General features: G+C 50.1%; 4 protein-coding genes across 6 annotated transcripts; 3 read left to right on the forward strand and 1 right to left on the reverse strand.

The window, feature by feature from the left end:
- The first annotated feature begins 8,343 nt into the window (after nt 1–8,343).
- FOXF1 (forkhead box F1) lies at nt 8,344–12,650 on the forward strand. 2 transcript variants are annotated; one of them, XM_030025978.1, is made up of 3 exons: nt 8,344–8,402; nt 9,119–10,121; nt 11,853–12,650. In XM_030025978.1, the coding sequence occupies exons 2-3, from the start codon at nt 9,134–9,136 to the stop codon at nt 12,011–12,013; spliced, it is 1,149 nt and encodes a 382-aa protein (XP_029881838.1). In that variant the 5' UTR covers nt 8,344–8,402; nt 9,119–9,133; the 3' UTR covers nt 12,014–12,650. The 2 variants fall into 2 exon arrangements, with proteins under 2 accessions (XP_029881838.1, XP_029881837.1); XM_030025977.1 differs by lacking the exon at nt 8,344–8,402 and having other exon boundaries at nt 9,017–10,121.
- A 10,219-nt stretch (nt 12,651–22,869) lies between these two features.
- On the reverse strand, nt 22,870–39,415 carry MTHFSD (methenyltetrahydrofolate synthetase domain containing). Of its 2 annotated transcripts, none has more exons than XM_030025979.1 (8): nt 39,344–39,415; nt 39,030–39,133; nt 37,359–37,472; nt 36,658–36,771; nt 34,462–34,552; nt 33,463–33,575; nt 33,123–33,248; nt 22,870–24,903 (listed from the first exon to the last, which is right to left on the reverse strand). In XM_030025979.1, exons 1-8 carry the CDS (start codon nt 39,369–39,371, stop codon nt 24,388–24,390), a joined length of 1,206 nt encoding a protein of 401 aa, XP_029881839.1. In that variant the 5' UTR covers nt 39,372–39,415; the 3' UTR covers nt 22,870–24,387. The 2 variants fall into 2 exon arrangements, with proteins under 2 accessions (XP_029881839.1, XP_029881840.1); XM_030025980.1 differs by lacking the exon at nt 37,359–37,472 and adding an exon at nt 37,519–37,632.
- Nucleotides 39,416–45,497: 6,082 nt separating this feature from the next.
- Nucleotides 45,498–48,380, forward strand: FOXC2 (forkhead box C2). The gene is given in 3 exon segments (XM_030026692.2): nt 45,498–46,892; nt 46,894–47,297; nt 47,299–48,380. Coding segments are annotated over 3 exon segments (1,494 nt in total). The 5' UTR covers nt 45,498–46,106; the 3' UTR covers nt 47,603–48,380.
- Nucleotides 48,381–51,975: 3,595 nt separating this feature from the next.
- On the forward strand, nt 51,976–56,145 carry FOXL1 (forkhead box L1). Its single transcript, XM_030026780.1, is given in 4 exon segments — nt 51,976–52,369; nt 53,119–53,389; nt 54,278–55,007; nt 55,010–56,145. Coding segments are annotated over 2 exon segments (930 nt in total). The 5' UTR covers nt 51,976–52,369; nt 53,119–53,389; nt 54,278–54,439; the 3' UTR covers nt 55,372–56,145.
- Nucleotides 56,146–69,599: the final 13,454 nt, after the last annotated feature.

A 69,599-nucleotide genomic window follows, 5' to 3' on the forward strand; every position in this document is an offset into this window, starting at 1 on the left:
TCTTTTAATCTCTTTTTTCTGTTTCTCTTTCTTCCTTCCTTTCTCTCTCTCTTCTTCCTTCCATTTTCTTTCTCTCTCTTTCTTTCTCTCTTTCTCTTTTCCTTTCTTTCTTTCTCTTTTCCTGTGTCTTTCCTTCTCCCTTTCTTCCTTCCTTTGTCTTTATCTTTTTCTTTCTTTTTCTTTCTTTCCTTCTTTCCATCTTTTCCTCTTTCTCTCTTTTTTTCCCTTTATCCCTATTTTTATCTTTCTTTTTACTTCTTTCTTAATTTCTGTTTCCCTCTTTTTTGCCTCTCCGTTTCCCTGTTTCTCCATTTCTCTTTCACCCTTTCTCTCTTTCCCACTCTATTGTTCTTCATTCCTCTGTCTTAATTTCCCCTTTTTTCTCTCTGTTTCTCTCTCTTTCATATTCTGTCTTTCTAGTCCTCTTTTTCTTTCTCTCCTTTCCTTTCTTTCTTTCTGTCTCTCTGTCTTACTGTCTTACTGTATGTAGTTCTGTATGTCGTTCCGTCTGTTCTGTCTTTCTTCTTCCCCAAGAACTCTCTCGTTCTCTCTCCTTCCCTCCCCTCCAGGACAGTCTCTCTCTATACCCATTTATCTATTTCAGTATTTTGAGGCATTTCTGTTTTCCTCTGGGGCTACAGGGCAAACCAGACCCAGGGCTCTGCTCTAAAGCCTCTTCCCGATGTAAAGAAAATGCCCTTTCCTGATATGCCAGGAAATTTCCCAACACGGCTGTATTTGGGTTAATCACAGCCGTTTAACCTTAGTCGGAAGAGTTTGAATACCCCCGCGGGTCGGACCCACTCCCTCCCCAACGCCGGGGCTGCGCAGGCAGATTTCGATACGCTTTAAGGGCTCAGCACCGTGCCCCGACGGCCCGGTCCCACCCGTGGAGGGGGGGGGACACGACTGGGGGACACGGGCGACCCGGGTTTGCCTCTGCCCCGGGCACCGGCAGCTCCCCCGACCCCGTCCCCGCAGAAACTCCGCGGCTGCGGCTTCGACCCCCGCCTCGGTGGGGGAAACACCGCCGGGGGGGGAAGAAACTCCTTGAGCCCGCGATGCTTTTGAGTGAAGCACTCAAATTCGATCGTTTCCAAAGGAGAAACGAATGATGCTGTAAGAAAAGTTATTATGCTGCAACCTCAGCCCTGGGGCAGCACCTTTCCTCGCAGGTAGCCCGCAAAATCTGCTGGAGAAAGGGATTTGCTTCCAGTGCCTTGGGGCCAGGGGGGAATTCCCCCATTCACCGATTTTAAGGGGGTTAGATGCGAAATTATTTTGTGTATTTTAAGAAGTGGAATTTAAGGGAGATTAAGAGCGCGGAGCTGAGGGTGCTGTGCAAAACGCGCTGGGGATTTTTACAATTCAGCGAGCGATCCTGAAAACCAGAAAAGCCAAACCATTTCTGGGTTCGTTATTCGAATTTTTAGTGAGTTCTGCGCCACTTTTGGTGGGGCTTTTTTTACAGATTTCTTCCCCTTTCCTCCCCGGATTTCGCACACGCACATCCCCTTCCCCAAGAAACCCAGATGCGCAACGGGCGGGTGGATGTACCCGTTCCCGTTATCAGCCTGATTCTCACAAAAAAAAGGCAACTGATTTGCTGCAGAAATCGATTAACTTCGGGGCATAATAACCAGTGCTGCGGAAAACCTTCCCACCTTGGGTCGGGCATTTCAAGTATCCACTGAGCATCTTTCCCGGGAATGCCAACGGAGCACGCTCTTCCCTGCAGAACATTTTTTAAAGCCCCCCCAAAATCGCTTATAATATTCAACTGGGGACCGGTTGTGCAAAAGGGATCGTTTTAAGAGGCTCTTTTCTGGTTTTCTAAGGAGGTGGGAAATATGATTAACCAATTTTTGGTGTCTTTTAACTCTCTGCGCTGGTAACTGCAAAGCAAAGGGGGTCACGAATCTGCAGCACCCCGTTGCGTGGCTCCAGAACCCGCTGGTGCACTACAGAGCGGCCAGGGTCCACCAATTAAGCGATATCTCATTAGCTGGGGGTTTACTCATTAAAAAAAATAATAATAATAACGATGAAAAACAGGTTTTGCGGGGAGAGCTTCCAAGGAAAGCCAGCCCCGGGTCTCTGCAAAGAGGGGAGCAGGGAGAGGGGAACTGCTGTTGTTTACAGCGGGGATTTTTCACGTTGTTTGTGAACATGAGTCCCGAACCCGCCCCCCCCCACCCCCACCCCCCGGCTTTGGGTTGGGGAAGGGGGAGAAACGGAGTTTAGATGCGGAATTTATTATAGAAACAAGATTTAAAAACATCAGGAGGTTGCCCTGGGACATAGGCGGTAGCTGTGCGGGCTGATCCCGGTCCGGGCGGGGGGGGGGTCTCCCCGGGGCGGGCAGGCAAAGCCCGCTGCAGCCCCTCCGAGCCGGGCCGCAGGCCTTTGCCTTGGCCGGTGCAGCCCCCCCCCCCCCCCGCCTCCCCCCGCCGTGTGCTGCCCCTTTGCCCGGGGGCTGTAAGGCCGCTCTGCAGCCCAGCCCCTCTCCCTGCAGCAAAGGACCCGGAGAAACATCCCACGGGGGTTTTGGTTGCGGTTTTTTTTTCCTCCCCAAAGGGATGCTCCGGGGCTCCCTCCAGCAAAAGCCGCTTTTGCCAAGTGGGGTGGACCTCGCCGGTCCCGGGACAGCGTGGGAACTCCGTGGGCAGAGACCAGAGGGACAAATCCCCTCTTCTGCACCAGGGACCTTCTCGCACGTACATTTTCCCCCCCCGGGCAGGTACCTGGGCAGGTCTGTACCTCCCGGCATGTCGCCGTCACGGCCCGGAGATGATGCCGGCCTTTCCCCGCTCTCCCGGGGAATCCTTGCCCTCAGCATCCTTCGCTGGCACCCACTGTTCTTGCCGCATCCCTCCCCACGGGGGACCGCCGCGTCCTGCGTGGATGGCTTTGCCACCGCAGCCCCCTCTCCCTGCTCGGCAGGTGATAAGACAGAAGGGGTGGTGGCTGCTGGGGACCCCGACGCTGGGGACCCCGGGGACACTTGCTGGCACCCCCTCTTTCCCCGGGACCGGGTGATGCTCCTACCTCGGTGGTCCCGGGGAGGACCGTGCTGCACAAGATCCTTTCTCCCCCCAGAGGAGCCCACCCGGACCCGCAGCACCGGGGACCGACCCGGGGTTCTGCACTATCGCGGACACCGGGGGGGTCCCCCCAATCCCCCCGTCCCCGGGGTTTTCCTCTTAGGGAACCCGCTGCCCGCACCCCCAGCCCAGGGGACCGGGGTACCCCGGGACTGAGCACCGAGGGGCAGCACAGGGAGGCCGGATCCTTCCCAAAACCCCACCGGGTTTATTTTCCGCATGTCCCTCTATATTTAAGTGTAGACGAAGACGCCAACTTGGTTATTGTTCAGCCCGACAATATCCCGTCCCCGCGGTTTTTAGTACCCGTGTAAGAAAATAACTCTTTTCTCCTTGATTTGGGCTATTCCGTTTTAACTTCTCTCCTTTCTCCGTGCAGACGGATTTTGTGTGATACCCCGAAACGGGGAGCCGGTGCTCCTCGCCTGCCCGACGCTAAAAATTCCCCCCGGTGGGATTTCGACGGGCTTTTGGCTTAAAGTTGGGAAGAAAACAACGAAAAAAAGAGTTCATTAAGCCTGAAAATAAGACTAAGCCCCTCTCCCTCCCCGTTCGGCGGGGGCTCGCCGGCCCGGCCCGGCCCGGCCGGGCTTTTCGCTCCGGGAGACGTCGGGGGGCTGGAGGCGATTCCCGACCCCAAAAAGCTCAGCGGATCGAAATGTTTCTCCGGTACCGCTGCCCCATTTTACCGCCAACCCGCTGGAGTTTGGGGCTAGAAAAACTGGAAATGGCTACTTGTTTTGTCTGCGTGCCACGCTGTTCTGCCAAGGAGCTGGGAGAGGGGGGCATCCCTTCCCGAGGGTCCCAGTTGGTTTGGGGGCATCCCCAGCATCGGGCTCCCATCACTAAAGGAGCCCCCCCAGGGAAGAAAACGTGTCCGAAAAGCACGGATGGCTCAGCCGTGCCAGCCTGGATTTACACCTGGATTTACACCTGGATTTACAATTCGGGCCGCCTTTAAGGGCGAATTTGTTTGCTGAGGGATGGCCGGGAGCATCACTCGCCGGGTCCCAGCTCTGCTCCGGCTCAGCCCCGCTGGTTTCTTTCGGTACCCAGGTCCTCGGGTCTGAATCCCAGCCAGTCAAAAAGCATCCCTCCGGGAAAATATTCTAGCTATCCCTCCCTGAGCAGGGATATAAATACCCGGAGATATTTTGAAGATCTCTGTGGGAAGCGATTGTGTCTAAGTGGTAGCGCTCGGAGCTTATTATCGCTGGAAGCGATTTGTATTGCAGGGACTGGGTCCTGCCAGAAAACTCCTAAAAAATCCTGCGCTGAAGACGGCTGTAAATTCCTGTGCTGCAATATTTCATCGAAGGACGTCATGGAAAATGTGGGCTTGGGGGGGGGGGGCGTCTCGGGACGGGCAGAGGGGGGAAAAGGGAGGCAAAGGGGGGGAAAAGTGTAAGATTTTCCTTTTTTTTTTTTTTCTTTTTTTTTTTTTTTTCCCGTTCTGACCAAAGCCTGAACTTCTGCCTGAGACACGGCGGCTGACAGCCAGCCCGCACCTCCCGGCAGCCGCGTTAGGCGCTTCGGCAGCTCTGCTTCGCACCCGCTCCCATGGTTTTGGGGTGGGGTTTTTGGGGTTTTGGTTGGGTTTTTTTTCCCCCCAAATGTCCTCCAGGTCCCGCTCGGTCCTGGAGGCCGGGCTCCGCCCGCTCGGAGCCCCGGGGATGCGGCGGCGGGGGGGTCTGGTTGCCACGGGGAAAGGGCCCACCCGCGACCGAGCACACGCACACGCGTGGGGCAGAGTGTTGACGTGTGATGGACTCGCAAAAATGGTTGGGGGGTGCGTGTGTCCCCCTAAATACCACCTCTCCCTCGATCCGTTCACCACCCCCCCCCCAGCGCCCCTCTCCCCAGCCTTGAGCCCTTCGCTTCAACGCACCCCCTCGGCCTTAAATAAACATTTAGGGATCAATTTGCCGCGGATTTGGGGCCAGCGGCCACGGGGATGGCCGCGACTGAAAAAAAAAAAAAAAATAAAAACCCCAGCAGGGGGAAAAGGGCTGGTGCTGGGGAAAAGGAGCAGGAGGGGTCCTGCGGGTGGTGTTAATGCAAAGCAGGGGCAGCGGGGAGGGGGACATACATGAGGCGGTCACTCCCCTCGCCCTGGGTGGTCTGGGCTCGCAGGAACACCCCGGCCCCTCTCGGAGCAGCACCCAGCCCGCCTATAACAATACCACCTATATACATTTCCATACTCGGATTACACCCGGCCTGGTTGCAAAGTTGACTTCACTTAAGCAATTAGCTAGTAAAAATACCTTCGGCGCAGGAAAAGGAAGAAAGCTCGGATTTGTCTATTTTTACACAAAACACTGCCGAGTTTCGGGGAGGGGGAGGGAAGGGGAGCGGGTTTGGGAAGGAGCCGCTTGGGAAGCGCAGCGGGGCTGGGGGTGGTGGCGGGGAATATGCGGGGCCGGGCGGGCAAAGCGGTGCCGGGGTTAGTAGGGCTAATTGCTCTAGATGATCTTCTTCTTCTTCTTCTTCTTCTTCTTCTTCTTCTTCTTCTTCTTCTTCTTCTTCTTCTTTTTTTTCCCTTCCCTGCATCTCTCCCCCGCCGGGGGCTGGGGGCGGACTTGATTAAACCACCCCAAACCACCAAAGCCAGTCCCGTTCATCTGCGGGGGCCAACCCGCATCTTCAACCCAGAAACTTTCCCGTCCTCTCCCTTCCAAAACCCCATCCCAGGCCCATCTTGAACCTGAAAGCGCTTCTAGGACCTGCGCGGAGGTTTTATAAGCAATCAAGTGTCACCACCAACCCCTCTCCCGGCGTGTTTCTCTCCCCTCCATCCCTCCAAGGCCGGCACGGACCCGCACACCATCATCCCCCTCGTACATCAGACACGACGCGGTCCGGCTTTTCCTCCCCAAAATTCTCTTTTCCCCAAAAAACCCTCTCTTTTCCCCAATTCACGGGCTCGCTTTAAAACCCTGCAACCTTTCTGCTATTCCCACGGCGAGGCCTGTAAAACCCGGAGCGATATATTTCAATTTTTAACGTTTGCTGGTTATAATAAATACATCGGAAACCAAATCTTCACACTCCGAAAAGATACTGAGAGAGTGAGAAAGGGCTTTCGTGCAGGGACTGATAGTCTTTGAAGGGGAATGGTCTGATTTTGGGAGAGTTTTTGTGCTCGGAGATATTTTATTTCCTAGTGGAAACGCTGCCCGTGGCGACGGTTTTGAGCGTGGGTTTTACACGAGCTCTTTTGTGTTGTGTTTCGAGCTCCATCCCCGGGGATTTTGGGGACAGGTCGGGGAGATTCAGTCGCAGAGCGATGTAAAGCAAAGAAAAACACCCTTTTCGCGGCCGGGGGCGAGGGGGGGGGCACATTCGATGCGGAGCTCAGGGTCAGTGATGCGCTCCCCCCGCTAAAAATAAATCCAGCGACAAGCGGAAGGTTTATTCTGCATCAGCTGCCCCGGGGGCTGGAAACACCCGGGGAAGGGGAACGTTTCCCCGATTTGGGGGGGGGGGGGGGTTGGTTTTTCCCCCTCCCTGAGCAGCAGCTCTGCTCCCCTCCCGACGGCCCCGGACGGGAGGGAGCAGCGGCCGCCGGCTCCCGGGCAGCCGGAGCAGCCCGTTCTCCTCCTCCTCCTCCTCCTCCTCCTCCTCCTCAAGGGAAAAACTCCAGAAATAACTGCCCCCCCCTCTTTCCACCCCTCTCCGCGGGTACCTGCCCCCGGCCTGGGGCTCTCTCCTGCTTGTCCCCGACCCCAAAGCTCCCCCCTTGCCCCGGGAACAGGAGGGCCGGTGCTTTCAACAAGAGGATTTATTTTGCGGAGAGGGGGCAGACGATGGGAAGGGGAAGGAGAGAGGGGGGAAAAAAAAAAAAAAAAGAAAGCCCCTGATGTGAAATCCCTCTTGGTTGTATCACAGATGTGACAGGCGCCCCGGAGGCTGCTCACAACTGCTCGCGAATAAGGCGGAGAGAGTTTGGGAACGCGATCGATATCTATCTTTCCTTTAAAAAGGTATTAAATTATCATTTAAAACTGTAAAAGCGAATCTGGAAGACGGGGGCTTTGGGGGGGGGGCTTTCTCTCTGCAGAGGGTGCAGCGGGATGGACCCGCAGCACTGCGGTGCGGCCTGCAACGGGCGGGGGGGGGGGGGGGGTTTCTTCTTCTTTTTTTTTTTTTTTCCCCTTCCTTTCTCTCTTCCTTTCCCCAATCTTGAAAGAGAGCACGCTGCAGCAGCCAGCACATCTGCTCCGCTCCCAGCCAGCAGCCCTAAAAGCCCTGGCTCCTGCAGCCCTGCCACCCCCCCCCCCCCCCCCCCCCCCCCCAGAGCGCAGATTTCCACGCGCGGTCCGCAAGAAGGTGACAAAGTTTTCAAGCGACTTACCTTGAGTGACAGGTCTCCTGATGGGACGATGCTCAAAAGGGTGGGGTTTTTTTTGGGGGGTGGGGGGACAAATGGGGGTCTCTGCCCCCCTGCCTTCCTATTCTCCTTCCCCCCCACCCCTTGTGTGTGCCCGTGGCATCCGCCGGAGCTGAGCATCAGGCTCCTGGCATTCAACTGCACAGATTTATACCCCCCCCCCCAAAAAAAAAAATTAACCCCCAAAATCAACCCACCCTCATCCCTAAAGCAGCCTCGGAGCAGGCGAGGGGTCCGAAGCCCGTTCCCATCCCCGGACCGGCGGCGGAGGCAGAAAAGGGCATTTCGAGAGGCAGCAGGAGTTTTCGCCGATTTCTTTTTATTAAAGCACCCCCGAGCCCGTGTTTACATTGCTCAGTATAAACATCCTGCCCGGGCCCGCCGAGCTTAAAAGAGCGCACGAAGAGGGGGTTTAAAGTGGGTGAAACTCCGCGCTGCGCGGAGACAGCGCTCGGGCAGCTCCTCCGCCGCCCGCGGAACCTAGCGCGCCCCCTTCCCCTTCCACGACCCGCGTGGGGGCCCTTCTCACCCTTCCCCGTGATTTTCAGCAGAGGGAAGGAGGGAAAAAGGGGTGGAATGGGGGGGGGGGGAGGCGCGGGGGGAAGGGTGGCGGAGCCCCACGCAGCGCCGCGATCATGCGTGGCACACACATATACACACTGCCCCCCCCCCCCCGAGGCGGGCAGGGATGGATGAATGGCGCAGCCCCCCGGGGGTCGGGCAGGGCGGCGTGGAAAGGGCTCTTTAAAAAGCTGCCCCCACCAGCTGGGAGCGGACCGGGGAGGGGGGCCGGGCCGGTGAAGGGGGCCGCCCGGGAGGGCGTGGGGGAGCGGGTCGGGGCGGGGATCTCCTCTCCGTTCTTACGTCTTGTCAAGGAGCGGCAGACGTTGTTGCAAAGAGATAAAGTAAAAGGCGAGCGGCCGGATCGGGCTGGAGGGGGGGGGGGGGGGGGGCGGCAGACTCGACAGCCACCGCGATGGGAAGCAGCTCCCCGCAGCACCAACCCAGCTAGAGCCGGGAACGGGGCGGGGGGGGGGACACGACGGTGGCGGAGGCGGCGGGGGGGGGATCGGCGGCGGTCCCGGGCAGCGGGGCAGGCGGAGGCCGCCGGTTTTTCTCTCTCTCTCTCCCTGCAGCAGCAGCAACCGAGCTCAGATCCCTTCCACCCGGCCCCCCCCCCCCCCCCATCCCGCCTCCCTGCGGTGTGTGTGTGTGTCCCCCCCCTCCTCCTCTCTCCCCCGACCCTCCGCCTCTCGCTCGCCTTCTGCAGCCGGGCTCGGATTTAGGGATAAAGTGGGAGGAGGAGGAGGGAAAGGAAGGCGGAGGGGGGGGGGGGGGAGGTTGGGGGGGGGTGGTGTATCGTCGTCGCTTCCATTTGTTTATCCCCCGAGGGGTGAAGTCTCCCGGTGGAAAGCAAGCCCGCCGGGGGGCCGGGAGGAGACCGGGGGGGGGTGGGTGGGTGGGTGAGCGGCGGCGAGCCCCCAGCAGCGTGGCCTTTTGGGGGGGCCCGTGGGGGAGGGTGGCGGAGGAGGGCCGGGGCTGGCCGCCGCGGACCTGGCCGTAGATGACTGCAGAAGCGCAGCGGGCTCTGTCCTCTCAGCCCCCTCCTCCTCCGGTGCAGAGCAACTACGGCCCCATGTCCTCCGTGGCCGAGAAGCAGCCGCAGAGCTCGGCCATGGACGCCGCCTCCGCGGCGCCCGGCGGGGCGACCGGCAGCGGGGCGGGCAGCGGCGGAGCCCCGGGCAGCGGCGGTCCCAAAGCGAAGAAGAGCAACGCGGGGATCCGGCGGCCGGAGAAACCGCCTTATTCCTACATCGCCCTCATCGTCATGGCCATCCAGAGCTCGCCCTCCAAACGGCTGACCCTCAGCGAGATCTACCAGTTTTTGCAGAGCCGCTTTCCCTTTTTCCGAGGCTCCTACCAGGGCTGGAAAAACTCGGTGCGCCACAACCTCTCGCTCAACGAGTGCTTCATCAAGCTGCCCAAGGGGCTGGGACGCCCGGGCAAGGGCCACTACTGGACCATCGACCCGGCCAGCGAGTTCATGTTCGAGGAGGGCTCGTTTCGCCGCCGCCCCCGCGGTTTCAGGAGGAAATGCCAGGCGCTGAAACCCATGTACAGCATGATGAACGGGCTGGGCTTCAACCACCTCCCCGAGAGCTACGGCTTCCAGGGCTCGGCCGGCGGGCTCTCCTGCCCCCCCAACAGCCTCTCCCTCGAAGGGGGTTTGGGGATGATGAACGGGCATTTGTCCAGCAACGTGGAGGGAATGGGCCTGGCCGGACACTCCGTGCCCCACCTGCCCGCCAACGGTGGGCACTCCTACATGGGCAGCTGTACCGGCTCCTCGGCGGGGGACTACCCGCACCACGAGAGCTCCGTGCCCGCCTCCCCGCTGCTCGCCGGCGGCGGCGTGATGGAGCCCCACTCGGTTTACTCCAGCTCGGCCTCGGCGTGGGCTCCCTCCGCCTCGGCGGCCTTGAACACCGGCTCGTCCTACATCAAGCAGCAGCCCCTCTCGCCCTGCAACCCCACGGGCAACCCGCTCTCCTCCGGCCTTTCCACGCACTCCCTCGACCAGTCCTACCTGCACCAGAACACCCACAACACCGCCGAGCTGCAAGGTAAGGAGCGGACACGCGTGGCGGAGAACCCGCACCGCCGCCACACGGGGGGTCGCTCGGGGCTGGGGGGGGGGTCGGGGGGTAATGCCTTGCCCACGCGTGGATGCCGAGCCGCTCCGTGGGCAGCGGTAATGCACTCTCCCGGGAGGAGGCCGCCGTCCGTGTGTGTGTGTGTCCGTGTCTCCCCCCCCCCCGTGCTCCTCGCCTTTCTTCCCCCGGGGGCAAGCGGGCAGCCGTCGGCGCTCTCCGCCGCTGCGGGGCTTGGGAACGGCCGGGCCGCGGCTCCGCTCCCCCCCCCCGGGGGGGGGGGGGGGCTGTTCTGCCGCCGGGGCCCCCCCCCCCGGGCCTAGGGCAGGCGGGGAGCTGCGGGAAGACGAGGCCGGAGCTGGACCCGAGGCGGGCGGGGGGGGTCTTTTTCCCCTCCATCGAGACCTGGAGGGCTCCGGAGGGAAAAAAAGGAAGGGATTTCCCCACCGGGGGGTGTCCGTCACCCACCCGGCCCCGGTCCCCGCCATCAGTTCCTCTCGGGGTTGTGTTTTCCAGGCCCGTCGCCTCCCTCCATCCTCCGCCCATATGGAAGTCGGTGGCCCGGACCCCCCCCCCCCGGCCCCCGGCCCCGGGATGGAGCTACCGGGGGTAGATTAGCCCTGGTTCCTTCGTGGGTGGGGGAGAGATGGTGTTTTAGCCGGGAGGAGGCCTCGGGAGGGCCGGGGCCGGTGTTGGGCTTCGTCCTGCGGCCCAAATTCACCTCGGGGGGGGGGGGGGGGGGGCTCGGGGGAGCCCTGGGAGCCGCGGCCGGGTGAAGGGGCAGGTTTTGGGGGTGCCTGCCCATCACCCCGGGCCTTCGGCAGAACCTGGGTGTGAAACGGAGCGTTAGCGGGTCAAAAGCACGAAGCGAAACCGGGGGAAGGAAAAAAAAAAAAAAAAAAAAAAGGATCAGCTGGGCCGGTATGGAGCGGCCGAGCCCGGGCACAGCACCGAGCTGGACCGGCTCGGTCCCAGCTCCGGTTCTGGGTGAGAACAGCCAGATCCTCTGGAAAACGGAGCAAAAAAAATCCATCCCGAGGAACCACCGGGCCCGTCCCGCGGCCTTAACCGAAATGCTCTGGCTTACCACCCAAATTAACGGCCGGGGAGCGGCGGGGAGCGGGGTTCCCCGGGCGGGCGCTCCTCCCCAGCGCACCCCAAATTTACGGGAGGGGGTTTTATGTCCCGAGGTGGTGGCAAAAAGGGCAGGACCAGCCCCGCTTTCGGAGGCGTTTCGGCCTCTCCGCCCGGTTTCTGCCGCCGGCTCCGGTGGGCGAATGTGCTTCCCCGCTCCGCACCCCGCGGACATTCCGCGCGGGCGGAGGCGATGGGAAAAGCAGCCCGGCACCTTCAAGAGGGCAAAACGGGGAAAAAAAAAACCAAACCAAAACTAAACCCAACCCAAACCAAATCCCCTCTCCTCGAAGGGTCCTTGGGCCGCGCAGACCCGGGGCCGCTGGGGTTTTCTCCGCCGCACCTGTCCGCGCCCGCGGAGTGCCCCTGTTTTTGCGTGCATGCAAAAATATACCCAATTCCGCGCTGAGCCCCGGGGGCTGCGGAGGGTTTGGGGTTTGGTTTTGGTTTTTGGTTTTTTTTTTTTACCCCAGACGGCGGCTTTCTCCCCTCCGCGCTCAACCGCCTCTACTAAATATAATTCCGATGGCTGACAATCTTCCCCCCCCCGTCCCCGTCCCCGTCCCGCAGGCATCCCGCGGTATCACTCCCAGTCTCCGAGCATGTGCGACAGAAAGGAATTCGTCTTCTCTTTCAACGCCATGGCCTCCTCCTCCATGCATTCAGCGGGCAGCGGCTCCTATTACCACCAACAAGTGACATACCAGGACATCAAGCCGTGCGTTATGTGATACGGGGCGGAAAAAACACCTCCTGGGGCCGGCAAGGCCTGACCCGGGCATCGAGAAATTCCCCCAGCCCGTCCCAGGACCCTCTCGGTGGAAAGAGGAATGGGGGGGGTCTCTGCAAACTGGTTTTGTTCCGGAGGTATAGACGGGAACCCCGGGGCTGAGCCTGCCCCGCAGCTGAGCATCGGCCGGACCCGGCTTCCATCCCGGGTTTTTAATGACAGACGGTCTCTGCCTTCTTCTGCTTCTGCTTCTTCGCTTGGGGTTGGGTTGAGAAGAAAGGAAAACCAGCCCCCCCACCCTCCACTCCCACCCCTCTCCGAAAACCCCGACGGCGGGTTTGGGTTAAGGGTTTGACAAATGAGGTTTTGATGTTTCTTTAAAAAAAAATAACCCCCAAACCAAATTCAATTACTAATTCAGTTTTGGAATTGGCATGGAGCGATGCTATCATCCCGGTTGGTGGGCGCAGAGCCGGATCGGGATAGGGTGGGGGGGGAGCTGGAAAGAACCCCGACCCCCCCAAAGCCGGCGTATCCTGCGCCCGCGGCCCCTCCGCGCTGCACCGCGGGGAGGAGCGGGCTCACCGCCGGGGTCTCCCCGCCCCAACCCCGTCGGTCCCGTCTCACTTCCAGCCACTTCTTCCGAGAAATACCTTTTTTCTTTTTTTTTCCTTTTTTTTTTTTTTTTTTTTTTTTTGCCGGCAGACACCCAGCGGGAAAAAATCTCTCAGAGGGATTTTTTTTTTGGTTTTAGCTATTTTTTTTTTTTCCCTGCATAAAGACTGCAGGATCAGACCCTGTGCGGAGAGAATAAGGCACTTTGAAAAGAGACAGCCATGCTCATTCTGTTATTTATTCTACATTTTTTTGTTGTTGCTAATAATCGAGACACGAGTAGTCTCAGTTGATCAGTATTAAATCGGTGAATCTCTGTTGGCAATATTTGCCATATAGATTTTTTTTTTTTTTTAGTTAACCTTTGTAAATTTTAAACCGATCATGGTCTCTGTGTAAAGACAATCCTCCATATGTTTTTATAGAAATATATATATAATGAAGGATTATTGCCCTCCCTCCCCCTCTATATTTTTTTTTCCGCCCTGACTTTGTACAGTTCGGTGACACCTATTTTAATTCTTTCTGCACTGTATAAAATTGTAATTATGTGGGTTGGTTTTTTTTTTCAGCCTGCCCTTTTGTGTACGTTTTGTCCCTAAAGAAAAAAAAAAATCGAACCGAAATAAAACATGTATGTTATTTGTACATGGGCTTCACGATTGTATGAGCAGCAAATAAACGAGCATGCGGTGTTAACAGGCGTAATTATCTGAGGAGTCTGTGGCCTCCGCCGGGCTCCGCGGAGCGCTCCGCACTGCGCGGAGGGGCCGCGGAGCGCCCGGCCCGGCCGCTGCAAACCTTCGTGCGTTTGATGCAAGAATTCCCCATCTCGGTGCAGACTCGAAAGGGCCTTTTTGGGGTTTGGCTGCGGCTTCCGAGGGGTCCTGTGTCCCGGGCTGCTTATCCCTTTCGCTGCGCAGAAATATTTAAAATTAGGCTAATGAAGCGAGGAGGGAAGAAAACCGGAGGTGATTTTTATTTATTATTATTATTATTATTATCTCATTTTTTCCCCCAAGGAGAAAGCAAAAGGCGGTGTTTGACAGCTCTTTGCCTCTTACTCGGAGACAAGGCGAGTCGCTGCAGGGATGGAGCCTGCGGCTCCTTTTCGCTCTTCCTCCACCCCGGGAGGGAACACGGGCATTTTTCGGGCAGCCCGAGCCGCGCATCCCCGTGGATCCGCGCCGCGCTCAACCCCGGCTCCACGGAACCTCCGCTGGTAATAGCCACGGCCGCACGGAGGAGAGCTCCGTGTGAAAAAAAAAAAAAATATATATATATATAAAATAATAAAAATCAAGCAGATGAACTCCTGCACCATCACCATCCAGTGCTGGGCAGCAATAAGACTGCAGCGAGGGGAGAGTAGGCAGCGGGAACACAAGCCCGGCTCATCTGAAAAATAGGTCTTTTCCTCCAAAGTTTGGGTTTATTTGGTCTAATTGAGGATGCTACCATATCCAGGAAATTTTGCTTTAATCCGTGGGCCAACAAGTCTATATCAACACTCATACTATGAATATACACACACATAAAAAATAGACACACACAAATTAATCTGATTACTTGGCTGTGTATTTCTGTCTTTATGTAGGGAAGTTAGGTTACTGCACACTAATTAGCCCAGCTGTATGTAATCAGCTTAGTTAAAAGCAAAGTTAGCTGGTAACAACAACAACAAAAAAATCTGATTATTCTTTTAATTAAGGCAGGTGGGAGAGGCCTTACCAGAGTTGGTGGAGGCCTTTATCAGAGAGGGTGTTTTGGGTTTGTTGGGGGGGTGGGTTTTTGGGGGGGTTTCTTTTGGGGTTTTTTTTTTTTGAGAGTAGGTCTGTTTAAGCTAGCAGTAATCAACCTGCAGTATTTATTGGCGTTTCCCTGGTTTTATGCCTCTATGGGTTGATCCTTCCCTCCATCGCCTGCGCTGCCGCCCATCCCTGGTGGAGGTGAGCTGCGTTGTTACCATCCTTTTTATATCTGAGCTGAAGACTGAGGTTTTTGCTCCTGAAGCACATATCTGCTCTAGGTGTGGCTGAGATAAAGGTCCAGGGTTAGGAGTTCAGTCTCTGCCAAGTGGTTCTTCCTTCCTTGAAATCTCACTGTCACTCCTAAGGTTCATTTTCCTCCTTCAGATGAATTTTGGACTCACTCGTTCGCCTGCGGCACCGATACCTTCACGGCTTGGCCTCCGCTGGGCTGGAAAGGGCAGGCAGGCACCTTGCGAGCCTCAGGTCCAGCTTGAAGGGGTTTGATATCTGGTCCCCAACAAAGGTTTACGTGATTCATTTTTCTCCCTCCCGTCGGTTTCCAAACCTGGAAAAACAGAACCACCGCATACCGTGGACGCCACATATTCCTCAAGCCAGTGAGCGCAGTCTAAACAGACAGCTCTCCATCTCAGACACCTACATCGGGGAGGAGAGGATGAAACCCCACAGGCTCCTGCCCCCGGCCCTTCTTCTGCACAAGACAAACGTGATTTTTTTTCCCCGCATATATTGTCCCAGGGGATGGCAAAAAAACCCCAGCCGCTATCACAAGCGGTCCCTTTGTACAAGCTCCGCTCGTACGTTTGCAGGATCGGTTGGGCTCTGGTGGGAGGCGAGGAGAAATAAGCTTGCTCAAAAATGCTGTTGGAGCCTTGTAAGAGGAGATGAGACATAGGCTTGCTCGGAAATGCAGTATTTGCTCACGTAACGGCCCAGATCTGATTGTGGTCAGCTGCTGTGGCTCAGTTCGGTATCAGTGATCTGCTCTCCGCTCCCCGTCACCCACTTCCCAACGTGTAGGTGATACAACAACACGGTTTTCTTTGGGTTTTTTGGCATTTCTACTCCAGGAAAGAGTTTCTCATTGCGGATGCCCTGTGAAGGGCCCATGAGTTTTCTACAGGGCTGAAATTTTTTGGAGGGTGAGGAGAAACAGGGTCTGGCGTCTCCGGTGGGATTTGGCACAAGACGTGTCCCTGGCTCAGGGACCATGGGGGTCCCCAGGCGCGCTGCACCCCGGGCTCGTAGCAAGGATTCGGATGGCGAGGCCACGTCGGCAGCCTCGACGCTTCCCTCTGCTCCTCCCTGGGTTCTCCCACCCATCCCTGCGGACCCCCCCTGCCCAAGCTGGAGCTCCCCATCACCTACGGCTGTCACCTGCCCCGGGACTTGTGTCCCCAGGGATGCTTATGGGGGGGGACGAGGGGGTGGGGGGTACAGCTTGAGGGAGCGTGGGCTCACGCAGGGATCCCAAAGCAGAGATGTGCGCCGTGGAGACCCCGCCAAAGGAGATGTGGGGTTGAGTCCTTACTGGGGGGGGGGGGGGGGGGCACATATTTTTTGGGGGGGGGGGGCATCGAGGCGATCTGCTGTCGTTTTTAGGGGGAGGGGGACAGCATCTGGGCAGGGATGCCGTCGAGGGGCTTTTTTGGAGAAGGGGGGGGGGTTGGAGGGATCCCCGCCGGGGGCCGGGCTGGGGGGGGGGGCACCGGGGGGGGCGCGGTTCCCTTGGCGACAGCGCCACCTGGTGTCGTCGGACCGGCGCGAATTTTTCCCCAAATTAGGCTTAAAACCCCGGGCGATTCTGACCTTTTCGCCACGGGCTGGCTGTTAAAGGTTTGCTGCTTGCTTTTATTTTTATTTTTTTAGTTATTTATTTTTTCTCCTTCCGGCATCCGGAGCTCCGAAAGTGAATGTCTCCTTTATCGCATCTTCAGATTTAGTATCGCGATATTGGCGATGGAACGCGCCAGGTGAAACTCGTTTATGGGATGCTTCTGGATTAGGCCTGTTCCGCAGCTGGGTGGGAGAGATGGGGATACCTGGCATGGGATAGCTCATGAACAAGGATACTCAGCATGGGATGCTCTCGGATGCGGTTGGTTACCCAGATTAGCAGAAAAGCGGGTACCTTGGAGATTTAAATGGTGGGAACAGACACCTTGAATCTTAAATGGATATTTGGAAGGCCAGGTTCTGACTTTGGTACCAACTTCTTAGCAGGTAAAGGCTCAGATCCGTCAGAGTAATTGGGTGCCTGATTTCTCCCTCAAAACCAAGAAGTTTGGGACCTGTGTACCTCAGGGGATCCGAGCCACAGTTCCTGGCACTCTTGGAAAGGGGACTTTGATTTCTGTGTCACTGAAATGCTTTAGAAGACCACACCTGAACATTTGTTCCATTTCCATGCATATTTACAAGCACAACTGCTGCCTGACACCCATCTCTGCAGGAAAAGACAGTGCCGGGTTCTTCTCTGGGCTTTGCATTTGCATATCCCTGCCAAGAAATCTTTGCCACTGGGAGACATCCTCAGGAACAAAATACCTGATGCAGGTGAGTGTGCGTCTGGCTACAGGAGACCCCCCCCTGATGAGCAGGAGGTGCCCTGAGTGCTAGCAGCAGCTTTGCAATCGTGAGCTGATGTTATTCATAAAAACAATTATCAGAACAGCCCAACAAGTGAGAAAAGGCATGCAGCTCAGCTGCTTTTTTTAAATGACATTCACTGCCAGTATTGATCTTGCCCAGTAAGAAACTAAAATCAGGATATTGTTAAGGAAAGATAACAGAAGGAATAAGCTTTATTGTTGTTGGGCTTCTGGCTTGGAGAGCTGTCTGTTTTCACAGGCTCTTTGAGACCAATTCCCATTATCACAGATTACTCTGATCCATCAAACTTCTGATAAATGTTTTAACTTCAATCTTAAAATGAGCTAAATTTTTGCAAGGGAGATGCAGATCCTTCAGAAAATTTCACTGAGGTGAATCGCTGTGTCGTAAACATGAATTTCCTCTTCTCGGACACTTCTCATAGGTCCTCCGAGAGATCCCAAGAAGCCCACAGGCCACTGGTACAAACATCAGAGAGCAAATGACAATTCTAGAGGTCAAACCATCTCTGCTTAATCACGGAAAGAGATGCAGGGATGCTGGCAGTGCCACTTTACTTCAGTGGTTCTTACATTGGTGTAAATACATGAGCCTGAACATAGCCATTTCTTTATTTAAAGCAGCAGGAGTTGAAAAACCCAGAACGGTACAGAAAGTGCAGTTCTGTGGCTCGGCTCAGCTTCAGGCTAATTACTGGAAAAATAAGCAAACACACCTGGGAAAGCAAGATGACAGGGCCTGGAAAGCTTTGCAAGGACTTACAGTACCAAGAGTTCACTTGGAGCAGAACTTTTTACAGCAATTGTGTTTCTCTGTGGTGGTAAAGAAAAGCCGCTGCAGACCAGCTACCCGAGCAACTGCCTCCTTCAGAGAGATGGAAACGCCACGCTTCGGAGTCTGAGCAGTGCAGGTGCCTGGAAACACTCTGAAAACACGATATCCCTCTGCAAAAATGTAAGTATTACTCTTGTCTGAACAAGTATTCACTCAAAAACACCAAGGAGTGGCAGCAATTAATACACTAATGCCTAGAAACGTAGAAGCTTTTGCAGCATTTCGTGAATGTTGCCCTTCTTTCCCTGCCCTTTTTTTCTCCCATCTAACAGCCCTGTGTGTTTGCCTTATTCCTTAAAGAAAGAAAATCACCCTGGTTTAGGTCCACGTCTTTCTGCATGGGATGGGTGGACCGTAACACACCTATGTGACTTGCTAGACCTCTGGAGGAGGCACGTTTTGGGAAAAGTATCTCAGTTTCTCTCTCACGTCTTGTCCCACAGGGCGAGAGCACTGCGGTTTATGTCCCCGGACTGGAAGGAGGCTTGTGTTGGGTGCTTTGGCCAGAAGGCTCGTCTCGAGCCGGAGGACGCGCAGGATGGCACGCTTCCCAGCCACAGCTGGGCTGGCCGGCGGCTCTGCCTGGTGTGCGGAGGCAGAGCGACCACGATGCTGCAGCTCTCCACTGGGAAGCAACAAGATGCCCGTCTGGCACACCAGGTAGCTGTCACGTAGAAAAGGCCAAAGGCTGCCACGCTAGGGGTTTTGGGGGATTTTTTTTGAGAGCTTTTGATGAGTTTCTAGTCTGTTCTCTCCAGTTGTTTTCCAAAGTGGTAGGCATTACCGCTTGGATCTAGTCTATCAGGAGCCATCTCCGCCTTCCTCATTTTCCCATCTGTAAAACGTGGATGTTACTGGGGCCACTGTAAAGATTGACTAGATAGGTCCGTATCCTGAACTCATTTCTCCCAGTGACTTCAGTGGGATGCCCAGCCCAGAACAATGGCAGGATACACGACCCTAAACATTTCTGCAGTGCTTTGAAAGATGAAAAGCAGTGACTTTTATACCTATGTCAGTGTAGGGGCAGGGAAATGTTTCATGATGTTTATAGCAGACATCACGGACATTACACATGAAAACATGGGAAATGGTGCACTTTTCTTGTAGGGAGATAATCTTTAATAGATGGCAATGAGGAAATAAAAGCATTCGTACACAACAGCCTACCTCACGGAGGGGTACGTTTGCCCGAGTAACGTGGCCACAGCCGCAGATGTTTCCTCCAGCGCCAGAACTGCTGCATGGGGCTGTTCCTTCTGAGGAACCGGAATGAGAGAAATCCCAGCACACGCTTTTCCTCCCCCTCCTCAACCCTTGCCACCGTTGTGGAGAAAAACACAGCCTCAGTGCTAGATTTTTCAATGGAAACATTCCCCTAAAAACCATTTGTTTCTCCCTCTGGAGCAGTAGAAGATGATGAAATGAAAAAAAAAAAAAAAAAAAAAAAGACAGACATGACTTGAAGACAGTATTTAACCATCCCTTTTCTGAGATATTTTATTGGTCTCCAAAGATAATGAGCTAAAGCCTCTGTCCTTAAAGACTGCTTTCTGGGAAGGGACCAGGGCCTGATGTGCATGGAGACACTGGAGGGCTGGATGGGGACCTGGCTGTGGGACCCAGGGAAGGGCTTCACTCTCTTCCCACCCCGACAGGGAGATTTTTTTTTTTTTTTTCCCCTTTTTCTCTCCATGGAAACAAACAATTTCTGACTCTTGTCACTCAGAGAAGACTACACAGCAACGTGGCTTGTTTACTCGCTGTTGTCTTCGGTGGATTGAAGCTGTGTGGCCTTGTCCTTGTTCCAGGAAATGCATGGACATAGCTGTCTGAAGGAAAACCCTAATGATTGTATAGTTTTCAGTGCTGAGTGGCAGTTAGCCACCTCGCTTTTATTGTTAACAGATTACAGTGTTGCCTCACTGCTCTGTGCCACACACCACGCTGTGACTAATATCATTCAACAAAAGAAAAGCCCCTCCAAAGTGACCATGTTCTCGAGCTCTAATGGATCTGGTAGAGGCTCCATTCATCCGATACTGTTTTCTCTCCGCATCTCTCCCACAAGCGAGGATAGGAAGAGAGGCAGAAGCACCCCGGGAAGCTCACGCCCGTGATGTGACACGTAGGGTGGTCGCTGCTGGATCCCACACCCTCGCAGCTGCCATGAGAGTGGAGCTGGGTTTGCTCACCCCAACCAGCCTCCGGAGCTGTTCAGCATCTTTCCCCACTGAACCCTCAAGAAGAGGGGCGTGCAATAACAACATCCTAACTTGTTTGTGCCATGAAAGGAGCTGGAAAGAATGCACTGAACCACATGACAAGCGAGGACATCAGGCTGCACAGAGAATAGAAAGACCTCATTTTTAATTACTTCTGAACAAAGTTGGCTCAGTAAAGTATTTCCCATTGTACTGCTGAACTTTTCTTCTCATCACACAGCAGTGAAACGCAGGCTCCTCTGCTGCTGCAAGTGAACTAAAATCAAGTCTGTGTTAGGGATCACTTCATTCCCTATTAAAAGCAGACTACCCATCTATCACCAGCGTTTCAGACTTTTCTGCAGCATCCAGGCACTTCTTTGTCACTGTAGATCTTTTTATCATGAGAATCCTAAGAAGCAAGGATGTCCCCCTGTCCTTACAGAAAGAGACTGGGGGTTAAGTGCCTCAGGATACCTTCCCCCAATTGCTCCAGGCACGAGTGGTCACAGAAAGGCCATTACAGAGAACTGGCTTGAAGCATTGAGGCCTCTGAAGTCCTAGACTGGTGCTCCAGTCACAGCAAGAAAGAGGGGATGTAAGCGTCGGTACCCACCTGAGATGAGGCACAAACTCTTTATCTACCTAGACGTAGGCAAGTTCAACCGATGTGCTAAGAGCAGGGCCACAACTGCAACAGGTACAAAACGAATTATTACTTGAGTAAAGGTTCTCATCTTTAAAGGCTGTTAATTCAGACTACAAGTTCTTCAGGGCATGGACTTTACAGTTTGATTGTCAGTAAAATATCTTGCATAGTCTTGGTCTGGGCCAAAGTAAAATGTAAGCAGGCTTCAGTTCCTCAAGTTTCATTATGAGATCAGAGTCTGAGGATTCACTAAAATGTATTGCATTTCAGAGTTCTGTGGACTTAGGGAAAAGTCAGAAGTGACTCATGTATAACCCATGTCTTCCTGAGCATGCAGAGAGCCTGAAACAATAGATCTAAGAGATGCAGATTGCCCCATTCACTTTTTCTTCAAAATCTGCTGTTTCCTCAAGTAGGAACTTGGTCAGCCCACAAGAAAAAAATCCACATCATACAGCTAAAGACACCAGAAGGCCATGTAGGCCTTGGGCAGTCTTGCATTATTTAATTAAATAGCAATTTAGCATCTTGCATTGAAACATCTTTCAGCTAAAGATGAGCAACTTCCCAAGCAGCAGTAAGAGCACCATCCTTGTCACTGCTTCCCTTGCTGTCCAAGACAGAAATTGCATTGACTTCAGAGTGCACAGGCTCAAGCTCCTGCTGTGTTGGTACGTGACGCGTTTCAAAAAGTATGAGCTATACCCTCCTCCTCACAGGTAAGCTTACAGAACAGCTTTGCTGCAAGTCATGCTGGTTTTCTGCAGAATGTAAATACCCCAGTTCTTGTTTTCCCCATGAGAATCCTATAGCAACCCAAAGGTGATTTCTGAGGTCTACTGTTTTGCTTCCATGTAACCGCTTAGCACTAAACCTCAGCAGAAGCTCTGAACCCTGGTGAGCCTTCTGCAGCTTCAGGCTCTATTTTCAACAGCTGCCGGTACTAATTCCTTCCCTGCAGGTTGTTGCTCCTGAAGCAGAGATGACAGAAATGAACTCGTACCTGCACTTTAGTTGCTACTGATTCGCTGAAGCTACTGGTGCAGATGGGTTTGCAACAGGCTGCCAAACTCTGACCCGGAGTAGCTGCTATTTTGAATTAAAAACACTCTTTAATGACTTTAAGATGGCAAGGCCCAAAAGACCCTGCCATTTATTAATAACCTGGATCAAAAATGACTACTGAAGTTGGAAATACAACTATCGTAGCATCAACATCATTATTCCAGTCCATTCAAAATGCTAATGAATGGCACATTAGCTTAAGCTCATAGCAATTCTTTTTCTTCTCTGACCCTAACTACAGTTACATACCTCCGTCTAGTTAGTATCTTCTCTGTAGTGTGGTTTGGACAGTTAATTGCCTATTGGGGAAAGTAACAAGATATTAGGTAGTACTGTGAAATGTGGCCTCACAATACATGACCAAAAAAAGCGATAGGCTGGAAAAGAACTGCAGAGATCTGCGCACCTGGATATAGGCCTAGCACAGCTCACCCTGGGGGTTACAAGCAGAACCTCAACTGCAAACAGAAAACCATCTTGACATGTTTGTCCAAACAAAACCAGCCACTGACTGCACGCAGTGTTTAGAGCAAAGCAAGCAAACCTAACACATTTACCTATCACATAACATGTAAACATACCTGCACTGAAACTTCAGATGTTAAGAAAGAAAATAAGGTAGAGGATGAAATTCCCACAAATTTGACCAGAAAAGGCTGGTTCAATCTGTAATGCAACACGGGAAGTTTGAGATGCTGGAAGTTTTCATTGGCAGAATAACTGCTTTTTAACTGCTAAGGTCACCTGGGCATCTTCACCAAAGCAAGCAGTATTGCAAGAGTCAAAAAGAACATCAAATGATCATGTTACTTAATTTGCCATCATTTGGAAGGGGAAGGCAGTGATGTATATATATTTTTTTTTTTTTTTTGCTTTGCTTTCCTCTGCTTTCTAAGCTCATGATGTAATGAGTATGTTTAGGTAGTAACATAACCCCTGACTCTTACCCTTGAAGTGCACAACCACTGAAACAAGATGCAGAGGACTCTGCAGTGCTTATGTTTTAATTCAGACTAAGTGATATTGAAAATAATGTTGAGCTGGAGAAAGAGAGAGCATTTTAGAGCACAGCACTCTTTTTTCTTTTTCTTTTTTTTTTTTTCCCCCCGAAACCTTTCCTTTGTTGACCTTACAAGAAGTTGAAGCAATGCTTTCCTTGAGCCCCTCTGTACAGAGTATATGATAACGATGAGAACTTTTTATTTAATACTGTATGAAATGTCTGACCCTTGAGGCATAATAACGTGCTTAAAATATACTTAACAGTACCCTCTGGCTAAAAAAAGTTTCCAACTCATACTTAAAAAAATATCCATTTAGATGCTTACTTTGACTATGTGCCCAGCATCAATGGCAAAAGTGCTTCTGTTTAGAAAGGATGGTTCAGCCAAAATTCAACTTGTTTTTCAGGAATAGGAAACTGAAGGAAAAAAAAAAAGTAATAAAAACCATACCAAATAAATCATCATTCTCCTTTACACCGTAAGTGAATGTTCACATGTATGCACATCTTACTGTTCAAGCTAGTACTTGATCGCACTTTCACAATGAAAAGCTGCCAGCGCTGCTGTCTAACCCTCATGACTGTCTGATGTTGTGGGTGCAGGAAGACCACGCTGGTGGTGACAAAGGCACAGCAGGAACAGGCTTTGCTACTATCTCCAGCAACTTTTTAAACAACTCCATACCAGGCTAGTCACCCACAAGTTTCGACCGTGGTCTGTCTGCTTTTCATTTCCACTACAATGATTAGTATTAATGTAATTTCACAGAGGCAATGGAATCACACCAAATTATAAGAGACAAGACAATCAGGAAAAGCATCTATTTTATAATTATCTGCATCCAAGAAAAAAGTACCTGAAGCGTTTTGGGGAAAAACAGAGGAGAAAACTCTTCTTCACTTTCCTCTGCCAGACTGAAATAAGACATAAAAGGTTTACAAAGGGCTGAATTAACAAAACAGAACTGAGAAAGGGGCTACCATCTCTTCCACCTGATGTTAATAGCTATTACTAGAACTCAGTGGCTGAGCCAGTGTTTCCACCGCCGTTCTTCACAAGAGCACAAAAAGGGCAATCTCTCTCCCCGGCCATTTTTATGAAAAATATGCTGGAAACTCCCAAGAGGCAAACCCCATTTTTTTAGTAAACAGAATTGTAACCCTTAAGACGGGTTTTCTGCAGCTGGCTTTTAAGCTCGCAAGTACAAATTTGCAGGTACAACCTTTAGATGACGGAAGAGAATCACCTCTGTACATGTGGCTGCACACAGCTACCCAGGGGCGGATTTTTGATCCAGGCCTAACAAATGTACACACCGCACAGCAAATCAACCCACGGCCAGCGAAAAACGAATACAGAGAGCATGCGTACTTTGTGGGTAACTGTTTAGAGAAATGGCCCGTCATCTGTCTTGATAAATAGACTTTGCACGTACAACTGCAGGAATGAGGCAGGGCAAGTCAGCTGTGAGATGTATGCCTCATTTGTTTGAAAAGTTGGCTTTGCACTTTGTTGTTTAGCCTGCAGAAATTAGAGGATATACTAATATCCTTGAAAACTTAGGTTGGCTTCTCACAAAACAATGAAAACAAGCCTATTTTTTCCCCCTCTATTCATATTCATTTGTGACTATTGATTTCTACTTGCCCTTTGTTTCTCTGATTCTTGGCCAGCTCAACTCGCAAAGTATTACCCCCGAGGCTCAAGCCTTTCAAAGAGGATACAGCACTCTCTGCGGTTGCTTTATCCTTGTAATCGAGAAAAGCCCTGTGCTGTGCTCCTTGCCAATTCAGTCGTAAAGGAGTTGCATGGAATTCCCTTAAAGCACATTTCAGCTCGCTCACTCTTACGCTGGGAGGTATGTTCCCCACATACACAGTAGTAATCATGCCAGATCCCTCTAATCTGGGACTTAAAGAATCACTTTCCACATAATGTTGTCCTATTTGAGCTGAGCCCATAGCAGCCTGCGGTCTTGTATTTTCAGCCATCGCCTTCTCATTTAAGGCTGCTGGTGTGCTGGCACTTGCCAAGTCTGAATGTTCATCTAGGAGGGTAACATCCTTGCCAGTCTGCTTCTCTCTGTGTCGAAGACTCTTTAGGATGGGGATTTTTCCCAGCATCTCATAGCTGACCTAAAAAGGAGGAAGACAGATACAATTATGAGATTTCTTGCCTTCCAGAAAAAGACCATGACCATCAGGACCCATTTGTGCCATAAAAAGAGAAGAACCTTATTATATTGCTACCATGCAGAGTGCCAGAGCATTCAAAATGTTACTAATTGCTGGCCTGATTCTGAAGTTGCTCCCTAAATACACACTGCAGGACAAAAATAAACATTAGTTACTCTTCAGGCAAGCGCACAATGTAGATCCAGCAGGAAAATCAAAACCAAACTCAAAACTACTTGATTTTGACGTTTATTTATCAGAGTGCTTTCAGATTTGCGTTCTCATTGTTATCCCTCAATATTTGCTTTGACCGAGGGCCTCCGCTCCTGCTCTGGCAGAATCCTACACGCCTACAATTCATCAGCCCATCAGGCACTTTCATTCTGCAGACCTCCTTGCACTCTGTTCCCCCAAAACAGGATATCCCGTAGGCTGGGTCGTACAATGGGGAGGGATGATGGTGTTAAGCTTGCAGCTGGGGAGCGTGCCTTGTAGCGGGGCTCCTCTGAGTGTGGGCCCAGCTGGAGGCACGTTCTCTGGTTGTGGCACATCACCACAGCCTCCCTCTTGTCATCTGACCTCACACACCACCCGCAGCTACTCATCAGATCCCACATCAGTCTGCTGGCTTGGATCACAGAACGGAAGAGCGCCTGGACACTATACTTCAAAACTGTGACCCCTCCATCCCTTCCATCCATCCCCAGTTCACAAGCGGCTTTTCTGGAAGGGCTCTTCCTCTCAACAGCTGAACCCTATCCATCTCAGGCATGAGATGCCCCAGGCTGCACTCAGTGACTGGCAGGAAACGCAGTGGTTCCCTAGCTCATGTGGTCTAGCTCTTGGCTTGCAGACTGCAGTTGGAAGGAGGAATAATTCGTACTTGGCTGCTGGACAAGCAGAACATCCATCAACACAAGATCCAATTCTTAAATTTAGGGAGCAAAACAGAGCCTAGGGAAGCAATGCCCGAGCTAGCAGAGACCCAAGCTAGTAGCCCACACAGTGTGGGCAAGCCACTCTAGCAGGGTACTGCACCCAAGCTCATGAGCCACTACTTCTCAGCAGGCTGTGCTGGACTAGCACCAGCATATCCTGCCTAGAATATGCCTGCAGATCTCCCAGCTCAGATCTCTCTTACCTCAGAGGCCCTTAATTCCTGGTTCTACTATTACAGAGTGAGTTTGGATCTGGCTGCAGCACATAAAGTCTAAAATTTACAGATCTCCTGGGAGAGTAGCCCAGCTCTGAAGTGACTCGAGTAAAATCAAAGACAGGCTGGGGGCAATGTTAGGTTTAGGTAACAGGTAAGCCGGTCAACATTAGTCTCTTAAACATTCCCAGGGCTCCTCTTCTGAGGAGCAAACAAGCAAGTTTTATTTCAGACTGAAACTAAATAGGAAATGTAATTTACATAAAGCCTGTTCTAGCTCTGTCTTGTTCATACAATATCAAACAGCAGAATAGCCCAGCATGGGCAGAGGCCACCTCCATTGTGCAACACTGCAGACCCAGAGTCAAGGTGTTTGGGATCAGGCCCTTTAAACAAGCAAACTTTATGACTGAGAACAATTTCTGAACAAATCTGGCCTGGTCTGGCAGCCAGTACAGAGAGGCAAGGACTTCTGCTGGGGCTCTGGGAGCCTCCATGCTCCAAAAGGTACATGCCATTTTCAGATTATGAAGAGTTATTGCTCTGTGGATTCTTGGACTGATTTGTTTTTCTCAGCCAAGAATTCAGACTGCTGTGTTTGACAGCAAACTCCCCTTCCCTGGGCGATACAACATCAAACCAATGGCTGAAGCCATCTTACTTTGTTTTTACTGGCCAACAATTAGGAACATTTGTTGTCCTCTGTCAAATTTCTACGTGAAATGTAAGCTCTATGCTAATTAAACCAAACAGGAAAAACATTTTTCTATTCTCATGCAACTAATCACTCCTGGACCCAAAGCACAACCTCAACCTCTTACCAAGGGCACGTACAGTTCCTTTCACCCTGAAAGTAAACCCAGTTCCCAAGGCATGGACTGGGTGTTTAGTTAGAAAGATCAATGCTACCAAGGGCAAACCCTCAGCACTTTGTAGATTAAGGGAATCAAAGAGATGGGCACCAAGAGGATGATCTCTGGAACTCCCAGTCTTTCAAGGACAAACCAAGGAGAAGATTTCGATAATCCAGGGGCCAGCATACTCTCTAAGAGGCTTCAACTGGCCAGGCTTCAACATGGCCTCTCCTGTCACTGGAGTGACCAGTAGTTTTTGGCATCTGACTGAAGCTTTTGGAGCTACTGTTTCAGGCTCCCTGCAAACTCAGGAAGATGTAGTTACAACAGCATATGCGTCTTCGTAAGGGCTATGAACTGTTGTCTTCTGTAAAAGCTGAAGCTCTGATCAAACACCACCACCATGAAGTGAATCTAACATTACCTTAAATTCAGCCCTCTGCAGATGTAACAGTAAGTAGCCTTTACAGTACCAAAGCAACAAAGGCAGTTGATTTGGCACTTGGATGTTTTTGTAATAGAAAACATTCTGTAAAAAACCTACATTAGACAAGTTCTGACACTGTTAACCGACACCCTTCTGCCACAAGAGAGACAGAGGATTTACCTCAAGGGCTGTTTTCCCTGGGGTCTAGCAGAATCTTTCAGCTCAGCCAAACCTTCCAAATCCTTCCTTATTTTTCCCCACTTTTATGTCAAGGAAAGGCAGAAACTCAGTTTGGGATTTCAGAGTTTCAATTCAACAAACCAAGTCAGTACCTTTTTTGGGGTGCAGGGGGTGAGAGCCAAAAGGGCAAAGAGGGCAGTGGGTGGCAGAGGAGAGGAAAAAGCTTGCTCTGCTCTGTTGCAAAATAGCAAACAAAAGAACTCTGTGGTAGTACAATGTGTTGCTAATTACGATCATGCAAAAAGTTTCTTTTGTCTTGTGAGCTGTGGAGGATTGCAATGATTTATTTCCATGTGGAGAGAGGCCAAAGATATTCCTCCTCTCTTTCAAACAAGCTGCACGTTTCTTGGTCCTGTGCCGGCTGGTCCCTCCTCCCTAGCCTTGCCTACTGCTTTAGGCTGAGCCAGGATGCAAGGGACTTGGGTACTACCCCAAGTCTGGTTGACCAGTTATGCAGACCTGGGCAAACCCAGTGGTGGAAGCTTCTTCCCTTGCTCCCCCCATCCCTATAAAGTCAAGGCCAAACCATTTATTGATGTTTGTAAACTTTGTATTGAGTGTTGGGATTTAGCTAAATGATTGGCTTTGGCAGTGAAGCCAGCTGAAGAAGTTTCCTATTATCCCTTGACCACCAATTCCCAGGCCAGTTCCATACTTCAGCCCTCTGGGATTGGCCAACAGAAGTGCTTGTGGGTCTGCGCTATAAACTCAGTAACTGAAGTGATTCAGGTTAAAAATAACTCCACCAAAGGCAATTAATCATTTAACAATCCTGCCTACTCCCTTGCCATAGCTGGGAGAGCCTTGGGGAAAGACGACAGCGGGGTAGATGAATTCTTCTGGCTCACAATTACCGGGCTATGGGAAAGGAGCTGAGAAGGGAAATGTGGCCCCTTTCTGACAGAAACCTGAAGAAAACAGAGTCTTGGATGCTGAGTGCCAATACAAATCTCCCAGCACTTAACCCTGAGCATCCACTCTTACGACACCTGGTCTGGTCCCAAAACAACGTAGTGGCAGATGGACTTCTGCAACGTCTCTGCTGGAACATCAGGGCTCTCTTCAACCTCTGTTATTCCAGAACAGTGAATGTAGCCACTTTCAATATTTTGCTGGGGAAAATGAAAGATGTGTTTGTCCTCTGACAGAATGAGTAATGCTGACCCCTGATACAGTGCAGGCCAAGCCAAACACCACTTTGATTTCCCTGGCAGCAGAGGCGGTGCAGTTCTGATGCACGGTCGATGAGGGAAAGGCAGCTATAGATTGGAGAGCATGCTAGCTCTGCCATTTAATTCTGCTTCACACAGCTACCCATCTGCACACACCAACTGATAAAAGAACACATGGCTCAGGTTGGAGACAGATGCTGCTGCTGCTGCCCTGCCCTGCCACGGAACGGTGCGAACAAGACCAAACAGTCTTTAGTACAGCAGATCCACCAGCCCTTCCAAGTATTGAGGCTGGTAGGCAGAAGGTGTTTGAAAGATTCATCTTTGCCAACCCTGAGGGGTCTCTGACCCAAGACCATTCATAAAGGCCTCCAGGAGAGAGCCCACTTCTCATGTTGTCTCCTTCCTCAGTTGCTTGTTTCAAGGAGCACTGAGCTCACAGGGGTTTAAAGCACAGACAAAGCCAAGACAGCTAGGACGGGCCAGCACAGTCAAACATTTTATCATTCATTTGCACAAAATGTCCAAATATGTGCACGCAATCTGAGGGCATATTTCTGGGAGCTGGCAGCCCGTGAAGTCTGCTAGTGTCCCTCAGGAGAAACTTATGCAACCCACATTTGGAATCCATCAGCAAAAACTGATTCCATGGACTCTGCAGCAAGGGTCAGATTTGCAAAGGTGTTGAGACGTTTAACCACGCGTGGAAGCATGTCCTGCTCGCACTATCCCTCCAAAAAACAAAACAAAACAAAACCTTGGCTAAACTAGCAGCAATTTTCTTCTGATGGCAACGCTGTGTCCCTGCTAAAGGTTTTGCCAGCTTTAATGTGTGAACTTTTTGAGCTTTAAAACAACATCACTTTACTTTCCAAATATTCTATCACAGACCCAAATCAAAAGCTGTTTGTTGTCAGATAGTTTCCATCTCTGCCACTGCGTACTGAACTCTTTCAACATTAGACTCAGGGATTTCCCCCCAGTTCATTTCATTTTGGGAAAAATCTTCTCCTACTTCTATAAAATTCTCAGCAAAAGAATAATTTAAAAACCAGAAGGAAATGCTTGCTAGAATATAGCGATTTTTCCACCAACTACTCTCATTTCCCTCTTCATGACCCCAAATATTTTAATTGGTCTGTATAGTTTCAATTTAAAATAAGCACAGCACAAATAACTTCATAATTGTAACAAATATAATAGACAGTGTCACAGATAAAGATCACAGCTACCCATACAAAATACTAAATGAGAAAGTAAGTCACTTCATGAATTTAGAGTTCCCAGAAACAATGGGTTAGATTTTCAAGACAGATGAAGCCAAATAATTCTCCACTGGCATCCAAATAAAGTTTTCCAGAGTGTTCAGCTCTTAGCAGCTCTTGCTGTCCTCCAAGAGCACATACTGATTTCTCAAAACCCTGAACTCAGATGCAGAAAAAACTTACCCATATACACACTCCAGTACTGCCTTTGCATTTAGAAGTGTTTCTAGAGTGCCTAGCGCTGACATTGAGAATGCTTCTTTGGCATTAATAATATTGTAGCTCTTAATGCTTCCTTGAAAGTCTTTAAATCAGCATTTCTGTGACAAAAATCACACCAAGTAATTCACATCTTCCTGTTTGGAAAAACATACTACCTCGAGAGCAAAAAATGGCTCAGCTGGAGATTCTGCACCGAGAAGAACTGAAAGAAGGCAACTGAGGGCAAGTTGTGATCATTTACAGAAGAACACCTATTTACCCCATCCCCATATCTGACACACTACTTCCTTCCTGCATAGTACATACCAAACAAAAACACCCCAGGAAAACGCGGTGCTGCGGTGCCTCCTCGAGCACAGAAATCTAGCCTGGAGACACGCATTTTGTTTGCTGTATAAGCACCTTCTTACCTCTTTTGAGCTGAAAACAGAGTGTATGTATTAAGGGCTATCTATCCTAACAGGTTCAGGAAAGCACATCCTTTACAACAATGCTTAGCTGTAATCCCATGTTTGCAAACACCTTTAATTTAAGCTCTTAAATCATTGTCTTGGCTTGATCCAGCCATGTTCCTGAAGGATGAACTTTTTTGCAATGTATTTCACACATCACACATCTTAACAATAAAGTTAAGCTACTTTCTGTTGACAAATCACCATATTTAGAAGCGGGTTATTTATTTACTCACTACCTCTTGGTTCATTTAGTTTTGCTCGGAGGAACAGGAATGCAGCAGTAAAGCCAGGATTTGAAGGAGAAAAGGATGTAGAGAAAAGGATGTAGAAGCAGCCGGGAAAAGTCAAAGGACAAACACTTAAATAGCCCGTATCAAATCCTGCATTTTTAACACCCTGTCGATTAACTAGACCTCCCACCTCCAAGACCCTCTGTGCAAGAGTTGAACATACAGTTACCACCACAAGCACAAACAAACCACGTACAAGTTGCTCAGCTCCCTGTGAAAGAATAATGCTAATTTCTTTCTTCTTCATATCAACACGACACTTTGTTCCCATCCCAAAACAATAGAAATGTAATGACTATCCCTGCTCTGGCTAGTATCCTCCAATATTCTTATCTAATCAACACAGGCTCTGAAGAGCTGCCAAAAGCAGCTTTAGGTGTTAAATCAACATTCAAATATTCGAGTAAAGGGTCAATCACGTAATGTGCTCCGTTCTCAGTGAAAACTGTAGAAAGTTCTGAGCGCGCTGTATTTTTCAGACAACACCATCAATGTAGAGATTACTATAAAAAAAAGTTTCACTGTCTCATGCAAACTGGCTAAAGTCAGTGTGGCGCAAGCTTTAGATACAGCTCTGCTAAGCATCTCTCCTCTAGCTTTAGAAACAAGCACAAAGGAGTTGTGGCAGATACTTCGTTAGTTTATGAGGCATATATTATAACACCGATTTTGATTCTTTTTCTCTGAAATGCAAAGGTAACATCAAATTTGATACATTGCTTGGGACTGACTTACTTTTTTCATGAGTGGTAAAAGTTTCACAAAAATTCAATGGCCCCTGCAAGAGACCGTGTTCCCCAGACCTTTGAAAAATGTTGCTGCTAAAGGGAATCAGACAGAAAAAAAAAAGAAAAAAAAAAGATTTAGCAAGGCCACTTACTGAGACTGAAGTCTGACAGCAAGACAGGCAGACTGATCAAAAGTATGTTGGCAAGACGGATGGAGCACAAGGAGCAGGCCTTCAAAATAATTACATTCAGTAATATCCTAGAAAAATTATGATTCAAAAATAATTCAATGGAAAAAATGCACTAGTACAGACAGGGCTTTTATTTATTTATTTATAACCTCAAATCCTCAACCACAGGCAGGGTAAAATACTCTCCCACCATAGGAATAAAAATAGTACTGGCTAGAATTGTTTGTTGTAGATATATTACCTTAACAAATTTAACTCTTTTTGCTGTTTGGCAAGTGCTTAACAAACAACTCTTGATTTCCCTAGAAGTATTCACTAATAATTCCTCAGCGGTTTCTGCAAGACATGGGTGTACTATTCCTCATTTCAGTGTCCCTACTGTTACTCAATCACGCGGGATTGCATCTGCTCCCTAACTGGATGATCTTAGGAATGAAAATCTAATGACAAAGCTTTCCCAGCATGAACTTCCAGTAAAACAATTCACTAAATGCTTTTCTGAAACTATTTGTGAAGCTGCTAAAGTTTCTGACAATCCTGGGCTGGGGTGAGCCAAACTCATGAAACAATATTTATCTATAAATAATGATTCATGATTTAAAGCAGTATAAAGTCACTACTCCTGTACCTGAAAACAAGCTCCAGCCACAAATTCATCTGTCCTTTGAAAGTTAATTCACTACGTAAACAGCAACATACCAGCCACTACGTCACACTTCCCTTTCGCAACCGGAGCAGCACATATTCCACCCATTCCACATGGTCTAATGCCGTAAAGTTCTCTCTGTGGTACTATCCCCAGAAAACGAACAGAGCCAATCTCAGTGAGCACTGAGGAATAAAACACATAAGGTGGAGAAGCACCTCAGCTTACATAGGCTATTACACTGCCAATGACTACAAGAAACGTCTATCTTAAAAATCCACAAACGTTGTTTCCAGTGGCTCTCACTGGATAATCCATTTGATACAGCAACCTCAGTTTCAGTAATATATTTCTCCTCCTCACCATTACCACTTAAAAACTGCTGAACGTAGCTGCTGTTGTTTTGTTTCATCTGACAAACACATTTGCTCCTTTTCCAAGTATTTCTAATACAATGAATGTGTTTATATGTAAAAATGGGGAACTTATCAACAGAATGTCAGTACCAGTAAGCCACCGTTAGCAGAAGTAACTTGCCTTATGCCATATTATTCCCTGAGGTTTTGGTCGTTTGCAATTAGTCTTGATAGTTCTTGTTGGAGTGAGTATATAATCCACAGTTAAATCATGATCATCAAGAAGCTCTTCTGCTATGTCAACCACCTACCAGAAACAAGACATTTGGTCAGTAGTTAAAAAGAAATTCACTAAAAGCATACACTATTGCTGATGTCTCACAACATAAGAAAATCTGTCAGTGACAGAGGAAACAAAGTAAAGATGCCACACCAACATCATTCCAAGTCTCTTCTTCAGACACACCATTCAGTATCACACAGTTCTGACTTGTCACTTGAGAGTGGATATTTTAACTTACCTGACAGTCATGCACAATAGTAACTACAGGTGTATCCTCCTGCACTGCACCCATTGACACCATCATTGCATATTCCATGTCTGCATAACCTTCCCCTTTTCCAATTCTCCAGCCTAAAATATATAAAAGTAAACAGTGATAGTGAACACAGGAACAGCAGCGTGGAAAGGTTGGTAAATGTCAAAGCATGCAACTAAACTAAGCAGTCTGCAACAGATAAACCAAGCGCAGAGTTGTAACTCAGGAAAAATTCAGATCAGCGCCTCTCACAGAATGCAACTTTCCTTCTAATCAGCACTGAAATTGAAATAAAACATTAGTTTCAACGAACTCCTAAAGGATCCCAGGAGAGTAGTAAACCGCTCTGAATAAACCAAATTTAGTCCAATTTAGTTAACATAGAAGCCTATTTACCCATTGCAATTAGAACCCTCTATTCATGTCAAACATAGGTTAACTTCATGTATGTGACCCAGACTCCTCTTTACACACAAAAAGCATGTTATTTTTAGGCAATGGATAAAATCAGTGGAAAATTTTTCACCACCAGCAGGTCTTCAAAATACTAGAAAACGCAAAATCTGATCCCTAAATAGGTACTGAATCAGCAGCTGTAACACATGTCCTTTCACACACCCTGTGAGAGCAGAGCAGATCCTCTGAACAGGGAGCCCTCTTTTTTTTTTTTTTTTTTTTAAAGAATCAAAAGAATTGCTTGCCTGAATAGTTCTACTGAAGGCCAAAACACTGGCCCGCACACTCTAAACCACACTGCTGTCTGCCCACTAGGTCCTGGCAGCATTGTTGTATAGCAGGCACTGATTCTTCCTGGTTGACTGGGATCAGAGACTTGTCACACAGAAGAGACAGAACTCAAGACCGTAATTCAGTTCCAAAGATGTTTGGGTCTGTCAAAAGGAACACGTTGTGTAGCCTACTGACATTGTGAATCATGACTTAGGACCCTCCTCCTGAAAAGCTTACAAGGCTTTATCTTACCTTTTTCAGAGACAGCCACTGATCCTACAACAACCAAGTCCACCCGTGCTTTCCCATCAAGACCTACAGGCACACTGTATTCTTTTATACCCTGCAAGAAAAACATAATTTTAGGTTCCCAGAGTGTACAGTCTTCCAACGAGTGAGGCAGAAATCCAGAATATTTTGATAAATCCAAGTAACTCCCCACATTTCAAAGTGTTTCTTCCATGTATAGCCAAGCTGTACATGTCTGGAAAGTTATCCTCTAGGGAATCCTAGAATAGATTCCCTACTACAGTGACAAAAATTTTGGCACACTTCAAGGAGAGCTAAGGGAGGTGGGCACTTTTTTAAGCAAGGTTACTTATTTAGGATCAAGAACTTGTATTTTGAAACCCTTTATTGGACATCTATTTCTAAAAATGAGGGCAAATGACACTTCCTACCCTACTGCTACTAACTTAAAAGTCATAATATGCCCGTGAGGAATAGCAGAGCACTAAATATTCTTAAATTAATTCTCACATACAAATCACAAAGTTAATTTAGACACAGACAGTTACAGCATAAAGATGTTAAGCTGCTTGCCTGAAGTCACACAAAATGCTTTACTGAAGCACCACCAGGTACACGAGCTGGATCACTCTCCATTTCACACTGCATCCACCACACAGCCAGTTTCTCCACACCTGTATCTTTAAAAGCACCTTCCAAAGCTGCCCATGTGTCACCCCAGACTACGTTCCTCAACACTTTGCTGTGTGATCATCACTCAGGATGTGCCCCTGCTAAGCTAAGCTACCTTTGCCAAAACCTTCTATCTAAGACGCTAATCAACAGAAAAGCCCGCTGTTCCTGACAAGTGGAAAGAAAAACCTTACACAGGCCTGTCATCCTTTTTTTCTTCCCCCCTCTCTCTGCTCATCCCCACCCACCCCTCTTCAGGGTCCTCTCTGAAGAGCATATCCTAACAAAATTCTGTCCAGAGCTGCAGAAATTAAAAGTGGTGCTTACCTGGGCTTTCAAACATCAGAGTTTTAGAACTTTTAGAAGTACATTAAGAGTGAATGAAACACGAGATATAAGTGTACAGCGTAACATAAATCCTCCTCACACCAATGCAACTTGGTGCCAAGTTAATCCTCACAATAAAAAGCCAAACATTTTCTGTGTAGAGCACAAAACCAAAAAGATCAGTAATTTGTGGCTGCCTATCAGTAATAATGCTCATTATCCACTTCACAGCAGTGTGGTAGGAATTGTTTGCACAGTGCTTTGTAAATACAAACGGCTAATAGCATTTATTCATTAGTACGCCTGGTTGGGGGAAAAGCCAGACACATGGTGGTAAGATCACAGATCAGATATGAGGCCTGAAGCAAGTCAAGAGAAAGGTCTCTTTCAAAAGTGCTCTTCAACCCTGAAAAGCTTAATTAGTTAATGACTTTAATAGAACTTCCAACAAAGAAAGTCGCTACTAATTACCATCCATTTACAACCCTCAGCTGTATACAGGATTACTGTAGAACTATATTGCCTTTAGCAGGAGATAAAGAACGAAATAAAACCTACATAGCTGGCTTATTCATTTTATACAAGTTACGTTTTCATATCCAATAAAGACTCGTACAAAATAATGCAGGTTTCTCTGCCAAATTACTTCAGCGGTACAGTATGATATTTTAACAGCAGAGGGCAGCAACATACCACACTTCAAAAGAAAACCTATTTTTATACCTCGGTTGATGCAAGCGACAGAACTAACGTTTCTTTAGTCTTAGGATTTTAAAAGAACTGATCTTTCTTATTTTGTAACACCTAATATTCTATTGACGAGATTATGCAAAAACTGTAAACGCTAAAATCTTCCTCATAGGGTTTGCCAGCTCAAAACTGCAGAAGACTATAGGAGTACTATTTATTGGAAACCTAAAGATCTAACTCACCTATGAAGTCGCTCATAATGTTCCAAAAAACATTCACAAAGTAGCGATACCATTCTGTTAATAAAATAGAGCGAAAAGACTAAATTTGCTCGTGATTTAAGTACAAACAAAAGAATTATTAATGGTGGATGTGTACACAAAACCAGGAATAACATACTAGCAGAACAGTATTTCAGGTAGTATCTGGTTTTTCAACTTCTAGTTGGACTAGCATAACACAACACCCTTCCACAAGTTAATTCAGACCTCCCCCATTTTTAATTCCTACTTGAGATGTAGCACATATTCGCAGGATCTCCTTAGTTGCACCTGAAGGTGGAACAATCTTATTGAACAGCCCAGTTCTCAGACGTGGTGTGGGAACCAACAAAGTCTTCCTTGCCTGCGTAACAAAAGAAGTTCTCACATTAAAAGGAGGTGGGCTCATTTTACACTAAAGAAATATTTTTACTGTCCCATAGGTCTCCACGTCGTCAATCATCTTATTTGCTATAGAGCAGTTAGCATCGTTGATTGTGTAGTGCTTATCGATGAATCCCCTCCAGTACAGCAAAATTCCAGACAAGGTTTTATTTAAGAAACAGATGGCAAGACATACCTATTGGTCTAATGCATATGCCCACAAATAAGCTAGCATATGAGCTAGCAAACATGCATAGGTCTGAGGTAGGTCTGTCCCTGTGATAAATGCAAGGCAATTTGGGGCAAGGCTACCTTACGTGTTTTGGGGAATAAGAACAGAATGACAGCAAAACAGCTGTTGCTCTGCAGAAACATTAATATCCCCAAACCCTACCTGCACCTTCACCATTTGCCAAAAAGGCAAAGACATCCTTACATGAGCTACCTCATGTGGCTTAGGGCTGGTAAAGCTCCCACCAGAGAAATGGCAGGTGTTGACCATGAGATGCTGCCAAGCGCTGCACTGCTGTCCCACTCTCCTCCTCAGGGGTGCAAAGGTGCCGTTACCTGCAGCGCAGCTAGCCGAACACCTTCTAGAGGTTTGTCAGGATCCACTTTAATCTCACGTGCTCTGTTGAACACACCCAGCTCTTTGATAGAGCAGCAAGCCTGGTGAGACCCCTGCGTGAAGAAAGGAATCAAGAGAGAAGAGAATACATTCACTTACTTCCAGTGTTAGAAAGCGAGCGTTCTTCTGGGGAGCATCAGGATTTATTTTTACAGTTTTGGCAGCTTTGAACTCCTGTAAACCCAGAAGCTTTGTCGCAGCATGGGAGGCACCCTGTTTTCACAAGATATCAGCGCATCACCAAGGAGTTCACAGCAGAGATGGGCAATTTACAATCTTTCATCCTACAGAGAGGCTGATTTCCCCAGATTTTAAATATGAGGGACATACTGCTAATTTTGCAATGTTCTCTATGGGAAACCTTCACTTACTAACAGATACTGAGTGCTTGACTAATATCTCACAGGCCTCAGAAAAAGAGGGGATCCAAGTACACTCACTTTGCCAGACTTCACCCTCATTCACACCTAACTCAAAGCTAGAAACTAATTTCCCTTTTCAGTCAATGAATACAAACAGACTCTTTTAAACACAAGCCACAGACAGAGATTCTTTTAGACGAAGGCTTTCTGGACAAGGTTCTCTCTTCACAGAGCCTGCACTGAGCTCAGAAGATTCCCAGATTCCCTTCCCAGCTGAGTAAGGTGCTCAAGCCTAGCAAAGCACACACTCCCCTTGTAATGTCAGCTCTGATATCCCCTTTCTTAAGGATGCGATGAAGCTTCAGGCTTCCTCCACCTGCTTCGGCACCTATTTTACCCCAGCACCAAACTAAGGCAGAATGTTTCTGCCAGTCTCTTGAGCAAAAGCAAAGCCTATCTCCTAATGCTGCTCATGGGCTAAAACACCCAACACACATCCCCACAATGCTATTTCAGACATCATTTCTTCAGCACATGGCAGATACGTGGCTGCCTTGAGCCACACCTCAAGGTGTGCCTTGAGCTTGGATTAAAACAGGCAGGCAGTAAAGCGGTTGCCTGAATAACTGAATACTCGAAAGTCCTCTTGTTTCTTCCTCCCACCCATCAAACTAGGGACACAATGAAGCCAGAGCAGGAGGAAGGGTTCTCCCACCACTGCCCAGCAACACGCTGCCAGCAATAACTTGGCCACCGTTCGCATTTCAGCGGCACACTGCGTGTTCCTAGGCTAAGCCCTACAAGACGGGTGACCTCAGCTTTCCATCCCAATGGACCCGCTGAAGGCCCCGGGGAGTGAAATCCAGTTCCGAATGCCTCAGTTTCCCCACCCATAAATATATTTAATCTCACTCACGAGGTGTTTTCGTACCCACTGATACAAACGCAGCAACACAACTGCCATGCCTCGTCAGGTACAGAGACCTGCGATTCTTTACTCGTTATGAATCATAGAAGCGTGCTCTTTGCACGGTGGCCTTTTTCAGAGCTCCGCCACCTTCTATCCTCGCTCACCAACCCCACAGCCCGCAGGAACCTGCGGTTCACAGCTGCCTCTGAAGGCTGCAGCGACGGGCGGGGAGCAGGCGGGGAGGGGGGGGGGGGCGTTCTCCGGAGCCCGCGGATGGGGTCCCGAGGCTGGGAGAAGAAGAAGGAAGCGGCCCAGTCCCTCAAGGCGGATCGCCGTACCTTGAAGTTGGGGATGCGGCGGTGCACCGGCCGCGGGAAATCGGCCAGGCCGCTGGCCTCCAGGTAGTCCCACACCTTCTCCCGGACGTCCCCCTTGGAGGCACCTAGAGGAGGGCAGAGCCGAGAGCACGGGCGGGCGCCTCACGGGGGAGCACCGCGACCGCCGGGCCGGGCCCCTCCATTTCCCGCCCATTCCCTTCTCCCCCCCTCAGACCAACGGTCGCCCCCCGCCCCGCCAACGGCCGCGCTCGCGCTCGCGCTCCCCCTCCCCGCGCCCCTGACGTAACCCGCCGCCCCGCCCCTCCCCGCCGCACCCGCGCGCAGCCGCACGCCCCCCTCCATGGCGGCGCGACCGGCGGCGGCGAGAGGAGGGGCCTCCGGCTTAAGCCCCGCCCCTCCCGCACGCCTCTACGGCGGCGCGCAGCGGTCAAAAAAGCCCCGGAAGCGAAACGATCGGGATGGCGGCAGGGGGAATGGCGGCCGTGGGGTTGGCCGAGGGCCGGTCTTGGGTCGCCTTCGGCTGGGCGAGGCGAGTCCCCGGGGAGGGGGATGGCCGTGATCCCGCTGGAACCCCCTCTGGCAGTGTAAAGGCCGTGAGGGAACCCAGGGCCGTTTCCTCAGGGGGTCGGGCCTGGTGTGAGGGGCCTGGTGGTTTGGGTGCTGAGGAGAAACATTGCGTCACGCAAAGTTATGAGGATTTTGGCTCCCTTCTCGGAGGGTTTCTGTTGGCAGGCAGGTTCCGGGCTGTAAAATGGTGCCCTGCAGCACAGGCCTGCCAGGCACCTTCCTGCCTGGACTCGGGGCGAGCCACCAGAGGGGGTCACACACCCCAAAATCTGCAACAGCGTCACCCTTCTTTCTGAAGCTGAACGTAGAAAAGGACGTGCCGTGCCACGTCGTTAACGTGAGACTACCCCCCCGACGTTATAGAAATAACCGTGGCCTTTTGATCACGTGTTACAGCTGAGGGGGAAAAAAAACACCCCGCTTTTCATAAAATAAACTCCCAAATCAATTATTTTCCCATTAAAATTGGCTGGTTGTGAATAAAGCAATATTCAGCCTTTCCGTGGGCTTCGAGTCTGCCAGCTTTGAGAAATTATGCTCCTCGCTTGCATTTAATAGGGTAATAATTGATTTGTTTGCATGATTTATTATTTATAGAATTAATGTATTTGACAATTACCCCAAGAAGAAGGAGGACGTTGAGAATCCCGACATTCCTGAGTGGAGCGGGATGGAAGGGTCATGGGAACAATGAAACGGAGGTTTATTTTAAAGTGTGTCGGGGAAGCGGGGGGAAATGGCTTTTGAGTTTGGTTTCTAATCTGCTTGGCTTGGATGCTACTGATACACATCCACCGTCAGAGCTGACTGTTGCTCTGCCAACCAAAAAGCGGAACAAATTCGGATGCTCTTCTCTGAATAGTTACAGATGTAGCCGGGCAGATGCAAACGCCTTTTCTCTCTGCGGCTGCTGTTGATCGCTGAACTGTTTTTTTCACAGTGCGAATCAAAGGCCAGGACTCTGCTGGGTTCAGGAGTCTTTCCCCCTCCAACTATGTGTGTTTTTCGAACTCAGTTTAATATCAACGCGTTGGGCTAAATGCTGCGGAGCAGCTGCGGTGAGCCTGAGGCTTCACCTTTCCACCAAAGTCCCTCGTAAGCATTCAAAGAAAGTGCTTAGAGCCCTGGTTCTGCAATGGGGTGTATTTAGGAAGAGCCTTTTCACTACCTCAGAGTGCTGCTGGAGCCAGTGGGAATCCGTCCAGGCATAATAGACCACCCATGTGGAGCTGGGCCTAAATGTTTGAAGCTCATTCCTCCACTTCCTACTCACGGAAAACTCCCAGTGACTTTGATATCTCTGCGGGGAGTTCAGGATCGGGCCTTTGGTGAGCAATTTACAACCTCTCTGTAATTCAGCATTGCGATTTGCACTCCCGGGCTGTGAGTGCTGACGCTGTCCGTCTGTCCGCTGTCACCCAAAATCGCCACGCTGCGGCTTGTGGGACTTGTTTCCACTCCAACACACTCTCTTCCTCCTCTCCTTTGAGGAAGGGAAAGCGAGTGAGGTAGCAATGGTGCCGTTAATTAATGCATTAACAGTCAAGGGGGGCTGAGATCCTACCAGACCACCTACATCTCCCTCCAACCTCCATGCAAGATGCTCAGTAAAAGCTGTTCCTTACGTGGATTTGGCTTCCAAAAAAGAGGGCCTGAGCTGGCTTTCTAGAAATCGGGGTACTTTGCCTTAAGCAAGCGAGGAGTTTGCTAATAGGTGACGTCTTTTCTGCTGGTTCGGTTCTCTGCTTTGATTCTACAGGTCTGAAATTGGCTCCAAATTACTTTTCCAGGGTCTCTTCTATCACACATACTGCAGCCTTTAGCGTCAGCTCTAGCAGCTTGATGCGGCTCATACGGATGCCACTGGAAAGCCTCTTTTTTCAGCAGGAAGCAGACAGGGCTACCGACATCCTTATAAATGGAGTTAGTCTACTGGAGGTGCCTGAATCACTTCTAACATCCATTTTACCAAATTGCATAAAATACTCTAGTGAAAGAGGTCAAAAAAAAGGACCCTGGGCTTTCATACAAAAGACAAAACGCAGCTCTTGCTTGAAACACCCACAGTTTGTGAAAACACCTAGAAAAAGGGAGTGCCAGATTAATACAAAGCCTGTGAACAATGCAGGAAGAAACTCCTTGTGCTGCGGGAATCATTTCTCTGAAGGGCAGGCTGAACACACAAGGGCAGCCACGGAAAAACAGACAAACTGGACCCAAAGAGGAGCACTGAACTAGCGATATCACTCCACTTGGTTTTCAATATTGAAAATTAAAAGTAGGCTACAAATTTTAAAGGCAACAGTTTTTAATGAGGTTTTCATTCACACAGCGTATTAGCTGGGTACTAGAAACTAGTCTTTCAGACCACTGTGAAATGGATTTCCTTGTGTGAATAAACAACGCATGACTGAATTTTTGTGCTTACGAAATAACCCGGCAAAGGAGGCACATTAGGGCAGGTGGGGCTGGCCCCGGCTAACCTGTTTGAGCCCGGCAACATCGCTCGCTGCTGGGAAATAGGTGTGGGGTTTGTGTCACCCCCTGTAGCCAGCGGTGGGTGCTCTCTCCTGGGTCGGTCACCAGTACAGATGCAAAACTGGTGAACGAGCGGAAAGCTGCGTGCATCGGTGGGTCTTAGCTGGACTGATGCCACTGTTTGCATTGCCAAGATGTAGCTTTTCCTTTCCTTTCTTTGTTTCTTTCTTTCTTGGTTTCTTTCTCTCTCTCTCTCTCTTTCTCTCTCTTTCTCTTTTTCTTTCTGTTTCCCTCTTTCCCTCTTTCTTTGTCTTTCCCTCTTTCTCTTCTTTCTTCCTTTCTCTCTCTTTCCTCCTCTCCCCCCTCTTTCCTTCCTTCCTTCTTTCTCTCTCTTTCTCCGTTTCTCTCTCTTTGTTTCTCTCTTTCTCCTGCTCCCATGCTTCCTTTCTCTCTTGTCCCCGTTCTCCATTCTCTTTCTCTGTCACACACTTCTCACTCTTTCTTTTTTGCCTGCTGGCTCACTCGCCTTCTCTTTCTTTGATCCCCTGTCCCATTCCGGCCCCCCCCCCCCCCATTTTTTCCCCTCTGCTCCTTTCTCCCCACCTCTCCTTCTCTGTCCCCTCTCCCACCGCCCCCCGGCAGCACTCCCGCACAATCGGGAGACCCGGGGGCGGGCAGCCGGTGCCGGTGCGGTGCCGGTACGGCGGTGCAGACCCCTCGGTGTCCCCTGGGGGGCAGCACACGCCGTGCAAAGCCCCTGGGGCGGGCAGGTGAACCGCCGAGCACCGGCCGCCCCGGGAACCGACCGCCGGGAACCGGCCGCGCCGAGCACCGGCAGCGCCGAGCACCCACCCGCCCGCCCCCGGGGGGAACCGGCGTGGGGAGAGCCCCCCGAGGAGGGAAAAGGGTCGGGTTGTTGCTTTCGGGTGGTCGCCGAAGGGAAATAAAAGCTGCGGAGGGAAAACCGCCGCCTCCCCGCCGGCGGCTGTTGGGGTGATTCGGGAAAACGCCGCTCCCGGGGTTCCCGCAGAGGAACGGAGAGGAAAACCCGCCGTGCCCGGGAGGAGAGAGCCTTTCCCCCCGTGCTTTTTGCTCTCTTGCTTGAAAGGACTCCTCTCTTTGCGCTCCCCCGTTTGGAAGCTGGTTATTTTTCCTAATGATGATTTTTTTTTTTTTTTTTGCGCTTTTTTCTTCCTGCAATTTGAAGTTTGGGCTTTTCCCAGCCCGTTGTTTTAAGTCTCTGTTAAGTTCCCAGCTGCAGCAAGTAAAGACCTATTGCTGCTGCTTGGTTTTCTGTAGAAATTCATCTCGGTAGAGTTTTCAGCCGAGGAGAGGTAAGATCCAACCAAGGTTATTTCTCGAGAGCGTACCAGGCTTCTAGGAAGGGACAGCTCTAGGACGCCGCGGGGGTGGCTTTGCTCAAGCTTTTGCATTCAAAAATTCCTGCCTTGTAAAGAGTTACGTTGTTTTAAGAAATCCTGTGTGCTTGTGTACGCTAAGCAAACGCCCTAGTTTTTATGAGAAATACGATTTCTTTGAAAGCCGGAGAGAAAAACGCGAAGTCGTTCTCAAATTATTCCAGAAAAAAAAAAAAAAAAATGTTTTCTCGATGGTCGTACATTTACATGAAAAATATCAGCAGACTTCGCAGAATTTACTATTTGTTTTCATTTAAAAAAATCCCCCCGACGTTTGTTCGGTTGATGAAACCCTCCCAGGACATTCACGTTTATTTCCATCAAAATTAAGTAACAATTTCGAAGCGTCCGGCGAAACTTCCCAATCAATTTTTCCATCGCAGATCATTTTTAACCATAACTCCTTGTAGAGGAGCTGCCTCTTATTTTTTATTTATTTGTATTTTTTTTTCCCGGGCTATCGCATAAAATCGTTTCCTTTCTTATTAAGAAAATCTCCGGTAATTAACAGCACCGCCGAGTTCCCACGGCCGGAGCCGGCCGCGGTCTCGTCCCCACCGCCCCGGCTGGGAGCGGGGAAGGGACCCTTCGTACCAGCAAAAATCACAATCTGACTTTGGGACAAAAAAAAAAAAAATCTTTGTTTAAAGCCTTACGAAGCCACACAAATTACCAGGAGGGAAAGGCAGAATTACAGTGTAAGAAACCAAAAGATCACCGCTTAGAAATCAGAGCAGGAGCAGGGGGGAAGGCAGCGGGAAGGAGCCCTGCCGAAGTGACAGCTAATTAATTTCAACCTTATCTCGGTCTCTTCGGGCTCGAATCGATTTTGCAGTGACTATTTTTTTTTGTTGGGGTTTTTGGGGGTTGAGGGTTTTTTTGTTTTGGTTTTTTTTGTTGTTTTTTTTCGGAGCGGGGAGGGGGGAATTCGCCGTTTCCCACCTTCATTTCTTCGCTGGGCAGATCCACGCTTTTCCCGGGTGGGACAGGGCAGCTCGCAGCAGTTTTCCCAGTACCTGAGTTTACACTTGGTCACCATGCGTCCCTAATTGTCCCGCTCTGATTGCCTCTAATGAAATCATTAGAGAAAAGGCAGAGGGGCGGATTTCACAGGCACAAGAAAATCCGCCTCAATGGCCGGAACGGAAAAAAAAAAAAAAAGCCACTTAAGTGCCCACTGTTTTCTTTTAAAAATGAAATGAAATGAAATGAAATGAAATTAAATTAAATAAAATACCCTCAAACTTCCCCAAAGCGGCAGAGGAACCTCTGAGCCCCCAGCGACGGCGGGGCCGGGGTGTGGGGGGCAAAGCGGGGCGCGCTGCCACCCGCCACCGGGCGATGCAACGTGGGGAGGGGACCCGGTGGCCTTTCCCGGCGCCAGGCGAGGGACCGCCGGGCTATTTCACTTCAAATAAATACATTGAAATAAAGGGGGAAAAAGAAAGAACCTGCCCGGCACAGGGGCACCGTTATGTCGGCATGACGGGGCGGTGCGGAGATGAGCGGGGTGTCGCGACTCCCGCCGTCCTTGAGATCAACCTGGCTCCACAGAAAAAAAAAAAAAAAAAAAAGGACAAAAAAAAAAAAAGCTTAAAAACTTGGCTTTTTGATGCAGCGCAGAGGGAAGGTGCCGCGGGCGAGCAGAGCCCCCGGCCGGAGCCGCTGGGCGCTGGCTCCTTTTGGGGCCAAACCGTTAAAATTATAGAAAGAAGCGGGGGGGAAGGAATACATATATATATATATATATAACTTTTTTTTATGCCTGTATATATGGTTTCAGAGTAAGGCAAGGCGGGCACGCGCCGGCGCGCCCCCGCGCTCGACCGACCGACCGACGCCCCCCCCCCCCCCTCATTCCACTTAACGCCACCCGCATCCCCGCCGCCTCCCTCCCATTGGCTGCGTCGGCTGGGGGGCGAGCTCCGCCATTGGCGAAGGGCGGCGGCGGAGGGGGCGGAGCCAGCGGGAAGTAAAAACGGGTCGGCGGCGCGGGGTGAGTTTTGAAGCTCCGCGGAGGCGGCCGAGGAGCTGGGCGGCTCCGCGCAACTCCCCCCCCTACACACACCCCCCGCGCATCTTTCGCCAGGAGCCGGCGGGGCCCCGAGGGCTCCGGAAGATTTCGGGCCGTTGTTGTGACAAGAACTGGGTTTCCGCAAGGCTGCTTTTTTTTTTTTTTTTTTTTTCTCCTTTTTTTTTTTTTTTTTTTTAAATAATTCCCTTTTCCTGCGAGAACAGGGCTTTTTTCCCCCCTCCCCGCCCCCCCTCCCTTCTCCCAAACCTTCCCCCCCTCCCCTCCCCCGGGCTCCCCGCCTCCCGCAGCAGCAGTAGGTGTGTATGCAAGAATCACGGTAATAAAGAGGGAGGGAGAGGCCGCCGGAGACCACCCAGCCCCCGGCGCCCCGAAGGATGCTGCTGCGGTGCCGCTGCTAGAGGACACGCTGGGATTTAGCTCGTCTCTGCGACTCTCTCTCTGTCTCCCGCTCTCTCCCTCTCTCCCCTCTTCCTTCTCCGCAGAGGGGGTGCCGGACGGGGGGCGAGGCCCTTCCACCCTCTTCCTCCTCCTCCTCCTCCTCTTCTTCGTCTCCTGCCCGGCCGCGGGAAGCCCCTCTCCATGATGCAGGCTCGCTACTCCGTCTCGGACCCCAACGCTTTGGGAGTGGTGCCGTATTTAAGCGAGCAGAACTACTACCGGACGGCGGGGACGTACGGCGGCATGGGCAACCCCATGAGCGTCTACTCGGGCCACGCCGAGCAGTACGCGGCGGGCATGGGACGCTCCTACGGCCCCTACCACCCCCACCAACCCGCCGCCCCCAAGGACCTGGTGAAGCCACCTTACAGCTACATCGCCCTCATCACCATGGCCATCCAGAACGCCCCCGACAAGAAGATCACGCTCAATGGGATTTACCAGTTCATCATGGACCGCTTCCCCTTCTACCGAGAGAACAAGCAGGGCTGGCAGAACAGCATCCGCCACAACCTCTCCCTCAACGAGTGCTTCGTCAAGGTGCCCCGCGACGACAAGAAGCCGGGCAAGGGCAGCTACTGGACCCTCGACCCCGACTCCTACAACATGTTCGAGAACGGCAGCTTCCTCCGCCGCCGGCGACGCTTCAAGAAGAAGGACGTCTCCAAGGAGAAGGAGGAGGCCCGGGAACGGCTGCTGAAGGAGCAGCCCAAGCCCCCCGGCTTGCCCGGCGCCGAGCTCCCCAAGGAAGCCTCCTCCTCCTCCTCCTCCTCCTCCTCCGCCTCGGCGCCGGCTTCCGAGAAGAAGGTGGTCATCAAAAGCGAGACGGCGTCCCCCGACCTGCCCGTCATCACCAAGGTGGAGACGCTGAGCCCGGCCAGCGGCGGGGCTTTGCGGGACAGTCCCCGCAGCGCAGCCTCCCCCCCCCGCCGCCGCTTCCCCCGAAGCCCCCCTCCCGGAGCATCACCCCGCCGGGAACGGCTTACCGGGTTTCAGCGTGGAAAGCATCATGACCCTACGGACCTCCCCCGCGGGGGATCTCAGCCCGGTGAGTGCCGCCTCGGGCAGGACGGGAGCCTCTATGCCCTTGGGCTACCCGGCCGGGCAACCGACGGGCTACGGCGCGGCGTGCGGCCAAGCCCTGGACACTAGTGGGAGCTACCACTGCAGCGTGCGGGCCATGAGCCTCTACAGCGGCGAGAGGCCGGGCCACATGTGCGTCCCCCCCTCGGCGCTGGAGGAGGGGCTGACCGAGCATCCCACCGGTGCCCCGTCGCCCCTCGGCACCCTGAGCCTGCCCGCGGGGCAGGAGGGTGCCTTGGGGACCGGGCATCCCCACGGTGGTGGGGCCGGAGGAGGAGGAGGAGGAGGAGCGGGGGGGGGGGCAACCCGCCGCTTCTTGGTACCTCAATCACGGGGCTGAGCTGAGCCACCTGCCCGGGCACACTTTCGGCTCTCAGCAGCAGACTTTTCCCAACGTTCGGGAAATGTTCACCTCGCACCGGCTGGGGATGGAGAGCGCCTCGCTCAGCGACCACCAGGTGAGCAGCAACTCCGCCTGTCAGATCCCCTACAGATCCGCGCCCTCCCTATACCGCCACGCCGCCCCTTACTCCTACGACTACACTAAGTACTGAGTAGCCGCCACCCCCTCCTCGCTCCCCCCGCCCAGGGCCATCCGCCAAAAAAACCCAAACCCCCCAAAACAACCCCCAACCAACAACCCAAAAAATTAAAAAAAAATTATTATTAATAATTATTATTATTAAAAAAAAATCGGGAGAAATAAAACCGCACCAAACGCTTCGGACGCAGGAAAAAAAATTAAAAAAAAATCTGATAGCTTCCCCGTGGACCTGGGAGCCACAGAGTTTGTAGATTCCCGTTTCGGGCCTCCTTAAATTCCAGGCAAGTAAATTCTACTTGAAAAGGGGGATCTCTCCTAACAAAACAAAACAAAAAAAATAAAATAAAAAAAAAAGGAATAATTCTATATATATATGTCTATCTAAAAGTGGCAAATTTTATATGCTAAAGTATAGGGGGTCTCAGAAAAATAAGTTATGGACCAATATCACAACACCCATTTATACGTTTTAAAAGAAAAAAAAAATATATAAATATATATATATAAATATATGTCCTGGGTATTTTTTAAGTTCTCTGTTGTGCTGTAAAAAATGTGTGGATTTCTAATCAGGCTGATTTTCAGAGCCATTAATATAATATTTAAAGTTGAGTTCACTGGATTATTTTTGTCTCGCCCAACGATTCCTAACTTCCAAATTAATGACAAGTGATTTCTTGTTCTTCTTCTTCTGTGTACAATTATGCAATAGAGTTTCTTTCGTTTTAGAGCTGTTCTTTTCGCAAGACGAGGAAATAATTTATTTTTTGCTGGTGGATTTTTTTTTTTTTGAAAGGAAAAAAAAAGACAAAGTATCTGATACTTTTTTATTATTATTTACGACGTGTGATGTTTTGTATAATAGATTTCAACTTGACCATTCCTAAGGACTATTTGCTTTAACCTGCTTCAAAGTTCGTTTGTCTTATGTGGTCCTAATTGTTGTACTTACCTTAAAATAAATCCATGCTGTTTTTTTCTGCTCCAAGTCTGGCGCTTGTCTGTGTATATACGTGTTTTTTGCAGATTTTTCTCCCTTCACCTTTCCTTCATGCGGAAAACCGGTCGTTTTTAAAACAAAGTCGTTTTCCTGGAGCCTAAAGGTTTCTTATTACGGTTATTTCTTTGATAAAAGGTTTAGTTCACGTGGAGAGCTGGAAAACTATACAACTGCGGGGGGGGGGAAACGAATAAGGCACCGCGGGGGTGGCCGGGTCTGAGCACCGGCTCTTTCCCTCTACCCCAAATCCTTGGCCAGCTTGAAATTTAGAGAAATTTCCCAGGCCTCCGAGGGGGAGAACGGGATTAAAAAAAAAAAAAAAAAAAAAGGGGTGGGGGGGGCCGCAAGGAGGAGGATTTCTGCTGCCCTTGCCCCGGCCCTGCAAGCGCAGGCCTTGCGCGGCGCTCCGCGGATCTCAGCGCCCGGAGCCGGCTCTTCCCACCACAGAAAACAAACAGAATCTTCCTTTTTTTTTTTTTTTTTTTTTTTTTTTTTTCCCCCCGAAGGAAGCCCGAAAGGGCACGAGTGGGTGCGAGTGATAAGAGCCATCGTTTAAACCCGGACTCACCGCGGAGTCTAAAAACAAGGCGGAAAGTTCCCTTCAGAATAATTTTACGGTTTTTAAATCCTCTGCCGTATTGAAGTTTTGGCTGATTTTAACCTTCTCTCTCTCTACTTAAGCTCCTGTTTGCAATGCCGGGCACTGACAGATGTTGTGCCTTTTCCCCAAAACAACCTTAACCTCTTAAAGCACCTTTAAACAAGCCCAGAAGTGCGGAGGAATAGCAATGCTAAAGGCATGGAAATGCCGGTAAAGCCTGAAGCAGAATTTAGGAGGGCTCTTTGGGACTTGTCAAGCCCAGCTTGCTGGAGCCCGGCTCCTTTCCCAGCTCCCCAGATGTTGCAGAGGTTCAGCCGTCCAACATTTCCCGGCCGTGCCCCCCGTGTCACCTCCCGCAGCCCCCCAATACCCCTCGTAGCCCTGGCTGGGTTCGCGAGCGGTTATACCCGTGGTAGGCTGTTAAAATCGATGATTTAAATTGGTTTTGATGGGGCAAAATTCGCATGCGCTAGAAAGCTGGCAAAAAGCACTGAAACTCTCGATTTAAATGAGAAAAAACGTCCGGGCTTCACTTGATCTGTATTTTAAGGAACATTCTTGTAAAACTCTTGCCATTTTTCCTGGCTCTCAGAGGGTGGTTTTTCTTTTTTTTTTTTCTTTTTTTTTTTCTTTTAATGCAACAAAATCCAAAGTGCTCTTTTAAAGAGAGAAAATAAATAGGGTAAAGGGTAAAAAAAAAATTAATAGGGTAAAAGGGTAAAAAAAAAATAGGGTGAAAGGGTAAAAAGAAAATAAATAGGGTAAAAGAAAAACAAAGCGGGGAAGAATTTTTCCCCTGTCCAGATCCCTTTCCCCGCGGGTTTTCTCCCCGCGTGGAGCCTAGCAGTGGGGGAGCGCCGGGTGGGTGCCTGCCCTCACTCCCTCCCACCCGGAGGTGGCTGGAGTCAGGTGCTTGCTGTGGGTTTTCCCACACGCGGTCGAGAAATCCCTGCTGATGCTCCCACAACTTCCCATGCCGGCTAAGGGCGCTGGGCAGACGGGGACCCTTCCCCTTGGCCGTGGGCAGGGGTGCTGAGGGGTGCGGGGCTGGCGTGTCCCCCCCCACGGGGCTCTGCAACCTTCTGCCCCCGCCTCTTGCTGCTGGACAGTTCCTGGGGGGGGCCACAGCTTGAGCTGTGCTTTGGGGGTCCCCTCTCTTCCCCCCCTCCAACCCCTTGTTGGTGAGTTTTTTCCCACCCCATCCCGGTGGGATGCTCCCCCGTGGGGTCTGCGCTGCTCCCAGCGCCCCTCGCCCTCCCCACCCTGCTGCACTCCGGCTTCGAAGATGATTTCAGGAGCTTGGCAGAAAAAGAAAAGCCCTCTATCAGGTGCTGAGAGCAGTGTGGGTCTGGGACTTTGCAGGATCAGGCCTTCCCACTGGCCGGGAACCACACTGGGAGCAGGGTGGGCATCCAGCCCCCCTCCCGGGGGCAGGGGCTGGGGGCTGAGAGCGTTGTCCCTTTGCTCTGCCCCGTCCTGGCGTGGGGGTCAGACCCCATCTGCCCCTCTCCGTGGAGCCCCAGTGTCGTGTGTGTCCCCCCCCAGGTCTTCCCTCAGGGAGCTTTTATTTTCGGTGGGCTGATTTCACAGGTGAGGTGAGAGCAAAGTGGGGGTGCAGGGACCTTTTTGGGGCTGTATTTAAAAGCTGAGATAGGGAGGTCGATAACGCGATAGGCCTCTGTCGCGACAGGTGACTTCAGCCCGGCTGGGGCAGAGGGAGAGGAAGGGAGGAAGGAGGAAGGCCCAGGGTAGGAGCTGCTGACAGCCGCAGGCCCTCACAGCTGAAAGACCCTCATAATCCCCCCCTGTAGCAGATCAGGAGGGCCAAGCTCGGCCCCAGTGGGGGCTGGCTGAAGCTGCTGCATGGCCGGCTGCACCGGGCTGGGGCCCAGCATGGTTCCGGGCAGCAGATGAGGATGGTGTATGGGGGTTTTTTTTGTTTTGTTTGGGTTTTTATTTATTTATTTATTTACTTCTTGCTGCGCTGCCATTAACCTACGGGTTTGCAAACCTGTCCGAAAGCCCAGACAGCTCTGGGTTTCAGGAGGGCAAGGGACAGCAGTTTTCCAGCTCGTCCCTGCTAGGAAGGTCCCTGCGTGGGGTGTCCCCGCAGCCCGGCCAAGAGACTTTTTCCCTGCTGCTGCAGGACCCGGATAAAAAGTGGTCCCTTTAGGAAGCCCCCCAGGGCTTGGCACAACCCAGGCACGGAACTGTCTGGTCCCCCCCCAAGCCGTCCCACCTCCCCTAGAGCTCATCGTAGGAAGGCGCTGGACAGGTTTTTGGGTAAGGCCGTTAGCTCTTCTGTCGCTTTGGAGGGAACTTTGCAGAAAGTCCATACCAGGCTCGGAAAGGCCGGGAGAGAAAGAAATATACCCTCAACCCCGGGTCAATATCGAGCGACCTCGCAACTGTACAGCTCCGTGCACGGTGAGGGACCGAAGGGTGGGCAGCTCCTGCTTGGCTCCTCTGGGAGGTCGTGTCTATGGGAGCCCAGGCCGGGCACTGATTTACACCCCCGCTCCCCCCGAGCAGGGCTGCGGCAGGAGTGGGGAGCACTGATTTACATCCCTGCTCCCCCCGGGCCGGGATGCAGCAAGGAGCGGGGAGCACTGATTTACACCCCTGCTCCCCCCCCCCGCTCCTCTCTGCTGCTTTAAAAGGGACTTGTCAGCTGGAGAGGAGGGGAAACACGTCCAGGAGCGCCTCCATCGCCGGCTCCGCGGTTTGTTGTTTTTTTTTTTTTTTTTTTTTTTTTTTTTTCCCGTTCAGGAAAAGAACGACGATAACAACAACAACAACAAACCCCCTCTCCTCCGCTCCGCTCTCTTCCCCGGCCTCCCCCCAACCCTCTCCCCGCCCCGGCAGCCGTCGGGGCCGCTCCGAGGGCTGCTCCCGGGTGGATAACGGAGCGAGCTCCAGCGTTGCCACCGGCGGGAGAGGGACAAGAAGCAGCACATGAACTGGGAAGAAGGAGCAGAGAGAAAAGCCGCATCCCCGCCTCCGAGGATTTCCTACCGCGAAGAGGGGAAAACAAGGAGGAAGGAAGAATTTTACTGGGGGAGGGAGCTCAGGGAGTGAGCGGGAGCCCCTGTGCCTGTCTCCTGCCGTACACGCGAGTATTTATTGTTTTAATAATCCGTGCTTGGAGTGTCCCAAGGAGCTTGGGACTCCCCGAGGTGGGGAGAGAAGGGGGGTGGGGCGGGGGGGGGAGACCCTCGGCTTCAGCAGGCTGCCCTGAGGATGCGTCGGGCGGGTTAGAGCAGCCGGGCTCTGCCCCATCCCTCCCCGGCGAGGATGCTATCGGGGTCGGGGGGCTTTGCCCGGGAGTGCTGATCCCCAGTGGCGAGACGAGAGGAGCCCCTCCCTCCTCTAACCCTGCTTCTGCATCCCCTTTTTTTATTTATTTGGAGGTTTATCGCCTTTAAGGCACGCCGGCTGGGTCCTGCAGCTCCCGGGGGCCCGGCGGGTGTGTGCACCGCGGGGGAGGGATGCGGTATTACCGGCAAGGGCGGTGTTAGAGGGGGGGGGTTTCCCCTCCCACGCGTGGGGCCAGCCAGTGAGCGGGGAGACCCCCCCACCCCCGCCCGAGAAGCCACCTCCCTCTGCACCCCGGCTGTATTTCCCAGGCTCGCATGGCGCCTTGCAGCCTTTAGGACTCGTCTGCGGCTCCACAACCATCGAGCTGGTTTTTTTTACCCCGGGGGTGAAACCCCTTCGCCCGATGGTTTGCTGGGGGAAGGGCAGGGCGGGAGCAGAAGTGGGCGAAAAACCCCACGGGTTGCAGGGAGGTCCGGGGTGGGGGGCATCGCCAGGGCCGGGCCGTGCTGGGGGACACCCCGGAGCCCGGCTTTTACCTCTTTCCCTGCCAGATAAAAGTCCCAGCACGGTCGTGGGAGCTGCACTGATGGGATATTTCTCTCTGAAGGAGGAAGAGATCCCTCTCAGGCCTCCTCTTCCCTCCCCCGGAGAAATGATGCTCCACGGAACAGGGTCTCCCCGGGGTCTAACGCAGGTCTGAGCCGCGGGGAGCTGGGGAAAGAGCCGACACCTCCAACTGCATCGGAATCCCTCGGGGCCTCGGATTAAAGCTGTTACATCAGTAAATTAAAAAAAAAATTATAAAAAAATCCAACAACAGAAAACACAGCCCCAAACCTGGACGTTTATACAGAAAAAGAGCATCACAAATTCCTAATGTAAGCACCGGCCAGCTGTGTGCACTTGTAAAGTTGTTATAATCCCCCTCCTTGTTATAAACAGGAAAGTACATAATATAAAGCAACAGGCCCGCATTCACAAATACTGACCCTCCTCCCCGAGCCTGCCAAATTCCCCTTTTCTGAAACTCGCTGCAGCCCCCGGGCGTCTCCCCCGGCGCAGCCCTGCCCGCCCGGGGCTCAGCCCGGGGCTCGCCCCCCGCCTGCTCCCGGGAACGGGGGTGGCCGGGGGGGGGACAGGGACACGGAGAGGTGCAGGGTCCGGCCGGGGAGCCCCGCCACACCTGAGCCCCCCCTTCCTCGGGACTCCAGGCAGTCCCTTTTCCTTCCTCCCCGTCGCAGCGCTGCCTTCTCCTCTCATCCATCCCTTTTTCTTCCTTTCTTTTAATTTTTTTTTTTTTTTCGGTTGTTGTTTAAAGCCCCAGTTTTCCTGCGGGGATCCTTGCCCGCTCCTCCCCGAGCTCCAGCAGTGTACATCCTGCTCTGCTGTGTGTGCTTACAGCGTCAAAGGGTGGACGTGATATTTCAAACATCAGATCAGTGCGTTTATATATTGGGTGCCCGGAAATTTTTCCAAATAAACACAGCTTGATTCGACTTGGGTGGGCAGACTTATCAACAGACTAATTCTATAAACAAATGAAGGAATAACCCGGAGACCATTGGCTGGTACCAGCAAGACACGTGGAGAGAGCTTGGAGTTTTGTAGCAATGAAATTTTAATTAATGTGGGTGGGCTGAGAACACAAACGACTGTTTATCAGAGACAATTTATTTTCCAGTGCTAAGTCAACATATAATAGCAAACTTACAACAATTATTTAACTTTTTTTTTTCTTCCCTCCTTTTTTTTTTTTTTTTTTTAAGAGCTATGAAGCGGGGACAGAGGCAGAGCGAGCTCCTTCAGGCAGGGCTGGGATCTGAGCTCGCACAAATAGCTGCCCGGTGGACTCGTCCCAGGTTCCTACCCTTCCCCGTCCCCTCGCTCGGCTCCGAGGGGGAAGACCCGGAGCTAAAAGCCCACCGGCGATGAGCCACATCTACGGCAGCCACCTCTCCCCCATGGGCAACCCCTCCATGGTGTACCTCCCGGCCGCCCTGGGCTTCGCCCCCAGCTCTACCATCTCCCGCCAGGACCCCCCGCAGAAACCCCCTTACAGCTACATCGCCCTCATCGCTATGGCCATCAAAGAAGCTCCGGAGCAGAAGGTGACCCTCAGCGGTATCTACCAGTTTATCATGGACCGCTTCCCTTTCTATCACGACAACAAGCAGGGTTGGCAGAACAGCATCCGTCACAACCTCTCCCTCAACGACTGCTTCGTCAAGGTGCCCCGGGAGAAGGGACGACCCGGCAAGGGTAGCTACTGGACCCTGGATCCCCGCTGCCTGGACATGTTCGAGAACGGCAACTACCGCCGGAGGAAGAGGAAGCCCAAAGCCCCGGGGCCACCGGAGGCGAAAAGCGGTGCGGTCCCCGCGGGTGGCGAGCAACCGGGGCCGGTCGCTCGCCCCGACGAGCCCAAGAGGGTCAAAGGGAGGGTGGCTGCGGACACGGGCGACGAAGGGCTCTCCAGGCCGGGGGGGGGGGGAAGCGGTTCCCCCCGGGGGTTCCCCCCGCCGCAGCGGTCCCCCGACCCCCGCCGCGTCCCGGCCACCCGCCGCCGCCCCCCCCCGCGCCGCACAAGAGCGGTCCACGGGGCCGCAGCTTCAGCATCGAGAGCATCCTCGCCCAGGGGCTGAGGCAGCCCCCTCCCCCGGGGGGAGCCCCCAAAGCGGCCCGGGAGAGCCCAGTCGGTTGCCTCGGCGGTTCTCTGGTCGCCAACGGTGGGTTCGGCCCGGCCCTCAATGCTTCCCTCATGCTCGACTCCCAGGTGCACGGGAGGCTTTACCACATCGGCATCCCTTTCCTCTCCTGCTTCCCTCTCCACTTCTCCGAGGCGGTATTTAATTTTCAGTAGTTGCCCCTTCGTTATTCCCATCCCCCCCCCAGTCCCGGTCGCTGCTCCGGGGGCGAGATGGGAGGGAGAGACCGGACTCAGACCTCACCAAGCGGGTAAAGACCAAAAAAAAAACCCCCAACCCCCCAAAAAAAGCGATGGCAAAGGTGACTCAGGATTTCAGGGCATTTTCAAGGCACGTCTTGCTGCGGAGCTCTCTTTAGCGATTGCCTCCCACCCCCCCTGCCAGATCGACTTTTAAAGGTAAACCGGTTTTCTTTTCCCGTGGGTGGTGGAGGTACAGAGGCAGGCAGCGGGGGGGTCCCACGCTGGCCTCCAAGCCCCGTCGGGTTCGCTCTGCACCTTTAGTCTTTGCATCCCTCAGGTTTCTCAGACCTGGTTTCTGCTGAGCCCTTTGGGTCTCCGGTTTGCTTCTTTTTTTATTTTTTCTTTTTCTCCTTTTGAAAACCAAACCCACCCCTTCCATCCCTGGGGGAGGAGGCTGAGTTTTGTTTTGCCATGAATACCCACAGATGCCTGCACATAATAATTCTTGATATTGCCCTACCGGCCCAGTCCACCGAGCGGGTAAAAACCAGGTAACCGGAGCTGAAATAAGGGCAGACCAAACAATCCAGGCTTACTCCACACAATCCTGCTTGCTTTGACTCAGCACTGTATATAACGCATGGCGTTAACACAAGCTGGTTCCCTGCCTAGCACTTGTGCTTCTTGAGTATCGCGATAGCGTTTCTGTCTCACTGATGTGGCCAGAGAGGGGGGGACGGATGAGCAAACACGTTGTAAACGTGGAGATGCAGCTGCTTTCCATGTCTTGCTGGGCTCAGTTGCTTCTGACCAAAAAAGACTGAAGCAGGATTGTGGAGGCTGGTCTTGGCGTTTTGAAGTAGCTGTGTTAACAACCCGGACAACTACCAGGAAAAAAAAAAAAAAAGACATCAGCTGTGTTTCTGAAGTTTTCTTTTTTCTTAAAGAAGGAAGAATCCAGACACATTACAAGCAATCAGGATTTTTTTTTTTTTTCTTTTGCCATAAATAGAGGCTTTCTGTATATTAGTGGATAAATGCCCTTTTGGAAAAAAAAAATCTATATTCTCAATTTTCTTTATGAAACCAAACCTATATCCAATAAAAATATTTTGTTCAGGACTATGGCTGATGTGTTGTAAAACACCTCTTGGCTCGTGCGGCTGGAAGGCCGAGGAACGGGGCCTGCTGCTGGATGCAGCAGCCAGCTCTGGTGCAAATATTCTCGTGATGGCATGATGCACTCCTCTGCCAGGAGGAGGGAAAAGGCGTGAGAGGCTAAAAACAGGGTCCTGGGAAATTACCCATTCCTTGCAACCGAGATAACATTTCCCCAAATTATTCTGTTTCTCCTTCCCTCCCCTGCCTCCATCCCACCCCGTCAATTAGCACCTGGACTATCGGAAATCTGGGTTTCTCTGGTGAGTTGTGATTCAGCTTTTGCAGAGGAAGGCCAGCATCAAACTGCTTTGACACCTGGACCAGGGGCTCAGGGGGGCTCATTTCAACACAAGGCGAAGAGTTCTCATGTGGGGAAGTACAGAAAATCTCCAAAAGATGGGAACTGATGTTGAGTTTCCCAAAAGAAGGATGCTCTTAGGCTGATCCCTGGATCGGCAGAGGCTATCTCACTGTGAAGAAAAGAGAATAAAAAAGGAGATGGGGGCTTTTTATATAGATTTGCAAGATAGACTTTATTTAAATAAAATCCTTTATCTGCTTCCTATTTCTGGCAATTCCTGTTTGACTATCTGTTGAGACCATTCTTTAAAGCTATGGCACCAAATTGAAAAAAGAACACTTGTAAAAGTGAAGGTGTCAGTGCCCAGTCAAAGCCACATGTGTCCCCACCATCATTTACAAGGCTGGGCAAGGGCTAAGAGGGTTAATGCTCTCTGTGCGAAATCCCGTGTCCCCACAGTGCTGCTCCTGTGTGTAATCAGAGACAGGTATTATCACCAGTTAAATAAGCGGCCACCTTGCCAGGAGGTTTCTGTTCAAGGCTCGGGGCTGACATCGCCAGTCTTTTCATAGTCCGTGTGGTAACATCGCTCCTGGGAAGCTGCAGGGGTAGGGAAAAGATCCGCCTTAGTTCTTGCCTGGCAGAGACCTCAGATCATCTCTCCCCGTCCCAGCTGCTTGGATGTGCGAGGACTTGGGCACGTGGGTGAAATAGGAGGTTAACGCTGCCTCTGAGGACTCGCGAAGCTGGGTCTCCGTCAAGTTCTAAAGCCGGTTCCCTCAGGTGGGGATCCTGCATCCCTGGTCTCCCTCCAGTCCAGCCCACGGAAGGGTTTTACCCCCAGAAAGTGGGTATTTATGCTCTCGGTCACAAGGTGGTTTATTCCTAGAAAAACCTTTTTGGTTCTTTAAAAACCCTGCCCTGAAGGAGCTGTGGGTGTTCCCATCAGGCACAGGGAGAGCTGCGTGGGGCATGGACCGGTGCTGAGCATCCTCCCCATCCCTGGGTGTCTACACGTGTCTGGGACGTGCCGGCAAGGAGCCGCTGTCAGCGAGGGCGAGCCCTTGCTTCTGCATGCATGGAGCATGAGGACAGTACCTCCCCCGCCAAAAAATCCACTAAATCCCCCCAAAGCAGTTTTAACCTGTGTCTTCAGGCTCCTCTGCTTCCCTTTCTCCTAACTTGGCACGCCAGCTGTGACCCCCCAGTTTTGGCACCTCTCAGCTCCTGTTCCAGCTCCCAAAGTACCTTTTTGGCCCTGCAAACTGGGCTCTTATTCCTTTTCTGCTCATACAGGTGTACACCCTCCACTTTTCTGTACAAGGGCAGTTTTTAGTGGCAGGTCCTGGTCAGAAAAAACCAACTGAAGGAGTAAGTCTCACTTTAAGATTACAGTTTGATATGTACACGATGTATATTCTTCACAAGCACGTTTTCTGGAGATTCAACTTTTTCTATGCAACGGGGATTTATTTTTTGTGCAGCTTTGCTCATGGTGACATTTGATTTTATTTCTGTTTTGTTGTAGTGGAGTGGGACCAAATACAGCTGCAGTATTTAAAAGCCACACTGGGCTTGATTTTGGTTTCACTTGAGAGAGTAAAATTAGTAAATTTAACATGCTCTGCACAAAAGTGACACTAACTTGAATGAACTCGGAACCAAGTGAATAGTTATGAGTGGCAATTTGGAATTAATTGGGATCAGGCCATCGATGTAACTTGCAGGGGATGAATACCGAGAAAAAGGGTCTTCCTGCCAACACGCAGAATGACTAACCGCACACGGCTTTTGCACGTCATCTGTTTATATATAGAGGAGAAGAAGTAATGGTACGATAAAACCAACAGCACTTCAGTGCAGAGAAATAAGCGTACATGTCAATACACCAGTACCTGCCATTTGGATGTAACCAAGCATCCTTTAATCCTCTATATATCATGCGAATTTTGGTGCTGTGCAGTACTAAACAGACGACGTGTCGTACAAATATAAAGGACTTGACAAGCTGCAAATACTTGATGTCAATGGTTTCACACCTGTTTCACAATCCAAAAAAGCAGCTGCCAAACACAAAACTGCCACCCAGTATTTAACTCATCCCTGGAATCCTGGCTTTCCCAACCTCTCGGGGTTGGCTATAAACACAAGTCTGAAATACTGTGAAGAAATGTAGAAAATAGCCTACGATGCAGTATAAACAGCATACTTCTTGTGTGGGCGTTATATATGCCTTTCCGTTCCACTGGAGAGGAATGACCTCTCCCAACCGAGCAAGGTTTCATGTCTGCGAGGTCTGCAGCCAATTTTAACTCATAGGAGCAGAGAAGAGCGCACAGTGGAAGAGGCTCACAGCGGAGTCGTGCGGTTCACGGAGCAGCTTCGCTCCACACACAGGTTTCCTATGAGGGGAACTAAAAATTTGGCATCTTAAAATAATTCAGGAATTTAATTTCTCATAAATGGGGCTTCCAGTCTTTAAATACGCTCAGTGTGTGTTCTCTTAAAGTTGGTCCCATAGCATATATAAAAAATAATCAAGTATTTACGCATGAGCAGAAGCCACTTTCAGGACTCATCACTCGACGTACATGGTTGTCCATGTCTGATTTCAAGGTGACATAACTCTAAGGGACTTTGTAACTGCTTCTACTTTCCCCCCACCCCCTTTTAATAGTTAATTCTCTTTCCATCCTTCACCAAGGAAGACACATGATGGAGAGAGCATCCCTTTTCACACCAAAACCCACTGGCCTCCGGCTAATTGCCCCTAAGCCTGTTGTGAAGAGCAGCCAATTCCCCAACCGAGAGGGAAAGAACGATCTGCTTCGTTACTTGATTCATAGCCCTGCACACCCAGAAAACAGATCTCCTGGGAGACAGCATTTTGGATATTAAACAGATCATATGTTTGATTTTAAGTAAAAGACCAAGAAGACAAGATCACAGAATTAGAGAAGTTACAGATGGAAAAGGTCTATGAGGTTATGCAATCCATCAGTCTGGACATTGCATAATTGGTCCCCACAGTATATTTTTAGTGCTTTATCCAGACAAATCATTAAGTGCTTTAAAATGGGCCAGATTCCTCAAACGCAATGCGTGCTAAGTCACAGCTGATTTCACTGAGGCTCGTAGCTTGCAGTATCTAATAAAGACACCAGAAGAAAGTTTTGTGTGGTCAAGGCGGACAGAACGGACTCTTCCAAAAATAAATACGCATCTGATTCTGTATTCCTCATAGGAATCTTTCCTAAATTGGCTGAATTAGATCTCTTAAATCTCATTTTCGGATTATACTGAATAATACGTTATTACTTATTCAGATGTTCACTTAGTCCAAAGTAAAACATTGTTAATGTTCATGTGAACGCAATTTGCTTTAAGCCAGCTTCAAAGCCAGTTCAGTAAAGCGTAAAGAATGTTTATTTAAAATATAGTTGCTAAATTTAGCATGAGCTTGGTTAGCCTAAATCTTAGCGACATTTTTAGAGAGCACATTGCGAATCAGGAATGCATGGAGAAATAAATAAACTTTCCCACATTTTTGGAAATCGAGTAAGAATTTGCAAGTTATTTCTTGCACGGGCAATTTCTGTGGATCGAAAAGTGTTATGAATAATGCAAATTTCCCACTAAACAGACAGTTGAAAACACAATGCTAATAATTTTCATTGCAATTTCATTTCAAATAATGCTCCCTCAAGGAGGAAACAATAGCTGTCAGCTATTGTTATAGAAATTACGCAGAGCATCAACATGTTTCAATATTTACTCAAGCTCTTTGCAAAGCACCAGAAAGCGCAACGGAGCTGCGGTTGGCTACAAGCCACATTCAAACCCCTGCAAAGGAAATCTTACTTTTGAATTAGGTCCTGTGCCTCTTCCTAGTAATTATGGTACTGGATTTTACACCCACCTCTCGCACATCGGTTGCCAAAGTCGTCTGGCCGGATCCTCAGCTGGGTTAAATGCCAGCCTGCCTGCGGGTTGAGAATTTAGACAGAAGACAGATGACTTTAAGCTTTTCCTTTCCTTTCTTCCAGCACCACCTTCCTGAGTTTATGCAAGTAAAAGAGGCACATCTGGGCCATCTTTACGTTAAGTGACGTTGCCTTAGAGAAACAAGCAGAGATGAGCAGACTTGCAATGGTAAGCAGTTAAATTCTCTTTTATTGGGTCACTATCAGAGGGCTGGAGCCTGGAAATTATGCTCAACTTTCATCGTCTCCTTCCGTCCTTTCCATCCTTTGGCTGGTGCGAGTGTAATACCTGTTTCTGCTCCTACGGTGGGAGGATTACAGCTGTACCGCTCATGGGGCTACAAGACAAAAGGGATGTGGCCAAGTGTCCCCCAGTGTCACCAAAGATACCTGTAGACTTTGGTGGGATTGGGATCAGCTCCTCACCAGGCAGACAGGTGAAATAAGGGGTCATGGAAGAAAATGCTGAGGGTCTTTTTTTTTTTTTTCTCCAAAGACAGGGCTCCACTGCTTCCACTGGTTTTAGGCAGCTTCAAGCATCTACATCCTGATCCAAAGCGCCGTGACTCAGCTTTACGTGCAAGCGCCAAGTCCCACCTGTAGACCCATCCTCCCCAGTCTCCTTGGATCTCCCTCGGCTCTTCAGATGAAGGTTTGCAAATACACTGGCCCAACACACTAATTCCTGAATCTGCAGTGAGGTGGACTCCTTAATTCTTCACTACCTATCTTTGATTGCTTACTAAGTCGCTGTTTTCATTAGAAAAGCAATATGTAATAATAGTTGTTAAAATAATTGTATTTCTGTTTTTACATCTGTAAAGATTAAGTTAAACAGTATGAAGCCCATTAAACTATTTCATGTCATGCTGCCATAAATTTCCTCCATTCCCATTGCTACTATTATTCCAGAGTAAACTCTGAGATCAAGCTGCTGCCACAGAGAGTTATTTATAGGAGCTCATTCATCAATAAAAACTTCAAAAGAAATCTGTTACTCTTCTATTGGGAAGCCAAAGAAAACTAACATAAAGACAACCCTGTTAAGAAACAAAGCTAAGGAGACCACAAGACATTCAGTTAAGGAAAATCCTGATTTCTAACAAATACTGTGCAAGAAGGGGAGGAGGGGAAAAAAAAAAGATTGTTGGCAACATGAATCCTTTTAAGTTATTTCATTCTCATTGGATGGTTAAAATAAACTGTTAAACAGTTGTATTTGTACTGGCTCAGCCCCCTCATTAGGCTTCATGTGACGGATTTGTGATATCGCAGTGCGTAAGGAGCTCTTCATCTCTTGCAAAAACTGGCGTTGTCTTTCCACTTGTCTCAGCTGCTCCTACAGCCATCCATCAGCACAGCAGAAACCGGAGGAGCAAGATGCTGAGTAGGCAACTGATAGCATCCACCCCCCCTAAAGGCAGATATATAGAGCAGCAAAAGGTTATATTTCGTCATCCTTATTCTCTCTTATTTCTTATTGCACCTTCCTCTGTACACTTGAGTTGTGCGGCATTGGCTTTGATGGTCGTGACAGTTAGTCTTGAGAAACTGAAATATATGAGTGGTTTAGTGCTGTGTTTTCCTGTACCAGTACCCGCTGCCTGTACCAGCACCGGTCCTCACAGAACTGATCAGGTCTCTTTTCTAGCAGGACTGTTTGAAGCCACGTCAGATCTCAACACACTTCATTTGTATCATAGAAATTAACCATATTCTGAAAAACAATCTCTCTCCTTTTTGTCCCTGTCTCACTAAGAGCTCCACATGGGCGAGATCTTCCCGGACGTCTTTGCGGGAACAGGGACTCAGTGATCAGCCGTATCATGGTAACAGCATCCTCAAACAGTGGGTTTTTGAGCCCAGCAGACAGACTCACTTGTTCCCATCACAAGGATCTGAGTCCTGAAGGCAATGTGGACCTCAAGCTCCCAGTATGCATAGAAAAAAAAAAGTCATACTCGCATCCCCAAACATCAAAGTGCAGAGGTGAGGATACTATTTCCCAGAGATCTCTTTACATCTTTGCCATTACTCATGCAAATGTGGGCAGGGCATTTTGCATGGGATTCATCTCAGTCAATGCTACTCATCTAACAACTCAATACCTGGTCTAAGCTGGCCATCAAAATTATCTCTAGAATCTGCCGGGACACGGAGCACCTTCAGAGGGCTGAACTTCCAACCACCCGAGGGACAAGCTTTAGGGTGGGTGAAATCACCCTTCCATTATATACGGAGGAGCTGGTTAAGGGCTGTGCTTTAGAGAATTTGTGGGGTGGTGTGTGTGTGTGTGAAATCCACCTGCAGCAGACTGCAACTTCCAGACTAGCTGCCAGCTTGGTTGGCAAATGCAACTTCTGCCTAAACGGTGTTCCTCTCTAAACTCACCCCAAAGGCTCCTTTTATTTCCCTTACAAGTAGTTCTTGGTTGTGTTGTGCTACAGTGGAGGGAAGACATCACTGGTTTCCTTCCACTGAGAATTTTTAGAGCAGGGACTCCCAAATCAACCACTAGTGATGTGACTTAAAAGTAGCCCACTAGCTGCTTCCCCAAACAGAGGTACTAGATAAAGAAATTTGCAAAGACTCATCAAATTATGGGCCAAATAAATCTCTTTCCCCATGAGATCTGGAAGCATTACTCTCACTTTTGCCCATCTTTGCTTTGCTACAAATTGAGGCTCATGTATCCTCTTTTGCACTGATATAATTACAGGTGTTCAGAAAAGCGTGAGATCCAAGTCAGTTACGTTGACTCAATTATGCCAATGAGAAAAGTTTTTATACAGCGCTATAGCTTATATTTGGAATTGGTCTATACACTATGGACACAATGATTATTAATAAACATGAAATGACTCTGTATACAAACCAGATTTATTCCAATTTAACTGTACCTACTGTTAAATATAATTGCTTTGTTATGAAAAGGGCAAAGAGAAGCCCTTAACTGTTGCATCTGGTTTCAGATTAGACACTACATAAATTCTAAGTAACAATAACAGCGATTGCGACCCACTTCTTATGGAGTATTTTTCATTGATTTCCCCTAAAGTGCTTTGCAGGGAAGGTCAGTAGAAAGCCCCATTGTAAACATGGGGAAATCTCCTGATTATTTGTTTTGGATGGCTATAGAGGAAATTGCATATGCTTTCATGGAAAAAAATCCTCTATTATTATCCTCTGTCCTAAAAGGTGGTGGGGGGGGGAAAGTCTGGTCACTCTGATCGTACTCTAAATTATCCTGAAGTAAATTCCTGGCAAACCAAATCAAGCCAGATGACTCTGGATTTAATGACAATAAATAGCAACAGACTAAGTTAAAGCTTAAAACAGGGCACCTAGCTGCTCTGCACTCCTTTGCAGTATGATGGGTCTCCTGAAACCTCTGATTGACCAGTTTTACTTTCTTAGCTTATTTCAGGGATATTTTACTTATGGCTTGAGTATCAATAGGAAACAGCAGGTTAGCTGTTAGCAAAACAAAGCAGAAAAACCCTGTAGCTGTAGTTTATATAAAATTAAGAAAATAGTTGTGTTTAGAGTGTGAAATGCAATCATGTAGCAAAGCATGCAAAAATACCTTTGTCTGATAAGGCTTGTGGCTGAACAGAGACAGCCCAAGACCAGACTGAGATGTGATTCAGCCCTTTGAAGTCTCATGAACTAATTCTTTTTGTACCCATATATGATTTCTGTTGCTGGGGAAAAAAAAAACCCCAACAAACTAAAGCCCCCGACAGAGGAAAAGACACGCATTTTAATTAGAGATGTCTCTTAGAAAACTCAGAGATCGGATTTGCAGGGTGTGTGCAAACTGCAGAATCCTGGCTTCGGTGCAGAGCAAGCAACTATCGAGCTAAATGCATTGCTAGGAAAGGACCAGGAGCTGGAGCTGGAGGTGCTCTCCTGCTACTCCAGGCATGGGGCCGGGCTCCTGGCTGTAGAAGCTCCTGCTGGTCTGACTTCCTTAGGGCCAAGGGCCAACAGGAGCAAGGGGGAGCATTTGGAGGGGGATTCTGTCTCTCCTTGTCCTAGGGATCAGGCAAGCTTCACTGAGTGCTTAATTTGCAACACGCAGGCTTTGCCTGGGCACGCATCTAAGAGGGCTTTGTTGGATGGGTCACTCAACCTTGCTCTATCAAATGCTTTTGTCAAGTCTTTAATCAAGACAGGACTAATCATGCTCCAACCTGGTGGCTCAGCAAATATTGAAGACCTGTTGGCCTTCCCTTGAGTTTCTGAAGGTGTAGGCATGTTGCGAGAAAAGGTCCCGGAGAAACTGAAGGGTGGGAGGCTTTCATTCCCATTCCTGCTCCTTAGCAGGACCACCTGGTGTAGAGCATTTGTCCAAGGTTTCCAAGAACTCAGCAGCCTGGACAAGTGGTCATTGCTCGCAGGTACTTGCAAACCAGTTGTGCCGCAGTCGGTCCAAGCCTCTTGGTACGTCAGACTGGTGTGAACGGTGCACGTGTTGTCTGAGATGTGACTTCTGGTTCCCTTCGACCCTGCTTTGCTTCCATCCCAGAGTGGCCCATTTAGCCTCCACCTTTCATACACAACATAAACACATGCACTAGTGCATCTGGACAACGCGTGTGAGCTACCCAACCCTGCCCCACTCCAGAAAGAAAAAATACATTTTCTCCCCACTCAGGTGGCTTTCAGGAATCAGTTCTGCACCAAAACTTGCTTGTCTGTCTAACCATAATAAGGAATAAGTGACTCCATGGCCTTTTCCAGTCACTCATTAAGATTTCTTCATGCTAGGACATTAGCATCAAGTCTCCAAATGAGGTATGCTGTCTCCGCTCTTACACTTGTATATTCTCGTTGCTTACTTTAAAAGTGATAATCTTTTCTTCCATTAATAAAATAAATCAATAGGGGAAAAATATCTTTCAAATGTTTAAGAAATGAATTTTCTCCTCGAGAGTGTTAAGCTACAGAGGAAACATGAAGAATCAACTCTGACACACATGACAAATATTGAAAGGGAGCTAAAGCTAAAAGGCAACTCCTTGAAGACTTTGGATCATTAAGAAAGTACACGAACGGGTTGAAATTCTTGAAAGAAAACCTATCCCAGACTTACTTGGTTGGATCGGTGCCAGGGCTGCACGTTTGCCTCCCAAACTCTACCACAGTAATGATGTCTAAGGGAAAATCCATCTCTTATTTCCTAAGGTTGGGAAGGATCTGTGAGCCGATGAACTGGAGGTTCCTGTGTGTTCGTTTGTGTGCGCGCGTAGTGCTTAGAGCAGAATCTGTGAACCCAGAAATCCTGGCTCGCTTTGCCCCAGAGAGAGTAAGACCAGCTGCTCTGGTTTGGCCCAAAGGATGACTGCTGGGGAGCTGGGCTGGGCTGCACGGACCTTTCTCAGGCTCGGCTTCTCACTGGATTGCATTGCATCGATTGAAAAGTGCTCGGATGCAAAACCAAGGTCATGGCTGCGCAGAGTCCCTTGCAAATCTCTGCAGTCCTGTGTATGCGATGCAGAGACGTGGATGCGGTGTTCTATACAGCGAGGATCCTAGCTTCAGATGATACCCCCTGCTCTTAAAAGAGCGGCTTGCCCTGGCATCGAAGGTGAAGCCACCCCACCTTCTGTCAAGGGCAGCTACACCCTAGCCCCATCCTTAGCTAACGAGAGAATCCTTTGGGTCCTGTAAGCGGTGCGTCTCTCCTGGGTGGCAAGAGAAGAGCCTGGCTGCTCTCCATCAGCTCTCTCTGGCTTAGGCATGGCGGCAGGCGTAGGCGTTGAGCCCCAAGTGGACGTCGGCTCCAGAGGGTGACCTTACGGACCACAGAAACTTCACATGTGAAATATTCGAGACCGCACGTCTTCCTGTGTCTCCGCACAGCTCTCACACAAAGGGTCCTGTGTCCCGGGCTGCACACAACACCCCAACAACAATTAGGTGACTCAGCTTCCCCGGCACGGAGGTACGGAGCCGACCGAGCGGACCACACTCGGCTCTGCGAGGAGAGGGCGAGGGGAGGTTATTCGGAGAAGTGGGTTTGAGGGTGGTTTGGTGTGGGCACTCCGTGGAGAGGTCGACGGGTCTCGCAGCGGAGGGAGGGAGGGAGGCGGAGGGCGGCGGAGCTGAGCTTTCCCATGGTGGTTGCAGCGATTGCGAGTCATCTCGCAAGATCGGGCTGCATTTGTCCTGGCATTCACGCTTTAAAACTCATTTCCAGCTAGTTTACTAGAAATAGCCTGTACAGCCCTAGATGTGAAATATCCCAGGCTGGCAAGCTAACGTCTTGTGCTAGCTGCAATCTGCAAGCTCTGAATTTCACAGCTGCGGTGAGACGGTATTTAAAATCTCAGAGACAGAAATGGCCCTCTGTAAAGCAGAAATTATAAGTTTTGGCCCCGTCTCTAACCTTTGGAGAGTTGCCCAGCTTCTGACAGTCTGTGATGATGTCTCTGTGGAGGAAATCCTACGCTGAAGAAAAGCATGTTGCTTTCTCCCAAAGTTCTATTCTTTCTTTCTTTCATTCGGCCACCATAAAGGACACTTTGTCATCTTGACAGATCCTAAATATTCCCTCCTAATTTTATGGGAGGCAGCTATGGGGACAAAAATTAAGGATTATTCAGGAGTCTTATTTATGGCTAAGGATATAAGGGATGTGAATGGAAATAACAATTAAACTCCAGAAAAAATTCACACTACAGGTCACTGCAATCCCAACTTTTCCCCTTATGAACTCAAGCCGAGGAGGTTTTCTTCCCCTTTGTGATTTAGGCTTTGCTAAACTTCTCTGAAAATAGTTCATATATCATAGAGAAGAATTTCCATGGGGAACATAAATACATCTGTGGAAAGAAGGGAAAATTTTTCCTTGTCTCTGGGAATGGATGAGAAAGAAAGACAGTTGACGCCAAATATTAATGATGAGTGGAGGAATCTGTCCAAAGAAATGATCTATTGAGAATACTAAAACTATCCTAAAGTCATAGACATATAAAAATCTAGTACGGAACAATGACTTTTCTGCTAATAGAGGCTTAGATTCAAGAAAATATTTAAGCACATACTTAAGTCGGTCCCTGTTCAGAACAGCCCCTAAATGAATCGTTGAAGCTAACTTCAGCTTTATTGGTGTGTTTTTCAGCTCTGTGGATACCAGCTGGCATTAAACATGCCTACAGTTAAGCACATGCTTAAGAACTGTCTGGAGGGGAGATGTTTCCTTCTAGTGGGGCCATGTAACACAGTTTTCAATTTCTTTGCTTCAGGAAGAGTTTGTATTAAATTCGTAGTTGAGGGGATAGTGTTGAGGACACTCAGAGCTTAAAGATTTTGATCAGTAGAGAAGGAAGTCAGACCAATCCAAAGGAAATACAAACCACGTCGTTCAAATAGCGGGTGATTCATGCACTGAGATATATACATAGATCCGTTGCATATGTGGGTGTATATGGACACATACGTACCTGCATATGTGGTGTGCTTCACAGGCTTCTCACTTATATCCAGAGGGTGCCAGTCAAGGGTAATGATAGAGGGACGTGAATAGCTGGTCTTTTCTGGTAAACACCTCTGCAAACCAGCGCTTCGGACTTGTGATCCCTTTGCAGACAGGAGCGACTGGAGCCTCCCAACCAACCGAGTAGGGCAGGGAAACATTCCTGCCTTCTTTTGCTGGGTGGGAAAGCAGAGGCACGGTTGTGTCAGCCCATGCGTGGGCATGTTCAGGCAGACCTGAACCCTCGTCCTGCTGCCTGCATGTAGCCACAGCTGGCCTGGTAGGTGCCACGTACGCTCTGCCCTGTGCCCCCAGTGGGCAGCTGCTGGGTTGTCCCGTCGTCAACGCAATGTCGTTGCCGTAGGCATTTAATCCCTCCCTTTTGCAGCCCTCTTGCCAAGGTCTTGCGTTGATATTTCCTACCTCAGAAAGCCACGACCAGCTCCTAAGCACCTTCTGCCAAGTTTCACGCATGATCTCACGCGCTTGCGTGCCTTTGCCTCCATCCTCATGACGGGGAGGAAGCAGTCAGCTAGTGCAGGTGGTGTTCATACAAGACAACTTTAGATGTTAGCACTTCACTGCCTAATATCGCATGAGATCACGTTGATGATGATCTGGGGCTAGGTGTCAGCCACAAGGACATCACTTTTGCGTGCTGTAATGCGGTACACGAATTACAAAGCAAAACACACAAGCCTTCCTCAAGCAATTGGATTTGACATAGCTGGGTGAACAGTTTAATTGAGTTATTAACACATCTCCACACTGACATCAAGAGCATTAAATGCTGTGTAAATAGACTGGGGCTCTGCCAACGGGCTGGAGGCGGGTGGGAACGTGTCTCCCGAGTCCGTCTGCGAGCCCCGTGGCTTGCTGCTTTCTTTGCAGCTGGGGCATCCCTTGGCTCCAAGAGGGAGGTGCTGGGAAAGTGGGAGGCAAAACCAGAGCTCCTTTCAGAGCTGTGTCAGGGTTAAGAAGAAGACAGGCATGGTAGGGTCCACACCACTTGTTCTGCAGAGCATCCTGGGACCTGTATTGAGGCATCCTAAAATAGTATAAAGACCACGTTCCTACCATAGTCGTCTTTGGTTTCATCTTCAGGATGTTAGATTGCCTTCATAATTATCACCAATACTGGCTGCTTCTGCATCCATTGGGGTTGTCACCTCTGCTGGGGTTTCTCCTCCTTCTCTGCTCATGGTAGAAGCAAAGGGCTGTCTGTCTGGACAGGGGGTTTGGGTCATTTTCTGTCCAAGTGTACGGCGTTGTC

This window comes from Aquila chrysaetos, chromosome 9, assembly GCF_900496995.4.
Source record: "Aquila chrysaetos chrysaetos chromosome 9, bAquChr1.4, whole genome shotgun sequence".
NCBI lineage: Eukaryota > Metazoa > Chordata > Aves > Accipitriformes > Accipitridae > Aquila > Aquila chrysaetos.

Excerpts from the sequence above, each read along its gene's own strand:
- MTHFSD (XM_030025979.1), bottom strand. The coding sequence starts at position 39,371 with ATGGAGGGGGGCGTGCGGCTGCGCGCGG. Across the intron at positions 36,772-37,358 it reads TTCGGCTAGCTGCGCTGCAG|GCAAGGAAGACTTTGTTGGT; the intron begins GTAACGGCACCT and ends TTTGTTACGCAG. Across the intron at positions 24,904-33,122 it reads AGGGAATAATATGGCATAAG|GTCAGCTATGAGATGCTGGG; the intron begins GCAAGTTACTTC and ends CCTCCTTTTTAG.
- FOXF1 (XM_030025977.1), top strand. The coding sequence starts at position 9,062 with ATGACTGCAGAAGCGCAGCGGGCTCTGTCCTCTCAGCCCCCTCCTCCT. Across the intron at positions 10,122-11,852 it reads CAACACCGCCGAGCTGCAAG|GCATCCCGCGGTATCACTCC; the intron begins GTAAGGAGCGGA and ends CCCGTCCCGCAG.